This window comes from Benincasa hispida, chromosome 6 (genome assembly GCF_027475165.1).
Source record: "Benincasa hispida cultivar pf3 chromosome 6, pf3_genome.v1.1, whole genome shotgun sequence".
Lineage (NCBI taxonomy): Eukaryota > Viridiplantae > Streptophyta > Magnoliopsida > Cucurbitales > Cucurbitaceae > Benincasa > Benincasa hispida.
The window spans coordinates 56,359,650-56,431,738 of NC_143483.1; the positions used below are offsets into that span (position 1 = coordinate 56,359,650).

At 35.6% G+C, this 72,089-nt stretch overlaps 4 protein-coding genes and 1 long non-coding RNA gene across 13 annotated transcripts; 3 read left to right on the plus strand and 2 right to left on the minus strand.

Annotated features, from left to right (window-relative positions):
• The first annotated feature begins 5,163 nt into the window (after nt 1–5,163).
• On the plus strand, nt 5,164–9,558 carry LOC120079900 (kinesin-like protein KIN-14I). 9 transcript variants are annotated; one of them, XR_016530375.1, is made up of 7 exons: nt 5,164–5,741; nt 5,835–6,008; nt 6,122–6,187; nt 6,534–6,599; nt 8,094–8,159; nt 9,068–9,197; nt 9,283–9,558. XR_016530375.1 is itself a non-coding variant. In XM_090315082.1 (7 exons), the coding sequence occupies exons 3-6, from the start codon at nt 5,889–5,891 to the stop codon at nt 8,136–8,138; spliced, it is 297 nt and encodes a 98-aa protein (XP_090171208.1). In that variant the 5' UTR covers nt 5,195–5,536; nt 5,643–5,741; nt 5,835–5,888; the 3' UTR covers nt 8,139–8,159; nt 9,283–9,558. The 9 variants fall into 9 exon arrangements, 5 of the variants coding, with proteins under 5 accessions (XP_090171206.1, XP_090171207.1, XP_038890281.1 ...); XR_016530378.1 differs by lacking the exon at nt 9,068–9,197 and having other exon boundaries at nt 5,164–5,536; nt 5,646–5,741; nt 7,504–8,159; XR_016530377.1 differs by lacking the exon at nt 9,068–9,197 and having other exon boundaries at nt 5,184–5,536; nt 5,643–5,741; nt 7,504–8,159.
• Nucleotides 9,559–15,430: 5,872 nt separating this feature from the next.
• LOC120080105 (blue copper protein-like) lies at nt 15,431–17,388 on the minus strand. The gene is made up of 3 exons (XM_039034665.2): nt 17,138–17,388; nt 16,290–16,664; nt 15,431–16,207 (listed from the first exon to the last, which is right to left on the minus strand). Exons 1-3 carry the CDS (start codon nt 17,319–17,321, stop codon nt 15,768–15,770), a joined length of 999 nt encoding a protein of 332 aa, XP_038890593.1. The 5' UTR covers nt 17,322–17,388; the 3' UTR covers nt 15,431–15,767.
• LOC150035786 (uncharacterized) lies at nt 16,025–18,875 on the plus strand. The gene is made up of 2 exons (XR_016530259.1): nt 16,025–16,603; nt 18,387–18,875. It is a non-coding gene; the product is annotated as an uncharacterized LOC150035786 (long non-coding RNA).
• Nucleotides 18,876–20,087: 1,212 nt separating this feature from the next.
• LOC120079027 (glucan endo-1,3-beta-glucosidase 14-like) lies at nt 20,088–23,555 on the minus strand. Its single transcript, XM_039033208.2, has 3 exons — nt 22,902–23,555; nt 21,275–22,320; nt 20,088–20,438 (listed from the first exon to the last, which is right to left on the minus strand). The coding sequence occupies exons 1-3, from the start codon at nt 22,969–22,971 to the stop codon at nt 20,355–20,357; spliced, it is 1,200 nt and encodes a 399-aa protein (XP_038889136.1). The 5' UTR covers nt 22,972–23,555; the 3' UTR covers nt 20,088–20,354.
• Nucleotides 23,556–31,660: 8,105 nt separating this feature from the next.
• LOC120079035 (chloroplast thylakoid lumen protein) lies at nt 31,661–34,856 on the plus strand. Its single transcript, XM_039033217.2, has 4 exons — nt 31,661–32,249; nt 33,590–33,729; nt 34,314–34,386; nt 34,519–34,856. Exons 1-4 carry the CDS (start codon nt 31,859–31,861, stop codon nt 34,626–34,628), a joined length of 714 nt encoding a protein of 237 aa, XP_038889145.1. The 5' UTR covers nt 31,661–31,858; the 3' UTR covers nt 34,629–34,856.
• Nucleotides 34,857–72,089: the final 37,233 nt, after the last annotated feature.

A 72,089-nucleotide genomic window follows, 5' to 3' on the forward strand; every position in this document is an offset into this window, starting at 1 on the left:
TCATCAAACTACAGAGATTTGAATGTATAAGCTCCAAGGTCTCTTTGGCTCTATAACTTTTTCTAGTAAAAGGGCATTTTGTCATCTCGCCTTTAAGGTATGACTCACATACAGATAAAGAGTTTTCTTCTAAACCATTTAGAAGTCCACTTTTAACCAATCTCTCAATCTTATTGAGATTAATGTGTCATAATCTTAGATGTCAAAGGTGGGTATTTTCTTTTGGAGAAACTCTTGGTCTTTTAGTAGTTCTTGTCGTTCTGGACATTTTAGTATTTTGGACAGCCTTTGTAACTAACAATCTTAGTATATATAAGTTGTTTTCTATTTAAGCAAAGCCTATTTCCATTCCATTCTTAAAAATAAACATTTTACTTTTTGATAAGGAAAGAGCATACTTCTGTCCAATTAGACGAGGAACAGAGATTAAGTTCCTCCTGATATTAGAAATTACATAAATGTCATCTAATAACATAAATCGTTTCTTGTTCAAAATAACTTAAGCCTGCCCACGACAATAGCTGTAGTGGCCTCACCAGTGCTGAATCAAAGAGTCATCTCTCCAGCTTTCAATTGTCTCCAGGAATTAAATTCCTGATAGGAAGGGAAGAACATACATAATCAGTAGCCTTTGAATCAACTGTCCATGCAAAATCATCATTCTCTACTAGGCACGACTCCAAGACAAGTGAATCAGATTTACTGCCATTGGATTTCTTTCTTTTCTGGAGAGTAATGAGATCAGCTTGAAAACTCTTATTATCAACTCCAAGTTTTTTCTCAGAGGATGAACCTCTTTAATAAACTTCACTAGAGTTAGCAACATTTGACTCCTCTATTAGTCCCTTGACATTCAGTATGGACTGGAGTTCGATTAGGGAGCTGACATTACTTGTTTCGTCGATATCAACCTCATTTTGCTTGAATTGTAAGGACACTTGCTCAAACAATTTTTACATTGATTTCATGATCTGAATTGTAGTGACCATGCTCTCAAATCTTTTGGCTAAGGTATCAGGTATGCTTACCAAAATGTGAACTTACGCCTTATAATTGGCCTTCGTCCACCTTCCGTATGCATCACGAACACTTTTGTTGCATTAGGGGTTAGAACCGTAGGACATTCCTCAGTATGATGAAGTTAAGTTCATTAACCATGAAAATAGTTTTAACTGATTCTTTCCAAGTTGTGTAATTAATTTCGGTCACTTTTTTAGCTTTAAGAAGGTTCAGTGTAGTGCTAGTGTTTTTTACTAATACAAAACAAATTACTTATATTAAAAACTTATCCAATCAGTTTAGAGAAAGAAATAATGAACCCCAACATCATTTTATTTTTTCATGATGCTTCAATGGTTAATACAAAAGCCACCGAAGGGTGGTCAGTCGCCCATTCACTGAATAGAGACATTCTCAACCAATCATTACACTAGAATAACTCTTATTCCTATAATAATAGTCACCATTAATTTGGTCAAGAAATCATTAACTTACTTAACAATTTCTTGTAAGTTTGACTTTCAATTTTAGACCCTAGAATTCTGTTCCAATGAGCCCACGAAGGGAAAAAATCGATTGGGGCAAAAATTAAAGCAATCCTATCCATTTCTGGAGTTCACCCTGATATTGACCTAATTCATAAACCATCGGTAAGGGGACACTTCCAGAGTTCTTTGAGGCCATGAAGAAGGTCTCACGATGCAAACCAATGAAGGAGATCGTAGGACATGTTGACACACATCCTTTTCCCACTTACTATAAATACTCTCCATTCACCTTCATATTGACCCATGTAAATGCCATCCGAAGAGGGACGCTCCTAGGGCACCTCAAAGCCAAGCATGAGTCTCACTGTGAACATTGAGGGAGAAACATGAGTGGAAAAATTGATGTATCATATACATCTATTTCTTCCCACTAAGTATTTTAAAACTTAGGGTTCCTTACTTAGGTAAATCCGAGTAATTAATTTATCTGAATCCTTGTTAATTTTCTCAATATAACATTTATATTGAATATTTTAACAATATGTGATTTTATTTGTTAAACTCTTTCATAAAAAAAAATAATTTATTGCGTGCTTATAAAATACTTGCCTAATTCACTTTCCAGGTCAATTCCCAGGTAGTGGTATTCAATTTCTGTCAGCTTAAAAACCTCAGTCTAGACAGAACGTTCCTTAGACAAAGCTCCCTTATAGGCAATTATTTTATAAATTTAATCTCTTACAGAATTCATTTTAATCCTATTAAAACAAATTAAAAGATTAACCTATTTCTAATCACATTAGAAATACTTTTAACATAAGTCTAAGTGAATTAATTTTAAACCAATTTTGATTTGGACCTATGTTTGCATGTAATTCTTGATAATAGATTTTAATGTATTTCATTAAACTTATAACCATTGTAAAATAATGAAATTAATAAAACATATATTTTTCATCTAATGACATTGATAAAATATAACCATTATATTTATCTAAGTAATGTCATGCTTAATGCAAAGTTTACTTTCATCTAATAAAAATAACACTTATAATTATCATCTAGAAAATCAACTAAAATATAAAACACTAGATTTTAAAAAACTCTACAAGAAAAAAAAAACTGCTTTTGTATAATTTTGAATATTCCCTTTTCTTAATGACTTCCTCTCCTTTGCACATGAACAAATTCGAACCTCTCAACGAACAAAGAGATCACAACAAGAGTTTCCTCTTTATGCTCTAGGATTCCAAGGAGCTAGATGTGTGGGCTCTAACAGGGGAACCTTATGATTCCCTATTACTATCCTTACCGAGCTAACATGGGGACTTTATGGACTTACAGATTAAAAGCTCTAATGATATGAGATTAATTAATTGAACTCTTCAATTAAATTAATTAATATTCATTAACTACTCGTAACTCCACCAAAGACTGATAGTTACACTCTTCGTACTACAAATATATTTCTTCGTTCATGGATATAACCAATCAACAGTGAGTCGATCCTTCACAAATTTCTCATAACTACAACTGGGTCAAGTTATCGTTTTATCCCTATAGTTACATCTAACTCTTTAAGTACCACCGATTCCTCTAATGAACAAACAGTTTATAGTCCAATTGTAAAATAACACCTCTCGTGCCAGTGAGAGATTGAGGTCTCATTGTTCAAGACCTATAATCAGCTGTTAAGGGAGCAATTTTTCTACTTTCCTTAAGGTCGAGAAGGGGTAAATTCCTTCTTATGTAGCTGCATTCCCAGCTCCCCAATCAGAAGAATCCCCAAAATGGTAGGCATATTGAGTCTGCGAAATTGGCCACCCTCATCCATGCAAATAAAAGGACCGCCCTCATAGGCAGGAGTTCACAACTCACTCAGGATTCAGGTCAAGTCACCTATAATCATCTTGATAAATTGTAAGTCTCTTCTAGTAACGGTGTTATAAAGAGAGCCTATCGTATAGACTTGCTACTCGATCGTGTAGCAATGAGTAAGTATTATATAGTAAACTCGATACTTGATTGTTTAGGCTGTGAGATACTATTGTTTAGTAAAACTCTTTTACTCAATAGTTTTTCTTATTGTGAGACGATACAAAATGAATCATCACTTGATTTGGAAAACTATTTTCCTTTTTATCTCATAGTTACCATACACTGCAAATAACCTCTCACTCAAGTCGGTTATTGAGAAAAGAATAATTAATTATCACATAATTAATATATTATAAATAAATATAATAACTAACTTATCATATTATATTTATAACCTATAGTTTTAATAATGCATCATATGCAACATATAAACCATAGTTCTTTTTCTATTTTATGACATTTAATATAAATCATATTTCTATTAATTCCTCCAATCATATAATGTATCAAATACATCATAATAATTATATCTCATATAATTGATTTAATTTAATTATTTCATATATAATCAAATTCCTTTTGTTAATTTGACCATTTCAAACTAACCCAAAATCTGATTCCCAACTTGAACCCATTGAGCTACCAAGGGGACCTAATGGACCTATAACTCCAACGGTACGTGAATAATTGACTAAACTCTTTAATCACATTATCCACCATCCGTTAACTATTAGACCCTCTACTAAAGACCGACATCTGCATTCTTTGCACTACAGATATATTTCTGTGTCCATTGGATATAATCAATCAACAGTACAATGACCCTTCACAAATCGTTCGTAAGTATAGTTGAGCCAAATTACCGTTTTGCCCCTGTAGTTATATTTAACTCCTTAAGTACCACTGATTCCTCTAATGAATAATATGAAGGAACTCTAAATAGAGAACCAATGAGCAGAAGCAGATCATTCCAAACTCCATTGAGAAAGAACACAAACAATTACAGTCTAGAATAACATATTATGCATAACGAGTAAATTACAACATGCTTCTTTTAAGAACAAATAAGGGATAGAGTATGTCATACCTTTTGAAGAACTCTTTCTTTAAGTATCCCTTGATCATTCAGCAACACGAAATCAAACGCAACGATCAAAACTCAATCTCAACAAGCAACTGAATGAACCTCAACCCTTGAACAGAACTGAACACCACCACAAAGGTTACCTTGGTATTCTCGGTGTGAGAATCAATGAGTTGTGGGCTCTATATAACTTTGGATAGAGGAATGGAGGAAGTGAACAATCGAGTATGCGACAGAATAAGGAAGTCTATCATATAGACTTGATACTCGATCGTGTAAAAAAAAAGCCTATCGAATAGACTTGCTACTTGATCATGTAGCAATGAGTAACTATCGTATAGTAAACTCGATACTTGAGCGTTTAGGCTGTGAAATAATATCATTTAGTAAAACTCTTTTATTCGATAGTTTTTCTTTTTGTGAGACGATACAAAATGAATCATCATTTGATTTGGAAAACAATTTTCCTTTTTATCTCACAATTACCATAAACCGCAAATAACCTCCCACTCAAGTCGCACTACAACAATCTTGGGCTTCAATGTCGGTTGAAAATAGTAGTCTGGGATGTATAATGTCGGTTAAAAAAATGGATCTTTAATGTCGTTTTTAAACCGACATTGAAGATGGCCTACAATGTCGGTTTAAAACTGACATTAAAGACCTCCCATTATTTTTTTTTTTATTTAATTTTCTAAAAATTTCATTTCCTTCGTCTTCTCTCAGCTCGCACTGCCTAAACTTTACCAAAATTACAAACCCTTGACCAACACTTTACCCAAACAAACTTTCTTCTCTCTCAGCTGCTCGGCATTGCCTTCAGTTCAGGTTGTCGTCACCGGTGCTCTCAGCTTGGCCGTGCACATCATCGTGGGTTGTCGTCACCGGTATTCATGGGTTTTCAATTGGTTTTCGTGGGTTCAGTTCGGGTTGTCATCACCCTTCGTCGTCGTGGGCTTCTTCTGGTGGTGGGTCATCATCGTGGGTGTTCTACGGTCGTTTTCGGTTGGTTTCCGTCAGCGCGTGGGCTTTCTCGGAGTGTTCTTTATTCTCTTCATACATTTTTCATTACTCTCTCAAATCAGAGGTTTGAAAGTTGTTCTCCTCGCACATTCGTTTTAGATCTATTCATGTTTTACTTGCTTTTTTTCTCTGTTAGATTATGGAAAGATTTTGTCACAATTTGATATTAGTAGTGATGAAGTTACCCATGATGCCAATTACAAAGAAGAGGCTCTTCCTCAACATTTGTGCCTTGCAAAATAAAAGAGAACGTGAAATCCTCATATGAGGTCAGAGAAAGAATGAAATTCCTATTTATACTTATCTCTGCCAGGGTTGTCAATACTGTTTTGGCTCTTAAATCTTATGGTGAGTGGAAACAGGGTGGAGGCTGTGGAGTCTGGAAATTCAGTGGAAATGTAAAACCCACTACTACTATGTCCGCTACCAAGTCCTTTGCGAGGAAAAATTCAAAGCCATTCACAAATTCCTTGTCAAGAACCTCCTCTTTGAATGACAAATCTTTCAATTCTTCCAACATCGAATGGAACAAAACGGTTAGTAATGTGGACTTTTCAACCTTGCGTTCTTTACTTGTTTGTCTCAAGTTTATTTGTTGTAACCTTTTTTAAACTCTGCATTTTTTCTTATCAATTATTCATTGTAGCAGAATAGTTCTCGCACCTCGCTCATTCGTGCACTTTTGACGGATAAAAGGCCTGAAGAAATCCCAATGGTAATGACTGAATATGTTCTTGCTTTTTGAGTAACTTTGTTTAAGTAGCTTTCTTCATAGAATGTCTTGATGTGCTTGGTGGTAGCCTTACATCAAGATAAATGGATATTGTTAAAGAATTAAAGGCTTTATTCCACAGATTGTAAGGAGTTATTTGAACATGATTCCTTACCTTGAGAGTATTTCTTAGCTTCTCTACTCCCCCACCCACACACACAAATACTAGGCTATCATCAATGACAATTGTTCCTGCTATTATAAGAGTATGTGTAGTTGATTGTTCTATTTTGTATAAAATGGACGGTCCACAACTTTTTCTAAATTATGTTCCTCTATCTTCTTGTAGTTTGTGGAATCATTGCTAAGCAAGCTTGTGGATGAAGTTGAGAGTAACTTTTCCAGCCTTGAACTGGTATGTAGATTTAACAATCTTGTTTCATTTGTTGCTTCGCATTTTGTTTATTTCCCTCCTATTTTGCAAACAAAAAAAAAACAACTCCAAAAGATGTAGTTGCGACTACTTCGCAAAGAATGAAATCCTTATATGAGGTCAGAGAAAGAGAACATGAAGAGATTGGATTATCATTTTCTCCCGTCTTTCTTCTCTTTCTATTCCTTTCCTTTTTTATAGGAGTGCTTCAAGATCGTTTTTAGTGTTGATGTTATAAAATTCTTATTGGTTAGTGTGGTATTTTGTATTTAGGACATGGAAGAAATGAGAGGCAATTCCGATAGCTTATTTTATATGCAGCTACTACTGGAGAAAATGATGCTTGCGGTCAATTTTTTAGATCATCCATAATGTTCTAACTTATCAAGTTTCAATGAACAAATCTCTATTACATCTCTTATCAGCTGCTTGAATTATCTAACTGTGCTTCTTATGCCTTAAAAAAAAATGCAATTGCAAAAGTGCATGACTTATTTAACTATGGTTCTTATGTCTTAAAAAATTATATGTAGCATGCTAATAGAAGGAGATGAATCATTACCCATTTTATATTTTATGTTACCGTAGATTTTTTTTCTCTTTGGAATATAATACTGAAAATATCATATTAATTGTTGTTTTTGTTGAAGGTTGAGTTAACTTGCCTCTCTCTTTTAGTACAACTTAAAACATCATTAATTGCTAAGGAAAATGGTGCTAAGTTTTAGTTTGATCTATCTACTAATAATTGTACTATTTTTCTTATTGCAGTTTCTTTTTCAAGTAAGAAATGGAATTATCTTTGATTGGGCTTCAGAATACTAAAAAAAAGTCATTTTTTAATTGTCTTTCTTGTTGAGGCGGTGTATTCATTTCAATCGTGCAGATCATGAGATTTTTCATAAAACTACAGAAGAACGAGTAAGCTAGAAGAGAGGGCTGCTGAATTGATTGAAGCTCTGGAAGTTAAAAATTTCGATCAATTTCATAAGTCAGCTCAAAATCCTGTAAAAACGGAGGATCTTGAGCTATTGAAGCTGATTTAGAGCTCTTGAGTGGTTTTTTAAGCTTCAAAACTTGAGATTAGTTAGTTTAGAGGTTAATTTGAAGTAATATATGTGAAAATCGAAAACTGAAATGAAATTGCTAAAATTTGAAAAAATTAAAGCTACTATTATTATTGGACAACAATCGAAAATTAAGGGGTAAATGGGGGCTGTAGTCGACTGGAGGTTAAAGAAGTCCTCGCACCAGTGGCCTGCTCATGTGCCCACCATACGAATAACTAGATTACCAGAGACAAAGATAAGTTTAGGATAAGTTTAGGTTTCCTGAAGGTGGTACACAGGTTTCTTTAAATTCATGTTTTTTATGTGCCAGACTTTGTTTAGTTAAAGTATTTGTCTAGTGAAGCTTTGTTTTTAAGCATATTTACTTTAGATGGAATTTTTAATCTTCAACTTCGTATGGATGAAGGATACTTTGCATGGGCAGCACAACCAGTTTATAATCATGAAGTAGTTCTGGAGGAACAATGGGAAGGTAACTATTAATTTTCTTAAGATCACATGCTGATGATGTGTTTTAGCTTGTGAAGTTTGGTCTGGATTAGTAATTCTTAGTTAGCGGTGTTAATTTTTGCACTTTACACTTATCTCTATTTGTGCTCTTAGTAATACAAAACCATTCTCTTGCAAGCTCTTTTTGTCTTTTTCAAGCTTAGTTGTTTATGACTTCCATTGAGTGGTTTATGGTAGTGGAACTTCTTAGGCATCCTTTGTTGTCGAAATTTTTTTAAAACATAAGAGTTATAAAGTTAGTTGTAGGTTAAAATAGGATCATGTTCCTTAGTTTAGCATTAAAATTTGGGATCATTACAATGACAATTGTCCAACTATGGTAGTTATTTATGGGTTGAGTTAATTTCTTTCGTTATTTATAATTTGCTTATATTAATGCAACTTATATTTTTTTGTTCATACATTCTCATATGATATCGTTCGCACGAGTATAGGGAGGTTCTGGATAGAGGGCATAACAAATTCATAGAATATGATTCATAATCACAACCCCTACGCCATTGAATCAATTTGAAGGTGTTGAGATTGGAGTGTTAAAATATTTAGGGCACACATCACTTGTTTCTGATGCTATCAATTCTAGTTTTTAGCTTTGATAGTTGTTTATTTATTATTATTTGTGTTGTTTGCTTATTGAAGGGGAAAGTATATATTCTTTTGTGGTTTTGGGAGGGGTTCATGTAAAGATTGAGTGGTAAAAAAATGATCTTATAAATACTTGTATCTAGATATGCTTCATGTATAACTGATGGCATTAATTCCCAGTGTCCTTTTAGTTACATGTGCTTTTGTATTTGTTGTTATGTGCAATCATTTTGAAAAAGAAGATTCTCTCATTTATTCAACTATTGAGTTTTCTTGTTTTGCAAGTGCAACAAAAAAGTAAAGATTTGGTATCGCAACCTCTTTATGCTTTTTCTTGAGGAACTCTAGATCCAACACATTCACTATAAGAATTTTGTCTTGAATGTACCATTTATGCACATTCCCAATAAACACGGTTAGTTGAATATGAATTCTGATCATATTTTCACTTTCAATCCTTTGTCTTAAACCTTTTTTGTTTGTAATCCTTTGAACAACAGTGGTCAGACAAAGATGCCTATAACTAGACACTGCTGAAGCTGGAGGGGTCTGTTCAAGAAGAATTATGAAGGGATCCATACTTACCAAGTGGAGAGGGACAGTAAACTCATAATGTTTATAAAATCATAATGTTTGTATTACTTATAATTTGTATTTTCAAGGCCAGAATTATTGTACGACCTTTTAAATTATAATTTTATAGCAGAATATGGATTAAATGTAATAGATTTACAATCCATACATGAATAATATGTCATAGCTACAACGTTCGATGATGATGTGTCATGTTATACTTTTTGACCAAAAAAATGGATTCGACAACGAAATTTTAAAAAAAAATGGACAGATTCGGGCTGTAATGTCGATTAAGAATTAAAAAAAAAACACAGGCTTTAATGTCAGTTGAAAATTTCACTGAAGGTCTTTAATGTTGATTGCAACCGACATTGAAGGCTGTGTTATTGAAGCCCTTTAATAACACTATCCTTAATGTCGGTTTAAAACCGACATTAAAGCCTAAATTTCTTCTAGTGTCGGTTATTAAGAAAAAGAATAATTAATTATCACATAATTAATATATTATAAATAAATATAATAACTAACTTATCATATTATATTTATATCCTATAGTTTTAATATTGCATCATATGCAACATATAAACCATTGTTCTTTTTCTATTTTATGGCATTTAATATAAATCATATTTATATTAATTCCTCCAGTCATATAATGTATCAAATACATCATAACAATTATATCTCATATAATTGATTCAATTTAATTATATCATATATAATCAAATTTCTCTTGTTAATTTGAACACTTCAAAATTTTATTCTCAACTTGAACCCATTGGGCTACCAAGGGGACTTTATGGACCTGTAGCTTGAAGCTCCAATGATACGTGAATAACTGACTAAACTCTTTAATCACGATATCTACCATCCGTTAATTGTCGTTCACTTTACTAAAGACTGACAGCTGCATTCTTCGCACTACAGATATATTTCTATATCTATATAACCAATCAACAATGTAATGACCTTTCACAAATCGCTCATAAGTACAATGGGCCAATTTACCGTTTTGCCCCTGTAGTTACATCTAACTCCTTAAGTACCACTGATTCCTCTAATGAACAATAAGTCATAGTCCCACTATGACTGAGTCATCTCTTCCCAAGAAAGGGTGTGGCCACTATATTCAATACCCGAAATCAGCCCTTAAGGGAGCAATTTATCTACTTACCCCTACTTTGGAGAAGGAGTGAATTCTGTCTTGTGTAGCTGAGTTTCTAGCTTCCCAATCAGACGAATCCCCAAAATGGTAGGCTTGTTGAGTTGGCAATCTGGTCACTCTCACCCATTCAAATCAAAGGACCGACCTCATATGCAGGAGTTCCCAACTCACTCAGGATTAAAGTCATGTCATCTATGGTCATTCTAGTAAAATGTAAGTCTCAATTATCAACGGCGTTATATAAAGAGACTAATCATTTCGTGGTCCGATCTTATACAAACTCTTTGTATAAGATGCCCTGCTCACATGTCTCCACATGAATAGTCAGGATTAGACCATTTGTAGTACTTTACAACACTTGTAACATCTACAAAATGGACCGTATCCATAGTGTCATCAGGATAAGGTATCCATCCTTTATCCATATACTATAGACCATTTAGGTTATTACTTAAGGCATGATCCACTTGTATGTCTCCACATACATGCTTAAGTTACATAAAATAATCTCAGATCTTAGTTAATTAGATTGAGTAAATGCTTATAAAATAACACTTATTTTATTAATAACAATATATTTACAGAATGTTTACAAACTACGAGACTACTAGGAGATTTAGGACACCAATCCCAACACAATAGATCATAGTCCCACTATGACCAAACCCTTCTCGGGCCAAGAGAGGGTGTTGAAGGAAATCGAACGCGAAGATTTCCATGAGCAGCAGAAAAAAGATCATTCCAAATTACAATCATGTATGAACATTACAATTACAATCGTTAAACAAAACATACAGTTATTCAATCCATACAGAAATTACAGTATGAAACAACAATTGAATAAGGAGAAAAACTACGAATGTTTGTCGACTCATCTCCACGCTCCTTGTTCATGAACGTTCGAACATAGCAACCTCAAACGCTTGAACAACACGACCGCTCCGCAGCACGAACACTGCGTACTCATCCTCTACGATCGCCTCAGTCACGAACGACCTCCACAGAACCTCGATGGTATTGAATTGAGTATAACACCATCAAGAAGGGTACCTTGGTATTCTCGGTGTGAGAATCCAGAGGGTAGGCTCTGTGTGGACTTGGTATGAGGCAAACGAAGGAGGAAACTACAATCGTGTACACAATTGTGCAAGTGGAAGAATACAGAAACCTATCGTATAGGTCGATGCCCAATCTTTTAGCAAAAGCTAAGCGATTGTCTAACAAAAGCTAAGCGATTGTTTAGCTCATCGTTTAGCAGCGTGTCTGTCGCCTACAAACACTACACGATCGTTTACTAAAAAAAATTGTTGCTTAGTAAATCGGTGTTTACTTGACAAGCTTCCATGAGATATTTTTTCAAGAGAAATCTTAAAACAATTTTTGCCAAAACTTTTCAATACTTACTAAAATTAGGAAAACAATTTTTCTTTTATCTCACGGTTACCATGAACCACCAATAACCTTCCACTCAATTGGTTATTAGAGAAAAGATTTAATTATCCAATAATTAATATTATTATAAATATAAATGAACTTATCATACTATATTTATAACTTATAGTTTTAATATTTCATCTCATGAAATATATAAACCATAGTTCTTTTTTATTCTATGGTACTTAATATAAATCTCATTTACATTAATCCTCCACTAGATGTATCTCATACATCATACCGATTATATCATATATAATTAAAAAACCTCTTGTCAATTTGAACATTTCAAATCAACACCAAGAACTGATCCTCAACTGAATCCATTGAGCTATCAAGGGAACCTTATGGACCTGTAACTCGAAACTCTAACGGTACGTGAATAACTGACTAAATTTTTTAGTCACGAGATCCACCATCCGTTAACTGCCAGATACTTCACTAAAGACAGATAGCTGAACTCTCCTTACCACAGATATATTATGTGTCCATCTTAACCAATTAGAAGTGCGACAACCCTTCACAGATCGATCATAAGTACAACTGGGCCAATAACCATTATGCCACTATAGTTATATCTTACTTCTTAAGTACCACTGATCCCTTTAATGAACATAAGTCATAGTTCTACTATGACCGAGTCCTCTCTTCCAAAGAAAAGCTGTGGCCACTATGTTCAAGCCCCGGAATCAACTCTTAAGGGAGTAATCTCTCTATTTATCCCTGCTTTGGGAAAATAGTGAATTCTATCTTGTGGATTGAGTTCCCAGCTCCCAGATCAGACAAGTCCCTAAAAAGGTAGGCATGTTAAGTTGGCAATCTGGCCACTCTTACCCATACTAATCAAAGGACCGCCCTCAAAGACAAGAGTTCCCAAAACACTCAGGATTGAGGTCGTGTCACCTATGGTAGTTTAGGTGAGATGTAATTCTCTAGTATCAACGACGTTATATACCGAGTTTAATCATCTCGTGGTCTAGGTCTTATACAAACTTTTTGTATAGGACACCCTCGCTCGCGCGTCTCCACATGAATGGTCAGGATCTACCATCTGTAGTAGTTTACAATACTTGCAAACCTCTACAAAGTGAGCCGTATCCGTAGTATCACCAGGATCAGGTATCCCACCTTAATCCTTATACTACAGACCTATTTAGGTTATCACTTAAGGGATGATCTACCTGTATATCACATATACATGCTTAAGTTCACATAAGATAACCAAGGAGTTTTGTTTATTGGATATGAGTAAATTCCATAATTAAATAACATTTATTTTATTCATCAAACAATGTGTATCTTTAAAAAACAACGAGACTTCAGGAGAATTATGACACCAATCCCAACAGGTGTGATGTTACATTGTTCAAGCCCTAAAATCAGCCCTTAAGGGAGCAATTTATTTACTTACCCCTACTTTGGGGAAGGAGTGAATTCTATCTTGTGTAGCTGAGTTCCCAGCTCCCCAATCAGACAAATCCCCAAAATGGTAGGCTTGTTGAGTCCGCGATTTGGCCATTCTCACCCATGCAAATTAAAGGACCGCCCTCATAGGCAGGAGTTCATAGCTCACTCAGGATTAAGGTCATGTTACATATGGTCATCCTAGTGAAATGAAAGTCTCAATTATGAAGGACGTTATATCACGAGACTGAACATTTCATGGTCCAATCTTATACAAACTCCTTTGTATAGAATATTCCCGCTCGCATGTCTAATATACGAACGATCAGGATCAAATCATTTGTAGTACTTTACAACATTTATAACACCTACAAAGTAGACCATACTCGTAGTGTCACAAGGATAAGGTATCCCTCATTATCCTTATACTACAGACCATTTAGATTATCACTTAAAACACGATCCACTTGTATGTCTCCACATACATGTTTAAGTTACTACGATAACCATGGATCTTAGTTTGTTGGTTTGTGGTTAATGCAACCAAAATATCAAATATTCATAGACTAAAGTGAATAAAGTATCATATATTATAAATCACAAAATGTTTGTTCATACAAGTGTTTACAAACTACAGAACCCTACGAGATTTAGGGCATCAACCCCAACAATATGATCGTGTAAAATATAGTACACGATCATGTACCTAATGATATAAGATCGAAAATACAACGGGATTGATGGTACATGATCAGAAAAATAATACTGAATGAACTTCTTAAAACTTTCGGTTAACAACACTTACAATATTCATTTCTAGGTATGTAGAATGATCTCCTATGAAAAATGTTCGTTCTAGACCCACAAAATAAATTGATTGGAAGAATGATCTCCTTTGAAAGCGATCTATGTTCAACTAAAAGTGATAGAGCAATGGAGAACCGGATAGTGTTCGAATGAAACTGAAGAGGTGAAAATGATATTCGTTTACTTGTCCCATAGTCAAGATCCAATAGCATTGAATTCTATTGTATAATATTGGTTGAGAATAAATAGTTGAATTAAATTGTAGACGATTGGTGGTTGGAAGGAAAAATCAAAAGATGAAGAAGAGTAGGAGAAAAGTATTTAAAGTTGGAGGTAAAAATGACATTTCACATGTGAAAAATGTTGAGAACAAAGTTTTTAGGGCCTGTTTGGGGGCCCAATATCCTATGTGAGGAGATGATATAACTCCTATATCACTATTTGATTCACTAATATACCATCTCCCTTTTTAACTTCCTTCAACATGTGCATGGTAACCCTTATTTAACAACTCTTCCAGCTTCTCCACCCCCCATTTCCTATGTCCTCTCCCTTCTCATACCCGATCTCCTTCCTTCATATGGCCCACTTACATTTTTATTTCTTTATTCTTTTCTTGAGTTTATTTCATTATACTTCGAGTGTAATTTTTTTCCCACTATATCTATTTTATTAAGAAACCATGGTATTTCAATTAGTTTCATGCACCCATTTTTTACCTCCAATTTACATTTTTTCTTCCAGTGTCCCGTGATAGAATATATTAATAATTTATTATCTATAAATTATGTCATTCAAGTTTTCATTTTGATTTTCTTAGTATATCATTTATTTATCTATATAATGCCCATTAAAAAAATCACAATATTTTAGATTAAATCTTTGTACACAATTTCTCAAAAATAAAAAAAATATCTTCCTATACAACATCAATATTCAAAATTTACTATTCAAAAGCCCATTATAAAAGTTCAATAGAAGAATCATCCATGAATATATACGAGAAAAGCCTCAACGAAATCCCTAAAATCAAATAGAAGCAAAACCGATCATTCATAACTCTTTAGTTTTCTATAGTTTTTAAAAGTTGAATTTATAAATACTACTTTCCCTCTTTTATTTTTTATTTGTCTTAAATAATTCTCGATAGTTTTTAAAAATTGACTATTTATGATAAATCTTAAATTTTGATTGATTTTTTTTTTTAAATAACAATAAAAAAGAATTATTTAAAAGACAATAATCGAATATAAAAAATAGAATTGATACAATAATTAATTCTAAGATTTAAAAAAATAATGTTTATACAAGAAAATTATTTTAGAGTATAAAAAACTGAGCTAGATATCAAACTTTGTACACTCAAACACATACATATGAATTTAGACCATAAATTCTGTATCTCAGACATTAAAACTTCCAGATATTCTATAACATCTCAGCCCCAAACAGCTCTTTGGAGAGAGATTATCACAGAAAAGTTTTTGCTTTTTTTTTTTGGTTATGAAAATTTCCATTTAACTCGCATAAAATTATTAGCTGCTGTACGTTTAAATCTGACATTTTGAATAGATTCGTGTTTTTCGTGCTAGTACACCCTCAGAAGTAGAGTGCAGAAGCCGTGACGGAGACCACGAAAGCACCGAAATAGAGGCGCCCGCCGCCGGTCATCGGTGCGGCGGAGGTGTTCTGTGAAGGAGGTTGAGCTCCACCAGCCGGGGAAGAAGGAGAGACCGCAATGGAGGGTGGGTGTGCAGTGGCCGGAGAAGGAGAGATTGTTATGGAGGGTGGGTGTGCAGTGGGCGGAGGAGAAGGGACGGAGCCGGAAGTGGCGTGTCCGGTCACATTGATCGCGAATTTCTGCCCTAATATGCAGTGTTTATCGTAGGTGGAGGTGTAGTAATGTTCGCCGGTGGCATTCAGGGCGATGTTCGCTGGAGTTGAGTTGAAAACTGCTAGAGTTGAAGTGATGTTGCAGGAATTAAATACTTGTTTTGTCACCACAGCAACGTCGTCGGATCCATTTAAGAAGTTGAAAACTGCAAAATAAAATTTCATTTCAATGATTAACGTATGTCCACCAAATGTTTGATAAATTGCATCAATGAAATTGACACTTACCTAAGGTGTCACCAACTAAGAAAGTCTTGTTATAAGCCCATGATGCATAGAAGAGATCAAGAGGACCTGCTGGAGGGATTAGCCATCCGAGTTTGTCGCCGACGGTGTAGTTTCTCGGCCCTCTCGGAGCCGGGGTCGGGGTCGGGGTCGGGCTGGGAGTCGGTCCAGAATATGCAGTGACATTGATGGCCAACCTCTGTCCCAAGATGCAGTGCTTGTCCAAAGTGCCAATGAAATAGTACTGCCCCAGTGAATCCAACGTAAAATTGGCTGGACCAGTGGCTTTGAGGGTGATTGGATTGGTTGAATTGCAGGTTAGAAATGCTTCCTTTGTCACTCTAGCTACATCTTCTTGTCCAGTTGTGAAATTGAACACTGAAAATGTTGCACAAAGATTATTATGCAATGTCTTATGATCTTCCCATATAGGATTTTTGCTTATAGTTACTTGTAAATCACTATTAGAAAGTTCATTTGATAATCAAGACAAGATTGTGAAAGTAAAAATTAAGAAACAAAGATCAGAAATGATCTAATTTGATTGTCAGTACCGTCTGTCTCGTTTCGGATGGTTTGAACAGTTATGGATATGCTAAAGATTCAGAAACTACCAAAATTGTCAAAACAAATAAGAAACCAAGATCAGAGATGATCTAATTTGACATCCACCTCATTTGGACCACTTTAATTTTACCAATTAAAAACCCACTTGCTTTGAACTGTTCTGGATACACTAAGAATTCAGGAACTGCCGTAACTTTTGACATTGGAAATTCTAAAGGATCCAAAATCTCAAAACAAATGGATTCAAACTGCATAAGAAGATTGATAGGCAAATATTTGCTTACATAAGATATCACCAACTAAGAAGGTGTTGGAAACAGACCAAGTGGCATAGACAATGGGGCCTCCAAGGGGAACCACCCAGCCCAAGCTGTCTCCGACCACATGGGTGGTCCCTGCGGTTGTGGTCTGTACTAAGGCACAGGATGCCACTATGGCTACTACCAGCAGGGCCAGTGTTCTAGCCATTGTTGTGCTTTAGAACTTCTTCCGATCTGCAAATGGTGAAAGATTTTCAAGTCAGAATGAAGGTTATGGCCTGTCATTACAGATATTTTTATATACAAATGGGTTGGAAAAGTTGGAGGGTAATACTTGATTTTTATGATTATTTAATTCGGGGCGGGGAGATCCAGATTACTTCCATTTCCATCTCTTGCTCTTTTGGTCAGTTTGAACTTATGGTTGGAATTCAAAGCCTAACACTGAGCTGCATATATGGTTTTTTTCAATAACTAGAGCATTGGGGCGCTTTTTGTATTATGTTCATTGCTTAACACAGAAATTCCTGGGAAGATTTAGTCCACGCCACGCTAATACTGATAACTTTAAATCCAGCACCTTGGAAGATATTTCTAAACATTCCAAATCTTTACCTTGAAGGTGGCATATCTAGTTTAAAAAGTTTCTGTACAAAAAAAGTCCCATGATCTCGCCTATCTTAAATGTTGATTCGGTTATAAGTGTAAATAGTTGTATTTCATTGAAGGATTCATGGTAATAAGTTTAAAGACTAGACTTGTAATTTGTCATTGTTTTAATAACTAGAGCATCGAAGCGACTTTTGTATTATGTTCATTGCCTAGCAGAGTAATTCTCAGGGAGACTTTTCCACACTAATTCAACTTTTAGTCCAACATCTTGGAGGGTATTCCTATACACATCCCAAATCCTTACCTCGAAGGTGGCATATATAGTTTAAAAAGATTTTCTCTTATAAAAGTCCCATGATCTGCCCTATCTATGGTTTAAATCTTTCCTTTTAAATGTTGATTCGTTTGGTAAAGTAAATAGTTATATTTTGTCGAAGGATTCGCTGTAATAAACATTTGCTCTAATTCATACTGATTGATGGTTTATGAACATCACTCAAATATCGTTATATGGTTTATATTTCAGTTAGAAGAATACATAACAGGGGACTTTACTCTAATATATAAACCGAATGAAATGGCTCAAATTTAATTATGGTTTATATTTCAGTTAGAATAATAGTAAGTATTCATTTTGATTTCCTATTGTCTTAAATAACAGGGGACTTTCTAAGGAAGGTGCATTTGTCAAAATATAATGGAAACAAGAGCTATAGTCTGGACAAAGGGAGGAGACTTATTCACAGCGATGTATGATGCGCATGGCATTTGTATGTCAACGGAGCACATTACTTAAACTTACACATGATTCTTAAATAATGCATTCTTTGACCATTTCTTTGCCTCATCTGATAAGTTAACAGAATTTTTGGACCTTGCTTTGGCCATCATTTTGGTATTTTCTATGATTGTGTTGTGATTTACCAGTCTTTGTCAATTGTTTCAATTGCTTGTTGGTTGATAGAAGAAGCTTCCATTTCATTGTCATTGTGTTCTCATGTTGTATATTCACCACTTTTCTTTAGATCCAATCATCCCCCTTTAGAATTGTAATTGGTGTCATATCTACGACTTTTGATTACAATATTTTCAATGTCAAATGTTAATTATTATTATTATTATTATTATTATTATCATTCTTAGGTCAAAATACCATTTTGTCCCTTTTTTTTATTTGTTTTGTACAAATGTTCAAATTTAATCCCTGTATTTTCAATAAATCTTAAATCTATGAGTATTTTCATGATAAATTCCAATATATTCACGTGTACTTCAAAATGTCCAATTTTTCCACAATTTTATCAATATTCCCCTGTCTCATTGAATATAAAATTTATTACGTTCAGTTGTCTCCAACCTTAAATTTTACCAACAACAAATGATTCTTTATTATTCTTTTACATAATAACTTCTCATCTTTTTGCTGCCTTGTCCTTTTGAAATTTGCAAGACTGTTTTGTATATTGGTATCTAACAAAGTTTCATGAGTCCAGTTGGTTGAACACTAGAAGCATCAGCGAACTCTTAAAATCCTTCATAATTTGATGGTTTTAACATGTTTCACCAATTTTTTTGTTGAGAATAGGAACAAAAGCAACTGGAAAGTGATCTCTTGCCGCTGCTATTTAAAGCATAGTTGAATGTCTAGTAATGTTTATCATCATGTTATGTGATACTATGATTGCGTATTGAGATCGTGACCTAACACCATGATCGCAGTCAAGGTTGGACCATATTCAGTGCAACAATCATACAACATATTTCAACCACCTTAAATTGTAATAAGTTGAATTCTCAGATTGTGACAAAAATAACTATAATGCTCACGCAAGCTCATATGCTTTTCATGTAACTTATAATGTTATTAGGGGAAAGTTCAAATATGGAAGTAAGCAGAAACCATAAAAATATATATGAAAAAGCAATGAGAATTGAATCATTGCAAATGCTTTTCATTCGTGAACAATGAGGAAAGAGAGGTGAACACAATGAACGAAGAGAGGAAAATTCAAATGGTTGAGAAACAACTCATCGAAGGGCGTCTAGTATTTGAATCATGTTTAGTTTGAGGGCAAAAAAAAATAATTTTACATATTGAAAAAGGTTAAAATATATGTTTTCCAAATTTAAGTTACTAAAAATTAATATCATTACTAGGGTAATAGTAGATAATATATAAGGTAAAAAAAAAATGTACCCCACTTTTCAATCTTAAATTTTATTCCTAAACATGTGTTGTAATTTTTAAATAGGCAGATTAAAACAATTAAGCAAAGGTTGTATTTGTTTTTTCTGGTGTAAAAACAAAGGTTCTTTTTCAGATATAAAGAAGAAAAATCCAAAACAACTGAGAAAGGCACAATTCCGGAAATCATAAGCATATATTTGCTTTATTTTGCCACTTTCATTTATAGCTCCATCTCAAACTCAACCTTGTAGAAAATTGGGATACAATTTATAGAAAATGGGGGTGGAAATGGAGTGTTTCATAATGCAAGAGGCAAAAGAATAAACAGCAACTATACCAAAGTATGAGATGAACCAGCAGAAGATGTAAATTGCTTCACAACAGCTACTGCAGGTTTTCCTTCCTAACTTAATAAGTTCTCAGACATTCTAATTCCATTGCTCATCTCAACAATAGTAGTAGTGTTACGGCCGATATCATAAATGAGAAAACATGGTTTGCCCAAAGCCCTCGAGCTCGGAAATTCTGTTCACATAAGCAAGCAGAATGTTTATGGATATCATTAGAGATTGCATTAGTACAAACTAAGAAAGCAGGATTAGAACACAATAGCTTTTGACGTTGCTAAGTAACGATATTAACTTGATTCTCAGATAACACTTGTGTAATTGGAGATAAACATTGTATTAGAAAAAGCTTTTTGCTATTGAACTTTTGTTCTTCAAACTAGGTAATTGACTTGATAACGATCTTTGAAACAAGTCAAAAGCTAAGAAGCACAAACACTTTAGTTCAAACATTTGGATACTCTAACACACTTGTTGGACACATATTGGATATCTATTAGTGCAACAAATGTGTTAGACATGCAGAGAACACTTTGCATAGAATATTGGTTGAGTAAACTAAAAAGACAATGATATCACAATAATAATAAACTGAGTGTGAAGTGGATCAAACTAAGTTTTGTAAGCATATAAATACATCAACCTATTTACTTCGAATTTTCTTTTGGTATAAATATGATATATGTTTTTAAAAACATATATTTTAATGAGTGTGTCCTTGTCATGTCATGTCCTAGATTTTTAAAATATGACGTGTTGTCATGTCCTTGTCGTTCACATCTTTGTCTTGTATCTGTATCTATGCTTCTTATAAGGTTCAAAGGAAGTCCAGTATAGTAAAGCTTCCATTGGAATTCAGTACAATAAGCTTTGCTCTTGCAAAGTTTTATGCCCAAGAACACTGGCTTTTGTTTCGTCGTTAATCATGTTGGGTCAAATAATTTGGACAAGAGAAGGGAATAACATAGTTTCAACAGATATAACATTTTTCATATGCTGTGATAAATTACATACCTTAAGAGATAAATAAGATGAATCTGAAGAAGGAGCTTTAAGTCCATGAAATCCAATGTCATATGATATACTCCCATCAGCTTGGAAAAGTCCAAAATTTCTCTCAGAAGTCGGCCCTGGTTTCAAATTTTCGTTAAACGTTGCAAAAATATATGCCTTCAATACATTCTTTGGCCTGAAGGGAGTTCCTTTCTTCTTAGCAAGCCTCTTCCTGAGGTTGTAATTAAATATCCTAGCATTATTTGCAGTCGCTGCAGCTTCATTTTCATCCCCATGAGAAGCCCAACCGGTCTCTGTAACTATGACTTCCATTTTCTGATATCCAGCATCTGCCAATGCTGCATACGCAGCGTCGATCTGAGCATCGAGCATGTTGTCATAATGTAGACCAGTTTTGGGATCAAAAATACCTTTAGTTGATTCAAAAAGTGCATAATTGATATCAATATTTTCAGGGTCACTCATATAGGCTAGAAAGGGGTAAGCATTTAAACAGAAAGGTGAACCAATCTCTGAGAGAAACTGCAACAAAGGCTTCATATACTGAACAACATTTTCTCTAAATATACACGAAGAAGGCGGAAACGAGTTTGAAAAAACGGCCTGAGAATGTGCGGTTGTGATCTGAACGACACCGTCTAAGTTAAGTTTCTTTACTGCCTTATAGATATTCTTTGCAGCACCCAAGAGTGCTCCCCACAACTCAAGGTCACTTCCTCCTAGAACTTCATTACCTATGGCAATTCCACAAATGTGCGTATCAGGAAGGAATGCTTGGACATTTTCTTTGACCCAGTTCATCGCGTGTTCCTCGCTCGCACTCATTTCTCTCAAGAAGCCATTTGGAAGACCAATTACCAATTCAAGCCCTGTCCCACTAAACGCTTTCAAAACCTTATGATCAGCATCATAAATCCTAACATTCTTAATTTTTGCTGCTTTGAGAAGCAAAACAACTTCATCAGGTGAAGGAATGTTATCAGCAATTCTTCCATAATTTATTCCATAAGTTCCAGTAAATGCTTGTACTGTCATTGTCAAGGAGGCTGGAGAAAGATAAGGAGATGTTTTACTACAAACTTCCCTCAAACGGATGACTTAACAAGAAACATCAGACTTTTAAACATACATCTACTCTCAGTACTAAAACAAAATCTTCAAGAATGATTGAGAGAAGCACATAACAGAACTTAAAGAAACATTCAAATCCAACCCAGAAAACAACTCTTTCCATATACCAAGCAGTCAAAATAGTAGCCCATCAAATAAAATAAATAACAATTGATGCAGGCACAAAGTGAAGAACAATCTGAAAACTTGCAAGCTAGAAACAAGATAAAGAATTCTGATTGTCACTGTCTAATATAATATAAATTGACCTTGCTGACTAAATCAACAAAGAGAAATGGAGGAAGATCCATAAAAAATTCTGAATATAAGTCGAACGAAAGCAATCTTTACAGAAAATAGAACACACAAATCAAAAAGAATATTACAGAAACGATCTACAATAGAAGAAGTTAAAAAGAACCCAAAACTCAAAACCCAAAACCCAAAACTCAAAACCATCTGATTACTAAACATTAAGAAACAGAAAACAAAAAGAGAAGAAAAAAAAGTACAATACCAATGGCAGAGAAGACGACCCAGAAACCAGGAAGCGATTGAAAACAGAACCAGAAGCATTTCCTGGCCATTGATAGAAGAAATCGCCAAGGGAAATCGAACTTCCAAAAGATATGGAAATGGGAAATGATCAGATGGCTTAAAAACCAAGCAGAAACAGTGGATTTCTTTCAAAACGTTCCACAGTTTCTACTAATCACTCCACTGAAACAGATGAGGAGGAAGAAGAAGAAGACAACCCAACAAAATTAAAACACATAGACGAATGCCCTTTTCTCTACTTTGTCCAAAACCTTATGGAAACTGTTTGGCAGTGAAGAATTTTCATGAGAGAGAAAGAGAGAGTGAAAGATATGAAAAGGGTTTTAGGAGGGTCGTTTTCTTGATGAGAGCAATAAGGGGTTTTGATTTTGATAATTTGATTGGAGATTTTTGTTGTTTCATACAAATTTTTCCATTCTTCTAAAGTCTTAACGCGTAAGTTTGAAGATTGAATGAAGATTTGTCTCATCTCATTTTCATCTATTCAGCAAAAGAAAAACCAAAGATTGGTTGAAGTATGAGTAAATATCACACATTTGATTATAGAGTGAAAATTACACTTTTTTGGAGGTTTTGGAGAAGTTTGTTCTCTCCATTCATTATACTCATTGTTGGTATGATTCAATTATTTTTTCCTATTTATCTCTGACATTCCTCTTTGTTTGATGGTGGATATAGGAATTGTTGAGATTTATATGAGCAAAAATAAAAATAAAAAGTATGATTGATGAAACTAGTTGGTGGGTCAAATTATCCCCCAGAAAAGAACTGAAAAAAGAGACCAATATTAAATTATAAGTTTGATTTTTAAAATTTAAAAAATGTAGGGTAAGTTTCTAAACTTTCAATTATATAATAATTAATCAAATTAGAATTTTTTTTATTTTATAGAAAAATGTTATATTTATGAACGTATTAGACATGAAATTAAAAATTTAGCACTTTTCTATTTGGTTTGTTAATTTTTGAAACTGAATATTTTCTTGTTTTTTATTTTCCATGGCTTTTTTTTTAACCTTTGAAGTTTTAGTCAAATTAAAAAATATATATATTAAAAGAAATATTATTTTAGTTTTCAAAATATGTTTGGAATTTAAAAACTCATAAAAAGTAGATAACAAAATAAAGAAACCAATATGTGAAAGTAATATTTATCAGCTTTATTTCAAAAACTAAAAAAAATGGTCATCAAAAAAGAACGGTAAGTTTTATCTAGACAAGAAAAAATTCAATATATTTTATAGATTTGTTAATTCAAAAAAAATAATGTCAAGAATGTTAGATGGCCTATGGATGGAAAATCAAAAGTTCTAATTACCTATTAAGTATTTTTAAATTTAAAAGCTTTTTTTTTTAAAAAAAAAACTAAAATACAGGAGTGGTTAAATAAAATACAAAATTAAAAATTGAAAATTTATTACACATTTTTTTTTGCAAAGGTAAGTGTGGGGTGGGGAAATCGAACTTTTGACCTCGAAGTCGATAGTACAAGCACTGAGCTACGCTCATGTTGACATTTATTACACTTTTTAAAAAGATATCACACGTAAACTGTATATACTACATTTAATTCACGTTCTAATTATTAAGAAGCCTTTTTTTTCTTTCATAAAAATAGAACTCTCAAACTACATAGTAAATTGGTAATATATGACTATTTTTCTTTGTTGTTGCTTGGAATGTGTGGTTGGTTTTCATTTGTCCCTTGTGCCCCTACTTTAATTCATTAGCTCTTGTTTGTTTCTTTTATTTCTTGTGAAAAATCTAAATTTAGAATAAATTATTTCAATGTAGTTGAAAGTCAAAGTTGTTTGGTTTAAGGTTAGGTGAATTGATTTTGGGTCGAGGGCTATAAATAATGATCAAATTCATAATCTAACAAAATGAAAGAATTCTCAATTTGAAAGTTACAAACCCACTCAAACAAATGAAAGAATTCTCACACATGTTCAAGATCTTATGGTAACCTTTTATGTCAAAATGGTAATTTAATATATATTTACGAGTAATTTTAAAACGGTTAAAATCACTCTCAAACACATATTTAATCACTCAAAATTCATGACTTGGAGGTAGAAGGGTCAATGTTCAATCCTCCATCCTCCTAATTATATTGAAACAAAAAACATCCAAAATCCCCTTCCATGTTTAATTTTACATTTTTAAAAGAAAAATTTAAACACAATTTTCATATTTCAAAATAATTGAAATTGATTTTGAATGATTAAAATCATTTTCGAAGTAATTTTGTAAACAATATAAAAGAGATTTATCCAAACATGTCATTAAAAATTAATTGTCATTGACCTTTGAGATGATAATATGTATACTCTCTCTTGAGTTAGGCTCACATTTACTTTTGTTCCCTTTTGTTTATAATTTAGCTAAATTTCTAAACACTACATTTCAACTCATATCTTTTGGTTCTTGCCATAAGTTTTTCATTACTATAGTTGGGGTGATAATCGATTCGGTTTTGTCGGTTTTGGAGACAACCAAACTAAATCAATGGTTTTATAAAGAATGGATCCAAACCAATGTTTAATAAAGAAAAAAAAAATCAGTGAATTGATTTTTATTTGGTTCGATTCATTGTCGATTTGATCGTCGGTTTATGACTTTTTTCCTGCTAATTTTAAATTAAAATTGGATTTATTTTTTTTATATAGATTGAAAAATGATATTTTTATTTTTTGGCACTTTTTTTTTTTAATAAAAGACATATAAATACCATAATAATTGGTCTTTTTTTCTAAATAACAAATATTTCTACACCATAATAATTAGAATTCTAAAAGATACCTACTGTTAGAGTTTATTTTTTAGAGTATATCCTCAGTTCGGTTCGATTCTGTTGGTTTTTCAAATAAAAGAAATCAATCCAAATCAATTGTACAATTTTATACTAAAAAACCAAATCGGATTGGTTTGGTTTTTCAATTTTTTGGTTTGTTTTATTGCAATCCAAACTGTAGGTAACATAAAGCTTACTTAATCAAGTACTCATATGATCATGAGCCAATAATTTGCTAATACAAGTGTGTGAATCCTTGGCAAGTTTGAAAAGGCTATATATGCTTTAAAAAGAAAAGGAAATGGGATGATTGACCAATTGGAATGTATTTTTCTAATAAAAGACAATTTTATGAACCTTTCTTTGTCAATATTAGTTTATAGGTACCCCATGGACAATTTTATATCTCCTAAAAGGCATTTCTCTTCTGAATATAATTTAAACTTTAATTCCATTAAAGATAATAATAAGTGAGAGTTCATCATGATTCAAAAAAAGCATATTACACTCAACTAAAGCTATAAGATAATATGAAAGCAAATTAGATTTTGCTAAATTCCAATTACTTCCAAGCTGTACTAACACTAACATAAAAACAAGACAATTGCTATATATTTGATTAATAATAATAAGTATGTAAAATTTGTAAAGTTTCTCAAACAATATCATGACCAAAGAAATGTATCATTTAATTAGTTAGAATGATCTAAAGTGTGGAATGCATGCAACTTTATTATATAATTTAAATCAGTGTAAATAATATTACTTTACTGTATAAAAACCCCTTGCGTGATTAATTAGAAACTTCTTTTAGTTAAAGTTAACTTCATAAACATTTTTTTTTAAAAAAATTCGAAAAATGGGACAGTGACAAATATGACAATCAAGTCCAAAATATTAGCAAATATAATACAATGTAAAAAAAAAATTACAAATATAGCAAAATTTAGACTTGGCTCCCAAAGTCTTTTAATGATAGATTATATCGCTATAGGAGTCTCACTAATAGATTTTACTATATTTACAATTATTTACAAGTATTATTATACACTTAATTATTAGCATTAAAAGTGCTACGTATTGCAATAACATTAAAAAGATAGATTCTAATTATTCTATAGGATTAAATTCAAAATCTCATCACATAGGTCTCGTTTGGTAGACATGTGGTTTTTTGTTTTTGGTCTTTTAAAATCAAGTCCGGCTATTTTTTTTAAATCAATTTCTTACTAAGATTTTCATCTTTCTAAAGTAAGAGAGTTGAATTTTTAACCAAACTTCAAAAACAAGAATAGAGATGTAAGAAAAAGATTGTGAATGATTCAACTTTGATACAAGTATGAGAGTTTATGGAAGTTATTTCGATAACAAGACAATAGCATAAGTGGAAAATGAGTTGGATTTTGTGAAGAGCGAAAGAGAGAAACGTAAAAGAAAATCTTGTTTGTTTTTTTTTTTAGTACAATTGGGGTTAAGAGATTAAACCACAAACCACATAGTCAATAAAACACTTATATATAAGTTGAGTTATGCTCGCTTTGACTTATTTTTTAATATGTAGGAACGAAGAAATTCAAACCTCATTAACCTCTTGGTCAAAAGTACATGTCTTACGCGAGTTATGTAGGATCTTTATTATCCAAGTAACTGAACATATGACCTTGTTTGGTAACTATTTGATTTTTTGTTTTAATTTTTAAAAATTAAGCGGATAATCACCCTCTCCACCTTTAAATTTCTAGCTTTGTTATCTAGTTTATACTATTATTTTAAAAACTAAGCCAAATTTTGAAAATTAAAAAAAGTAGTTATTAAGAACATATAGTTAGTATGTGAACAAAACTCAAACATTTATAATCTACCAACCATATTATAAAAGAAGGGGTCTAAAAGGGCATTAGAAAGTGTAAAAATTGCATCATATGTGACTGTAAAGAGTTGAAATGAGAGGTGTGGCTTTGTATCAGTTAGATCAGTTGCATCAAAAAGTGTTATTAAAAGCATAAGCACCAAACCAAAAGAAAGAACCTTTTTCAGCTGCCAACAACAATGATGCACGTATTCAAAGGGAATCTCTCTCTCTCTTTTTCCTTAAAACACTTTTTTTTCTATTTGGGTTTTCAAAATTTTCTATAAAACTAAAGTCATGCTGACTCTGAATCACTCTCAACCCATATTTTTGGTCACTAAAGCAATCCTTTTTTCTTCTTTTTATGGACTAAGTTTATCATATTGGTTAGGGACACAAGACCCAGATGATATATTATTCATCATCTAGTTACAGGTCAGATGTGTTTATTCTAATGCATTTAACTCTTTATTAGGCTAGTTCATTTTCACGAACACTACAACTATGTGTTATTGAGCACGTCAAAATAGCTAAGCAAGGACATAACTCTGTTACCATTTGTTAGAGATGTTGGAACCACCAACATGGATATTCTACAACAATTTTGAGTTTACATGACATATAGAAGAATGTTAAATCATGGTAGGAGAGAGAAAAGTATCAAAAAGTCACAAGTGCGCATTTCCAAGGAGAAAATGGGAGATTTTCGAATTTTCAAAAACTTATGATGGTTTTTCACCATTACCAACTTATGATTGTGATTAATCATCATTAAATAGAAACCATTTAATTCATATGCAGTTTTAAGAAAAGAGAGAGGTGCATTTTTGGGGGGAAACCAGCGATATTTTTTGAACTTGCAAAAATTTATGACAATTTTAAAGAGTCACGGATGGCTTATGACTTTATTTTCATAATCACCCAAGAGACCTCATTCAAAATGGTGTATTATCCTTGACTTATGTATTCATGTTGTTCTTCCTTTTTTCTATTTCATATGGAACTTTGAGTGCCCACTTTTGATAATTTTTGTAGAAGGTATGTTAAATTTTGATAAAGAAAGAATTTGGTTGGTGACTAGTCAATAATCTTTCAAGCAAGTGGGTTTTCTTTGGTGCCACCAAATAAGGAAAGACTATACAAGCATATACTTTCACACATGTTTTTAAAAGTCCCAATCTTGTCTACGTTACAAGAGAGCTCTGATTGAGCAAATGTGAGGTTGCATTGTAGAATCTAAAAGGTATTGTCTTTCACTTTCAAGAATTTCTATATGGGATTACAAAATTTATGGTTCCAAAGATGCATATTCATAGAAGGGAACAAAAAATAAAGTCTAAGACATGGTAGGCTACAAAAGTTTTCCAAGTAGATTGAAACAAACTTGTGTCATGTATGTGTTTAATTGAAGTGGGTTATTTTAGTTATTCCCAAGGTATTGATATAATTAATTAAATTTATAGTAGCCCTTTAATTTCTTTAGGTTAAGGGGTGATTTAACATATATCAAAGGAGAAATTCGTTGGTATTTGATAGTATGTCATTCCCACTCCTTGGATCCAGTTGGTTGGGCATTTTCTATAGTGGATTCTTTTGATAATTGGTCTAGATTATTGTCTATGGGTCTAGATGTGATGGAGGACCCTTCCTCTAGAGATTTTTAAGGTGAATTCTGATGTAGCTATTGGAAGCGAGGAAGTAGGCCCTAGAGTTGTTGTTTATGATTCTAATAGTGAGACCCTAATGATGATGGAAAAGTTCCAACCCTTCATTAGTTCAGTCGAGCTTGTTGAAGCTATTGGTCTCTATAAAGGTTTTTCTATAAGGCTTTGAAAGCTAGTATATATCCTCAAGGGCTAAAACTAATTCTTTAATTTTGTGGTGTCTTCTAACGAACTCATCTCAATATTCTAATGAGATTCAGTATTTTGTGGATTCTCTACGTGCTTTACATGGTTGCAGAGCTATTGAAGTCTTCTATTTCACTAAATACACATGTAATTATATGGCTCACGAGCTTGCATCTCACGCCCCAAGATCTCGAACATTGTCAATTTGGCTAGAAAACCATCCCATGGGTGGACTCTTTTTTATTGTTAACTGTTGTTTTCCTTAAGTTCTATTTTATTATTATGTCTGAAATCTTGTAATATTGCTTAAGCATAAGCTACATTAATAAAGAACCAATATTAGAAAATGAAAGAAAACCAACCCTTGTATTGTTGCTTAAGCTTGTGATGTATAGAGGTTCTGCATAGAGATGTTCATTTATCTTATAAGGCCTCAACCTGAAAGAAGCGGAAAATCTCCAATTAAACGGATAATGATGAAGGAGCGGGGATAATTTTGTTATCCTTAACAAACAAACAAAAGCCACATGAGCAAACTCATTCAACATAGTGGCTAGACACATCTTTGTTCAAATTTATGTCCTAAAGCCTTGTAATTTATTAAATATGCAATATTAAATTCCATTAACAAAAAAAAAATAAAAAAAATAAAAGGTTATTGCATGAAGTCTTGAACATGCATGTAGTTGACATACGAGTGGATCATGTTCAAAAAATAACCTAAAGGTCTGGATGTCTTCTTCTGGTGACACTATGGATATGACCTATTTTATAATGGTCAAATGATTTGATCCAGACCATTTATGTAGAGACATGTGAGTAGGGGTATCCTATACAAAGAGTTTGTATAAGAATGGACAACAAGATATTTAATCTCTCTTTGTAAATTCGTTAATTGATGAGATTAATATTTCACAAGATGTTCATGTACAACTTGATCTCTTAATCCTGAGTGATTTATGAACTCATATTAGTGAAATCAGTCCTTCGAATTGCATGAGTATGAGTAGCCCAAGTTGTCGACTCAATAAGTCTACTATTTTAGGGGCTTAACTAAATAGGGAGCTGAAAACATAACTTCACAATATGGTATTCACACGTTCCTGCATAGGATAAGTAGATGAGTAGTTCATCTAAGTGTTGATTTTGAGTCTTGAATAAGGGACCCCACCCTCTCATTGTTCGGAGAGGGACTTAGTTCATGGTTTGTTCATTAGAGAAATCAGTGGTACTTAAGAAAAAAAGGTAATTACAGGAGTAAAACGAACATTTAATCCAGCTGTAATTTTGAATAACTCGTGAAAGATTGACTTGCTTATATTGATTATATCCATAGACACAACTTGTTCTACATTGCAAAAAAGTTCAACTAGGGGTCTATAGTAGTTTTCCCTATAGTTAATGAATGAAAGTTAATTTAATTAATCTTGAATCAGTGGAGTTTATAATCTATAGGTCCATAAGGTTCCCTTACTAGCTCACCACGGGCTAACAAGAATCAACTATGTTGAAAGAGAAATTTGAAATGTTTATATTTATGAGGGAAAATGTTAATTGTATTGGGTACAATTAATTATATGATTTATTATAAAGTTTATTTGAATGATATTCAAATTATAACTTTATAACATGGATAATTAATTTATTTTGAAGAAATATTTTCATAGATAGAAAAATGTCAAATTATTTACAGAAATGACAAAAAAAAAAAAAAAACACTGATAGACAGTGATAGACTTATATCAGTGTCTATCAATGATAGGTTTGTATTAGTTTAGATTTCTATCAATTTCTATTACTGATAGACATTGATAGACTTTTATCAGCCTCTATCAGTTTCGCGACAAGACAACGACGATGAGGATTCGGCTGTACGAATTTAAGAGTTAGAGGAAGAGAGAGTGAATGGGGTAGAGAGAGAAAAAGTGACTCACCGACAACTACGTACAACCAAATCTGCAATATAGACCCAAACGACAGTGGATCGACGGTTGGACATGAATGTGGTGGCTACTGGACGTTAGAGTGTGTGAGTTAGAGAGAGAGACCGAGATCGGATTGAAGGAGAAGAAGAAGAAAGTGTGTGGGTTAAAGAGAGAGACCGAGATCACTGAAGAAGAAGACGACGGAGAAGTGGAAAAATGATTAAATTTTACTATTTTTGTAAAATAATTTTTCTTATTTTTCTATTTTTAAACCCCCAATTCCTCAAATAGTTGTCTATGTATATGTGAAACCAAAACCCTTTGGAGGAAAATGTATGGACAAGCTGACGGAATCCACCAACCTTATCCACCAAAATTCCAAGCACCCAATGCCTCTGATCTTGCCCCAAAGAAAAAAAAACAAGAAAATTAGGCAAAAGAGGAGAAAAAAGGGGGAAAAAAAGGAAAAGAAAAACAAGAAAAATAGAAAAAACAGAGATGGCAACATCCTTCCTATCAACAGCAAACACATTCCATTCTTCCACACCTTCTTCTTCTTCTTCTTCTTCTTCTTCTTCTTCCTCTTCTTCACCTCCATTGTTGAGATCAAGATTTGGTTGCCTTCATTGCCATAATAACACTAAACGACTGGTTATCTGCAAGGGAATTAATGACCCACCATCTCAAATTCCAGCTTTAACTAAGAGAAGCCTTTCAATCTGCTTCATTTCCAGTTTCATTTTCCCTCTGGTGGGTCAAGGATTTTCCGATGCAAATGCTGCGATTCTTGAAGCTGATGATGATGAAGAGCTTCTGGAGAAGGTGAAGAAGGATAGAAAGAAGAGGCTCGAAAGACAAGGGGTTATCAGCTCTGCCAATAAAGAAAAAGGTTTTTTATGCATTCTAACTTTTTGTGTTTTGTTCTCTGTGAAAGTTCCAACTTGAAAATTTGATCGTAATACTGGATATGTTTTGGTTTCCCCAATTGGATTATTTGTTTGAATTAACAAGTGTGCTCATTTTTGTTCCTTACAATAATTGCATCTTTTTTCTTGCAACTGTAAGAATGAAAATGTGAGAGCACATAACACCAATCTTTCTCTGTGCTGGTGATTGTTAGGGTTGTTATATGGTAGAGGAAGATTTTGAGATAAAGTTGTTAGGAACATTCAATAGAGAACAAGAGAACAGGACAATGCAGAACCAATTACTTAGGTCACTTCTGTGAGTTTTTGAAAATTATGAACACTACTTCCTCTTATAAGTTTATGTGTTGTTCTCCACTTTCCACTTGTGCCTTTTTATGAAATGCCGAAATGCTTACTAAAAATTATGAGAAAACAAACATACTGTTTAAAAAACACAAAACCAAAACAAAATGACCGGAACGTTATTGCTTTACCACTCTAATTGCAGGAAAAATCTAATTCAACAATACATAAATGGACATAGAAAAGTAGAAATGTGGGGATATAAGAAGAATTGTGGAGACAAACAAGAAGAATAATTAATTTTTTAAATAAACAAAATCCACCAAATATATCCATACACATATACCAAAATTCACCATATATATACATCCACCATACATATACATACCTAAACCCTATTGACTGTGGCCATCCATGGAGATCGTAGTTCCTCTTTCTTTTGATAAATGGAAAGATACATCAAATTATAAAGAGGACTGAAAGTAATTTATTAATACCTATGAATATCAATACTCTTAGCATAACTTTAAGAGGTATTTGATAATTGGTTGTGTTTGGATAGCCTAGAGTTCTAAAGCCAAGCATATGATTTAAATGTGTGCTTCCTTATCTCCTGGCTATAGGTTTGCTAATCCCATGGGATACTTAAATCTAAGTTTTTCAAACTCACTCTTCAAGCTATGTATTTACTTTTGCAAACCACAAACCCACAAGTCAGACACACCCATATCAAACTCAGGTTTCGACCACTCAAATCCTTCTTACAGTCTATGCAAAATCAAGCTTTTCAACCTCATTTGAAGCAAAACTACACTTGAAACGGTCAGTCAAACAATCCTGTATGAAGTTTAGTATGGTCTTGGTTTCTGATATCATGGGGCTTAATTCTTCATGTGAGTGGATCACAAGTGTTCTTGCAGTCAATCATAGAGTTTATTATAAGCTATCAAAGGTAAGCTATGAGAGAAGGCATCTACAACAAGCTGAAACCTTGCCATAATCATTTGGTCTTTTGCAGGATACCTCCAGGAAGTTGTGTACAAGCTGAGCAAAGTAGGTCAAGCCATTGATAACAATGACTTCTCAACTGCAAGTTCGGTTCTTGGGGGTAGTAGTGATGCAGATTGGGTCCGGAATGCCAATTTAGCCTTCAACAAGGTTAGCAAAATATGTATCAGGACTGTTTATAATACTTTCTAGAAGTTAACTTCCATCTTTGGCTAGAAAATGTACGTTTTATCCTTGACTTACGCACCTAGATATATATATATATATATATATTATAAGAAACATTTCATTGATTAATTTTTCAGTTTGATAAATTTTGTGAATATGATGTCTATTGTCAAAATTTCATTGTAACGAATGTCGTGGTTTCTTCTTTTCTTCTTTTTTCTTTTTAGGCACATCAATCAAGCTCAATATATCACATCACATACCCTGTTCTTTTCTTTTTCAAATGAAGTAGAACTAAGACCATCTAAAATAAAACAATTTATTAGTCCAACATGATGTTCAAAATTTCAAACTTATAAGACTAGAATGAAAACAAGCATATAATTTAAGGACAAATATATATATTTTAGCCTTAACTAATTGAACCAGTTCATCTTTCTAGCTATCAGCCCTTTTGATGTGATAAGATGAATGGTAAACAGGTGAACTCAACATGTTTGTCAGGTTGGTGAGAAGTTAAATGATTCTTTGAGAAATTTCTTACTCTTGTGTAACTTCTTGAGCAGCTGAGCTCAAGTCCTGAAGAGAAATCTGAGGTGGACGCATTCAACTCCTCTCTAGCTTCATTAATCTCATCAGGTGGGTTATCTTTTAATAAATTATGCAGTAGGCAAGATAAAACAGAATGTAACATTTTGCTCTGGATAAAACTACTAGGGATTGAAACATTCAACCCCCCAGACTAAACAATGCAACATTTTTGTATTGCAGTTACTCAGAATGATGTTGAATCCTCCAAAACTGCCTTTGTAGCATCTGCCAGTGCACTTGAGAAATGGACAGCCATGGTAGGGCTTGTTGGACAGCTGAAGGGGCTTTGAGTTGAAAAAACAACCATCTACATTGATCTCATTTATTCTAAGAATGACCAGCTGTATTTTTATAATCTCTCCAGCTATTTTTCCCTTCCCAAATCTTTGCAGTTAAAAGTCAAGAAGCTGATTTTCTTGTCATCTTCTAACTGAGTTTCTGGTGTCAATGTTTCTGAACTTTGAATGGATAGATTCCATTGGTTATTTTGAATGTTATTATCGATTTATCCAAGAAAACCTATACTTATGTTTATGAACAAAACTAAATATCATTTCAGTTAGCATTCACCAAAACACTGGCAGAACTCTTTATCATTCATATAGATGGTGATTGACAAGAATCAGGAAAGGAGTTCAAGAAATATCCAACAAGTTTTTATTTTTAAATCTTCGTAATAAAATTATCTTTTGATGGCTGCTGACTTGACCAATTAGGTCAACTGGAGTAATGCACTCTAAGGGGGGACATTTGGGATGCTGAAATGATTATTATAGTCAGTGGTTATTATTGTTAGTGGATTATAATAGTTAGTGTTTGTGGTATAGATTATTTTAGTCTGGATTATAATAATTTGTATTTAGGGTGTAAACTATTTTTGTTTGGGTAGGTAATGAGAGATAGAAGAAGAAAACACAAGATACGTTGAAAACCCTAGTACAGGGAGAAAAAATAATGGTAGAAAGACACTTTTTATTATTTTCAACTTACACACATACAAGAGAGAATAGGCTCTAGAAAGCCCTAATACAGAAAAGGAAAAAACTAGGGCAAAGTAAAAATACTAAAATGCCCTTAGGGCTAAATACATAAACAACCCCTTATTTTCAACACTCCCTCTCAAGTTGGGACATAAATGTTGATTAGACTCAACTTACTAACACAAGAACCAAAACTTTGTCAGAGTAATCCTTTGGTGAGAATATCAGCAACTTGTTGACTAGAAGGGATATAAGGAATACAAATACTGCCACTGTCCAATTTTACTTTGATAAAGTGTCTATCCATCTTCACATGTTTTGTTCTATCATGTTGCACAGGATTGTTGGCTATGCTTATAGCTGCCTTGTTATCATAATAGAGCTTCATAGATAGATCGTTGTCTTGATAAAGATCAGACATAACTTTCTTCAACCAGATTTCTTCACAGATTCCTAGACTCATAGCTCTGTATTTTGCTTCAACATCGCTTCTAGCAACAACACCTTACTACTTACTTCTCCAAGTAACAATGTTACCCCACACAAACGTACACTACCCAGAGGTAGATTTTCTATCTATAATAGATCCTGCCGAATCAGAGTCGATGTAAGCCTCATTACATTTTCTGTCAGTTTCCTGAACATCAAACCTTTACCTGGAGTTATTTTCAAGTCTCAGAATCTGATTCACAACTTCCATATGTCTCTCATAGGGTGCCTGCATAAATTGATTAACCACACTGACAGCGTAGGATATATCTGGTCTAATATGAGATAAGTAGATTAGTTTTCCCACTAGACGCTGGTAATTTTCTTTATCAACAAGAACTTTGTCAACAGAATCTCCTAGCTTAGCATTGAATTCTGTGGACAGGTCTACATCCAGTTATACCTATTTCTTTCAACAAATCAAGAGTGTATTTCGATTGAGGGACAAAAAACTCTTCTCTTGATCTCGCCACCTCCATTTCAAGGAAATACCTTAGACTCTCAAGGTCCTTAATCTCAAATTCATCAGCCATTTTATTTTTAAGCCTGATAAGCTCAGCAACATCATCTCCTAATAAAACAATATCATCTATGTACACAATTAAAACAACAATTTTCCTTGATTTTAACCTTTTTGTGAACAAAGTGTGATTAGAGTGCCCCTGAGTAAAACCTTGGGACTTAACAAAGGTAGTAAACCTATCAAACCAATATCTTGGAGATTGTTTCAAACCGTAGAAAGATTTCCTGAGTTTACAAACATGATGGTCAAATTGAGCTTCAAAACCAGGTGGAGGACTCATATAAACTTCTTTTTCTAATTCACCATTCAGAAAATAATTTTTCACATCAAGTTGATGGGGAGGCCAGTCTTTGATAACTGTCATAGAAAGTAGGACTCAAACTGTATTTAGCTTCGCTATAGGAGAGAAAGTTTCTAAGTAGTCTATTCCATAGGTCTATGTAAACCCTTTAGCGACCAATCTGGCCTTGTACCTGTCAAGAGTTCCATCATACTTATATAGTAAACACCCATTTGCACCCAACTGTTTTATGCCCTTTAGGAAGAACCACACAATCCCACGTATTATTTTTTTTCAAGAGCTCTCATTTCTTCCATGACCACAACCTTCCATTCAAGGACTTCCATGGCCATATATATGTTGTTTGGTATCGTTACTTTATCTAGGTTAGTAGTGAATACCCTGAACTTAGAAGACAAATTATTGTAAGATAGAAAGCTATACATGGGATATTTAGTGCATGACCTGGTACCCTTTCTCAAAGCAATGGGTATATCAAGAGAGGCGTCATAACCCCCCATTTTTCCTGACCCTTCATCAGTAAGAAGACGGTGGTCACACTCAGTCCCCTGAGGCAAAGTTTCACCTTCCTTTGTTTCTCCTAATGACTTATCACTGCCTGCAACTCTATCATCCTCTGGAACTATCATATCAACTCTCTCACTTTCAACCACATCATAAATATCATCCTCAACACATACATCAGTATTATCAGGAATAGGAGTACCTTGAGCTGGTGTTGGTTCCGATTCATGGACCAAAGCCGGTGGAGCTACAGGTGGCACTATTTCCTTTATGAGATTCTTCTTGTAGTACGTTATCCATGGGACTTGTTTAATAGGTAGGATAGTATCATTTGTACCCAAGATGAGTTCGGGAAGAAGATCAGTGGGAACTGTAAATGTGGACCGGTTAGTCTCTTCACTAGTATTCTCCCCCTAAAGAGGACTAATAGGAAAGAATGGTTTATGCTCAAGGAACGTTACATCCATAGAAACAAAGTACTTTCGTGAGGAAAGATGGAAGCACTTGTAACCTCGCTGGTAAAGAGGATACCTAACAAAGCCACATTTCTGAGCACGAGGGGTAAATTTAGTGCGATTAGGACCATGACTATGGACAAAGGCAGTGCACGCAAACATCCGAAGAGGAACACCAAGAATAAGATGGGTTGTTGGGTATGACTCTTTAAAGCATTCAAGAGGAGTTTGAAATTAAAGAACACGAGAAGATATCCAATTGATAAGACGGGCTGTAGTCAGAACAACATCTCCCCATAAGTAAGAGGGGAGAGAAATAGAAAGCATGAGAGACCGTGTAACCTTAATAAGGTGACGATTTTTTCGTTCAGTCACACCATTCTGTTGAGGTATAAGCATAAGAACTTTGATGGGAAATGCCTTTAGAAGCCAGAAACTCACGAAAGGTGGTGTTAAAGAACTCACAGCCATTATCACTATGAAGGGTGACAATTTTAGTATTAAACTGATATAAAATTGTTGGAATATCAATGGTACCTCTGATTTATCAATGAGAAAAAACATCTATGTAAGACGAGTGTGATCATCAATAAATGTCACAAACCAACATTCCCTGGAGGAAGTAATGATGCTGGAAGGGCCCTAAACATCATTATGGATAAGGGTAAATAGCTGGGAAGGTTTGTAAGGTTGGGATGGAAAGGTGACCCGATGCTGTTTTGCACGAATACACACATCACAAGAAAAAGAGGAGATATCGACATTATGAAATAAATAAGGAAATAAATATTGTGACCAAGAAGAAAATGCCATAACATATAATCTTTTTCAAAAGTTTAAAAACAAGAAGACAACAAACTAGTCCTGCATCTAGTATCCACAGTTTCTTACTATTAATGTTGAGAAGTACCTGATTGGGCAATAACATTGACCCTAACAGCACCAGAGTCATTCTGGTTATTCACCTGAGATTGAGATTGCGAAGCACCATACGTAGAATCACTCACAGGTGCTCGACCAGAGTTTGACTTGTCGTTTGGAGAGCGATGTCTGCTATTCAAAGGTCGACCATGTAACTTCTTGCACTAATCCTTTGTATGCCAAGGTTTCTTGTAATGTTCACAAACAGGAGGTGGTTTTCCATTTTTCTTGTCACCATCAACCCCAAATGGTTTTACACCAAATGCAGCAGAATCAGTGGCAGAAACAATAGGGTTGTTCATAACACTCGATCTATCTTCCTCTAAACTAACCTTAGAGCATACTTCTGAAGGAACTCTTATTCAAGAGTACATACGAGCGGAAGTGGATCTTTCTAATTCATTGTGACAGAATTACCGTATATACATTACTTTTATAATGCTAAAGGGATCAAGAAATGATACTAGATGAAGATTTCTCGAGTCTGAAGCCCAAACGTCTACCTCGAACAGTCACCACTCGAACAGAAGGAAACGGAGAAGACAACACCACTTAGAGCCCTCAATATTGTTGGAGTGAGAATCCAAAGTGTGGGCTTTGTTCAGATTTGGTAAAGGGAAGGAGGAAGAGCGACAGTACACAACGATCAAACAGGTTGGAGATGCGGTTGTCTATCGCATAGACAATATGCTTGATTGTTTAGGTAAAGTGTACGATCGTGTAGTAAAAGTAAGCGATCGTCTAAACGATCGTGTAAGAAAAGGTAAATGATCGTCTATACGATCGTGTAGGAAAAAGGGAGAGCGATTGTCCAAAACGATCACGTAGGAAAAACTAAGCGATCGTCTATACAATCATTTAGTAAATACCGAGAGCTAAACGATCGCTTAGGAAAAAGGTAAACGATCGTTTAGATAATAATGTGCGATGGTGTAATTGGTATGCGATCGCTATCGTATATGTAAGCGATCGTGCAGTCTTATCGTATAGGCACTGATTTTCTAAACGATGTCATTATCTTCTTTACAATATCCGCGCACACCGAGATCAACATACCGTCTGCTATTTATATTTCACTCATCCGTTTTTTTAAACGAAGAGGCGTCTTCCCATTTCCTTTATAACCGTCCAATTAATGTGATCTTATCACATTCATAACTTATAAATTAATATCAAATATTAATTATAATATTTTTTCTTCTACTAGATATAATCTCATACATAAGGTTAATCATATCATATTTAATTAACTCGTTCAATTATATCATATATAATCGAACTCCCTCTTGTCAATTTGAACATTTCAAATTGACCCAAAAACTGACTCTCAACTTGTGTCCAAGCTACCAAGGGGACCTTATGGACCTATGGCTCGATGCTCTAACAGTATGTGAATAGTTGACTAAACTCTTTAGTCACGATATCCACCATCCATTAACTACCAGACATTCCATTGAAGACCGACAGTTGAACTCTTCTTGCCATAGATATATTTCTATGTCCATTGGATATAACCAATCATCAGTACGATGACCCTTCACAGATGCTCGTAATTACAACAGGCCAATTTACCGTTTTTCCCCTATAATTACATCTTCCTCCTTAAGTACCATTGATCCCTCTAATGAACAATACAACATAGTCCTACTATGTGTGAACACCTCTTGGGCCATGAGAAGGTGCGTGGCGCCACATCGTTCAAGTCCTGAAATCAGCCCTTAAGGGAGCTATCTATCGACTTACCCCTACCTTGGGGAAGGAGTGAATTCCATCTTGTGTAGCTGAGTTCCCAGCTCTCAAATCAGACAAATCCCCAAAATGGTAGGTTTAAGTCGGCGTTCTGGCCACTTGCATCCATGCAAATCAAATGATCGCCCTCAATGGTAGGAGTTCCCAACTCACTCAGGATTGAGGTCATGTTACCTATGGTCATCCTAGTGAAGTGAAGTCTCAGTTATGAATGGTGTTATATAACGAGACGTTAACACTTCCTGGTCAGGTATTATACAAACTCTTTGTATAGGACGCCCCCGCTCGTATGTCCCCTACACGAATGATCAGGATCAGATCATCTGTGACAAGTTACAACACTTATGACCATTTCATAAAGCGGGCCGCATCTGTAGCGTTACCAGGATAAGGTTTCCCTCCTATATCCATATACTACAGACCATTTTGGTTATCACTCAAGACAGGATCCACTTGTATGTCACCACATACATGCTTAAGTTACATACAGATAACCAGAGATTTTAAGTTTATTGGTTTGTGGTAAAATGAAAAATATCTAAATGTGCAAAGTCAAGTAGTGAAGTAAATATCATTTATATTATACATCACAAGTGTTCGTACAAAATTGTTTACAAACTACTGGACACGAGACTTTATGGCACAAACCTCAATAATTTCCAAAAGAGAAGGTATCTGTCTCTGTCCTAGTATTCGACTGCGCACTGCATCAAACTTGGAATTCAGACGAGCAAGAAAGTCACAAATGCGATCAACTTCCTCAATTTTTGAATATTGAACTCCACTACATGAAAAATCCTAGACAACTTCATGACATAGATCCATCTCCTGTTAGATTAGAGATGGTTTATTAAAATAGGAAGTTGTTGGGATTGGTGTCCTAATTCTCTCGGAGTCTCGTTGTTTTGTAAAGATACACATTGTTCAATGAATAAAATAAATGTTATTTAATTTTGGCATTTACTCGTATTTAATAAACAAAGCTCCTTGGTTATCTTATGTGAACTTAAGCATGTATATATGATATACAAGTGGATCATGCCTTAAGTGATAACCTAAATCGTCTGTAGTATAAGGATTAAGGTGGGATACCTGATCCTGGTGACACTACGGATACGACCCGCTTTGTAGAGGTTTGCAAGTGTTGTAAACTACTACAGATGGTAGATCCTGACTATTCATGTGGAGATGTGGAGCGGGGGTGTCCTATACAAAGAGTTTGTATAAGACTTGGACCATGAGTGACTAGACTTTGTATATAATGTCGTTGATACTAGAGACTTGCATCTCACCTAAATGACCATAGGTGACACGACCTCAATCCTGAGTGTTTTATGAACTCCTGCCTTTGAGGGCGGTCCTTTGATTAGTATGGGTGAGAGTAGCCAGATTGCTAACTCAACATGCCTACCTTTTTGGGGACTTGTCTGATCTGGGAGCTGGGAACTCAATTCACAATATGGAATTCACTTCTTTCCCAAAGCAGGGATAAGTAGAGAGATTGCTCCCTTAAGGGCTGATTCCGAGGCTTGAACATAGTGATCACAACTTCTCTTTGGAAGAGAAGACTCAGTCATAGGACTATGACTTATGTTTATTAGAGGGATCAGTAGTACTTAAGGAGATAGATGTAACTACAGGGCATAACGGTTATTGACACAGCTGTACTTACGAGCGATCTGTGAAGGGTTGTCGCACTGCTCATTGGTTAAGATGGAAACATAATATATCTGTAGTGAGGAGAGTTCAGCTGTTGATCTTTAGTGGAGTGCCTGGCAGTTAACGAATGGTGGATCCCGTGACTAAAGAGTTTAGTCAGTTATTCACGTACCGTTGGAGCTTTGGATCTACAGGTCCATGAGGTCCCCTTGGTAGCTTGGATTCATTTTGATTATATGTGATATAATCGGTATGATGTATGAGATACATCTAGTGGAGGATTGATGTAAATGAGATTTACATTAAGTACCATGGAATAGGAAAAGAACTATGGTTTATATGTTTCATGAGATGAAATATTAAAACTATAGGTTATAAATATAGTATGATAAGTTGGTTATCATTTATGTTTATAATAATATTAATTATTAGATAATTAATACTTTTTCTTTTAAATAACCAAAGTAGTGGGTGATTATTGATCATGGTAACCGTGAGTTTACAAGGAAATTGATTTTCTATTTTGAAAAAGAGAAGTTTTCACAAAAGTTTTAAAAAGAATTTGAGTTTTCTCTCCGGCAAAAAGAAACTCATGGAAGTCATCAAGTAAATACAGATTTACTAAACGACGGCTGGACGAGCTAAACGATCGTGCAGGTGCTAGCTAAATGATCATGCAGTGTTTACTAAACGATTGCATAGCTTTGCTAGACGATCGCTGGCCTAAGGTAAACGATCGTGTAGAATCGACCGAGCTAAATTATAGAGCTAAACGATCACATAGCTTTTGCTAGACGATCGCATAGCTTTATCTAAATGATTGGGCATCGACCTATACGATAGGTCTCCGACTTCTCCCACTTGCCCAGTCATATATGCGATCGTTGTTTCCTCCGCTCGTCTGCCTCACACCAAGTCCGAACAGAGCCCACCCTCTGGATTCTCACACCGAGGATACCAATGTTGCCTTGTTGATGGTGTCAGATTCAACTCGACAACGTCGAGTTTTCCGGAGGCCGTTCGTGGTGCTGTGGAGGCCGTTCGTAGTGCTGTGGAGGCCATTCGTTGTTGCGGAGGAGATCGTGACTGAGGAGATCGTTGAGGATGAGCGTGAAGTGTTTGTGCTGTGTTGCGGTCGTGTAGATTGAGTGTTTGTGTTCGCTATTGTTTGAGTGGTCGTGCTTCGGAGCGTGGAGACGCTTCTGCCTTTGTTAGTACAGTTTTTCCCGCTATACATTTTATGTTTATGCTGTAATTTCTCTGTATATTTGCATAACAGTTTGTGTTCAAGTCGACTGTAATGTATTGTTGATTCATGATTGTAATTTGGAATAGTCTTGCTTCCGCTACTCATGGAAATCATCGTTTTCGATTTCCTTCAATTGGTATCAGAGCCAAGTTCTAGAATATTCCAAATTACAGATCTGAATTGAACGGTTTTTTTACAGTCGCGGTGGGTTTCTGCATTTTTAGTTAATCGTTTTTTGCATTTGTGGATGGATTTGATGAATGTTTTGGGTTTAAATTGTTTTTTTTTTTTGTTAAAGCTTTCGTTATTACAAAGTGTTAACTGTAAAGGCCTCTGCATTTTTGGGCAAAATTAACTTTGCAATCGAGTCTGTAATTCGAAAAGTTCGAGTTCGTCGAGTCGTTCATGATGAAGCTTCGGCACATGGCGATGCAGTTCTCAATGAAGAAGAAGATCAAGCATTGATCAGATCGTGTAGCCTCAGGTAAATGATTGTAGGAATTTTACTAAGCGATCGTTTAGATATTTTTATAGACGATCGTGTAGTATTTTCTAATCGATTGTTTAGCTAATGCTAAGCGATGGGGTAAATCGTTTACTATATCGCGTGGCATTGGTTGCACGATTGCGTAGGCGTTGGAGGTAGGTGATCGTAGTGGAAGCATGCGATGCTCGTCGTTTAGTAAAAGGCGTGCACTAGACGATTGCGTAGTTAACAAGCTTCATCGCTTCGTTATTACCTATCCGATCGCACGTATGCGATATGGAGACGCTAGTTAAGCAATCACTTAGGCAATGGTGCTTCGCGACATCGTAGTCGCTTAGACGATCGCGGAAGGCGGGCGTCGTGCGGAGCGCGCTAAGCGATCGTGTACTTCAAGCTTCATTGATTAGTAAAGGTACACGATCGTGTTGTAATGGCTAAACGATCGTTTGGATTTTTCTAGACGATCGTATAGTAATACTAAACGACTGTTTAACTCTAGGAGCGCTGGTAAGTGATAGAGCAAAGAATTTGTTTTATCGTGTAGACGATCGCGGGGTGCTTAGTACATGATATATTTTTGAAGAATCGATGCTTTGCCGAGCGGTTCAAGACTCGGTTCGCCTGTTTGAACCGGAGACTCCCTGTCTTTGTAATAGTTAGCTTTCCGTTTTGTTTTTTAAGGCAATTTTACCTGGTTCATCAACTTTTATTGCTTATACATGTGGTGTATGGTACTTCTATGTCAAAGTGTTTGTCATATAGTTAAAAACCCACCTTAGGTTTTGCAAATACTCATGCATCATGTCTTATAAATGTTATAATCTTGCATGAAGAAATTACTTGAAATCATGCGCATGCATCATGAAATATAAGAGTTATATTTTGCATGCATTGAGCATTATCATGCATCATTCTTTTATTACAAATGTTATAGTCTAAGGGTGAATGGAAGCATGTTTTGCTTGTTTCATTGTGGTTTTGTATGAGTGTTATATAAAAGAAGTAGCAACGAATGGACAATGCATTGAGCATGACACCTAGGCCATTTATAAGCGTTATGAATGCCTTGCATGTGTTAGCTTCGCATTGTGGTTGTTTTCGTTTATAAGTGTTATAAAGGAAATTAGACCTCAAATCAATAATTCAGAGTTGCATGCGAAATTAGGTTGAACTCAAGTTTTTTAAAAGGGTTTTAAAATTGAATTGAGATAGACCTAAGTTCAAATGGTTCTAAAGAGTTTAGTAACCTAGATTAATCTTTTAAAATCAGTTTAATAGGATTAAATTGGTTGAATAAAATATTAAATTTGTTGTAAATCTATCTATAAGGGGTCTTTTGTCTAAGGCAGGTTCTGGCTAGGCTGAGGTTCTTAAGTTGACGGAAACATAACACCCCTACCTGGGAACCTACATGGAAAGGTGAATTAGATAAATTTTCAACAAGCATGCGGCGCTTTGGTCAAAGACTCTGTTAAAGAGTTTAATGGATGATGATCAAAATTTGTTCAACTACCCAAGGTAAAAGTTACTCTTGGAAAAACCTAAAAGTCACTTAGTTAAAATCCTTAGCCGTGTTTTTTCTAAGTAAACTAAACCCTAGGTTATAAAATACTCAGTGGGAGGAGGAGGCGTATCAGATATGTCTACGATTCCATTCACGTTTCTCCCTGTATGTTCACACCGTGAGATTCATGCTTGGCCTCGAGATGCCCCAAGATGCATCCCCTTTCGGATGGTGTTTGCATGAGTCAATATCAAGGTGGACGGAGAGAGTATTTATAGTAAGTGTGTGAAGGGTGTGTGCCAACACGTCCTATGGTCTCTGTCATTGGTTCACACCGTGAAATTATTATGTACGCCCTCGTGTCGCCTTCGATGCAGCCCCCTTCGGATGGGTTTTGTGCAGTTGGTCAATATCAAGGTGAACTCCAGAAATGAATAGAGTCGCTTTAGGTTTTGCCCTAATCGGATTTTTTTCCTTCGGATTGGCCTTTTGGGACGGACCTCTAGGGCTTAAAATGGTGGGTCACATTTACGGGAGATTGTGAAGTAAGTTAATGATCTCTTGGCTAAATCATGATGGCTAGTCATTATAGGAACAAGAGTTGTTATGGTATTAATGACTGGTTGAGATCTTCTCAATTCAGAGGAGGGATAACTGACCTCCCTTCGGCGGCTTTTGTCCTAAACCTTTGAAGCGTCATTGCGAAACTAGATGTCACATGGGGTTCATGTTAGTTTTGCTAAAATCTTATTGGATGTTGTTTTGTTTTACAATGGGTATTTGCTTAAAACCTAACGTAGGTCAATGTGTTTTTCTTTTCAGCAACTCGTTAATATTTCTGTTTAAAGCTTTTAAAAATGACCGATTTATTACAGTGGAAAGAATCGTGTGAAACGAAATTCGTGGCAAACGACCTCCATCCCACTACTCTCCAAAAGGGGAGACAAGACAGTAAATATGATTTATTAGTCTTTGAGACATGTCTGGTAGAGAATGATGATTCTGCCTGAATCCTTGATTCAGGTGCTACCAATCATGTCAGTTCCTCTTACCAAGGATTTAGTTCCTGGAAAACGTTGCCACAGGGAGAGATGACTCTTCGAGTCGGTAATGGTGAGGTTGTTTCAGCTGTTGCTGTAGGCAAGCTGAAGTTAATTGTTGACAAGAAATGTTATCTATTACTGGATAATGTTTTTATAGTTCCTCATATTAAGATAAACTTAATTTCGGTTTCTTGTCTCATTGAACAAGGCTATACCGTCCCCTTTTCTGAGAATAAAGTGTTTATTTTCAAGAATGGAATGGAGATTGGTTCTGGTTCAATGGAAAATAATTTATATGTACTAAGTTCGTTAGTCATAAAAGTCTTGTTTAACACTGAAATGTTCAATACGGCAAGAACAGCTAAAAGATCAAAGGTTTCTCCAAAGGAAAATGCCCATCTTTGACGTAGTGGTGGAGAGTATATGGACCTCCAATTCCAAAACTATATGATAGAACATGGGATTGCGTCCCAACTCTCGTCCCAGGTACACCTCAGCAGAATGGTGTATCAGAAAGGAGAAACAGGACCTTATTGAACATGGTTCGGTTTATGATGAGTTATGCTCATCTTCCAGACACGTTTTGGGGTTATGCAGTGCAGACTGCATGTTATTTCCTAAACAACGTTCCTGCAAAAAGTATTTATGAAACACCTATTGAGTTATGGAGAGGCCGTAAAGGTGGTTTACGCCACTTTAGGATTTGGGGCTGTCTGGCACATGTGCTAGTGACTAACCCAAAGAAGTTGGAACCGCGTTCGAAGGTTTACCTCTTTGTGGGCTACCCCAAGGAAACGAGAGGAGGATACTTCTATGATCCAAGTGAGAACAAAGTGTTTGTTTCCAATAATGCTATCTTCTTGGAAGAAGATCACATGAGGGATCATATGCCACGAAGTAAGCTCGTTTTACGTGAGATCTCTAGTGAGACTGAGACTACTGAGGGTTCAACAAGAGTTGTTGAGGTCGGGACATCTAGTCAACCAGCTCAAGAGTTGAGACTGCCTCGACATAGTGGGAGGGTTATGAACCCACTGGATCGCTACATGGGTCTGACTGAAGCCCAAAACGTCATTACGAATGATGGGGTCGAGGATCCATTGTCTTTTAACAAAGAAATGGAGGATGTTGACAAAGATGAATGGGTTAAGGCCATGAACCAGAAAATGGAGTCTATGTACTTCAACAACGTCTAGGAGCTTGTTGATCCACCTGATGGGGTATTGGGTGTAAGTGGATCTATAAGGGAAAGAGAGGTGTAGATGGAAAGGTGCAAACCTTTAAGGCTAGACTCGTGGCAAAGGGTTATACCCAGGTTGAGAAAGTTTCCTATGACTCAGGAGACTAATGTATAATACAATATAAAAATGTACAATATACAATAAACTAGGGCATACCCCAGTATCAGAAGTAACATCCATTGTTTCCTATTTGCATTCATGAACCTGTTTACGCAAAGTGTACAAACGGGACGCATTCTGCCTCTTAGAGTACAATTTCTATACTGCATCCCAAATATCTCGAGCGGTTGCAACATACAGTAAGGGTTTTCCTATTTGTGGTTCCATTCTATTAACCAACAAAGATCGAAGCAAGGAGTCTTCTCCTTTCCAAATGCACTTCTGAGGATCTCTTGATCTAGGTCTTGGTATCTCACCAGTTAGATACCCAAACTTGTGATGCCCTTCAAGGGCCATCTTGATGGACCGAGACCAAGAGAAATAATTCTAGCCATTCAACTTCTCCCCTATAATTAAACCTGTAGAATTTCCCATAGATTCAGACAGAACACCTATTGTAAGTAAAGTAAGAAATTGAAAGAGTATACATACATGCAGCGGAAGAAATCAGAATCAATAAGCACTCAAATTACACTTAATTTGAGTTTAAAAGCATGCATGAAAACATTTCAAGGAAGAGGGTTTCAAGAACACAATACCTTTGTTGAATCTCTACAATTCATGCTCCCCTCCACAAATTGGATCTCTAATCACCCGTAGACTACCACGATGATCTTCTCTACTATTTTCTAACTTGGATTGAGAGGTGGAATCTTATATTAAGGTCAATTACGTGAAGAGATAAAAGGTTTGAGAGAGAATTCAGAATTTTTGGAATTCGGCTTGCATGAAGTGGAAAAATCTGAATGATTGAAGTATTTATGAATCTCATTCATGCAACCACTTACTTAATCAGCTAATTGACACTTCAATTAGCATTAAATGAGTGGGCTAGGTGTGTTAATGTGGATTAAACCACTAAACAATCCACTCAAATCTCAAAATTGGGATTTTTCCACTCACAATTTCAAAAAACAATCATTAATTAATTTATCTTAATTAAATTAAATTAAGATTTAAAATTCAGTTTTTGAAAATGAATTTCCTTAATTTGAAATTGATTTAAATTTAAATAATTAATAAAAAAATTTAATTAATTAATTAATTAATAATTTAATATCAAATATTAAATTAATGAAACACTTAATTTATACATGAATCCTATTCCTGTTAATTAATGTTTAAATCAATATTTAAATATTTTAATCTTTTCAATTACGTTTAAATTAAACGTTTAATTATATCAAATATAATTATCCAAACCCTAAATTGAATTTGAACACTTCAAATTCAAAACCCTAATTTCGATTTTGAACATCTAAAATTCGCTCAATATCCAATTCGTCAATAATTATTGAATGCTACATCTATATATAAATAAATATAATTATCCAAGGTGTAATTTTACGAGCTAATATCAAATTATTGGATATATTGGATATTACGAATTGGATATTAGCATTCAATATAATAATTATTGGATAAATATAATTATCCAAGGTGTAATTTTACGAGCTAGTAGAGGGACCTTATGGACCTACATATCATGAGCTCCAATGATTTGAGATTAATTGGCTAAACTTTTTAGACCGAATTAATCAATATTCGTTAACTACCGAGATACACCACTATAGCTCAATAGTTGCACTTTCCTCACTTTAGATATATTTCTGTCCACTTTGATCATAATCAGTAAATCGATCATTCATAGGTTGTTCGTATTTATAGTTAGGTCAAAAATATCGTTTTATCCCTGTAAATACATCTTGCTTCTTAAGCTCCCACTAATCCTCTTATTGAACAATTGGTTTATAGTCCAACTAATAAACCATATCCCTTTCGACCATGACCAATTTGTTCAAAACCAGGAGTCAGTACTTAAGGGAACAACCTATCTGCTAATCCTAAATTAGGTAGGAGAGATTTCCATCTTGCAGAACTATGTCTTCAGCTATCTATCCTGTCTTGTCCCCAAAATGGGAGGCTTATTGAGCAATGTTGAACTACTCTCACATATGCAAATCAAAGGATAATCTCGAATAAACAAGAGTTCATAGTTAGCTCAAGATTAAGATCACGTTACCCCAGGTCAACGAATTTGAAATAGTTAGTCTTAAAAGTAAACGGTCGTTATAAAGAAAAGTAACTATTTCGTGGTCCAATCTTATGTAAACATCCTTTGATAGGATGCCTTCACTCACATGTCTCCACATGAATGATTTTGGGATCACATCATTTGTATCTGTATACAAAGTGGGCCACATCCAATAGTGTCGCCAGGATGAGGTACCTAATCTCATTCATATACTTATAGACCATTTTGGCTATAAAGCTTGATCCATTTTTATGTCTCCACATAAAGTTAAAGTATTCATATTGTAGCCATGAATTTGTTTATTTTTATAATAGAATGAAATATCAATAACATTTTATTGAATGAATAACTCAATAATATTTGATAAATAGAATATGTTTCCAATATTTACAAACTACGAGTTTTAGGACGTTACCAACAGAAAGGCGGTTACCGGATTCTCTAAATACATCGATAGAATGGAAGATAAATTTGAATTTACAGGTTTCGATTAGAGGTTTGTGGTAGTCTCAAAAGCTTTCCCAAGGGCAACAATCTGTTGTTGAAGGTTAGCTAATTATTGTTGGACCACCATTGGAGACAGACCCATTGAACCCGAAGCACCATGGCTAGCCGACGCATATTAAGGGAGGCTTGTAGGCGGCTACATGTGACTGACTGTGGTTGACGCAAGGTTCGCAGCACCAGTAAGCTGCAGCACAAAATCAGACGACAACATAGGTGCTGGATGAGGTAGCGGTGATGCGGAACTGGGTGACATCACCGACGATGTAGGCAGTAGTGGCAACCCAGGCAACGGCAGAATCAGTGTCACACCCCCTTCCAAATTACCCTCTTAACCGAAAATGAGATGTGACGATAGTAGTTACCATACTTCTTGTTGGCATTTACTACCTACTAACTTGCTTAACATGTCTTAGAAACCCTAAATTATTCAAACATACATTAATGATGTAACCAACATTCAATAAACTTACATCAACAAGGTTTCATAACAACCATTTATAAACATGACATGTAGACATACAAGATCTTGTGGGCCCCAACTTGCTAAACTAGTCCCCGTATGAACAAAACATGTGTACAAATATTTACAGAACAAACACCTAGTTTTTTCCAAATTGAAGTCTTTGAGTGACAGAACAACAATAGAGTTATCTTCTAGGGAGTTGACCGCTACTTGTAAAAGGAAAAACATTTAAAACAGGGTGAGCTACTAGTCCAGTGAGTGGCTTCATAAAAACATAGTTCTCATGCTTTAATCTAAAAACTAGAATATTGAATACTAAATTCTGAAACTTGCCAAGCAAACATCTACATGAAACTTTTAATCATATCATATTTGAAAACATAGCTAAGTTAATCCTTAGTTGAGAGAGAACTCTTTTGTTCAATCCCTCAACGTCAAACTTTAGTTGGTGTGGAGTGATCTCATCACAACCTATTGGGATTGGTGTCCTAATTCTCTCGGAGCCTCGTAGTTTGTAAACTATACATATTGTTATAAATAAAATAGAGTTATTTTATTTGGTATTTACTCATATCCAATAAACAAAACTCCATGATTATTGTATGTAAACTTAAGCATGTATATGAGATATACAAGTGGATCATGCCTTAAGTGATAACCTAAATAGGTATGTAGTATAAGGATTAAGGAGGGATACTTGATCCTGGTGACACTACAGATACAACCCGCTTTGTAGGGGTTTGCAAGTGTTGTGAACTACTACAGATGGTAGATCCTGACCATTCATGTGGAGACATACAAGGGGGGGTGTCCTATACAAAGAGTTTGTATAAGACTGGACCACAAGATGATTCGTCTCTATATATAACACTGTTGATACTTGAGACTTACATCTTACCTTAACGACCATAGATGACATGACCTCAATCCTGAATGTTTTGGGAACTCCTACCTTTGAGGACGGTTCTTTGGTTAATGGGTGAGAGTGGCTAGATTGCCAACTCGACATGCCTACCTTTTTGGGGATTTATCTGATTTGGGAGCTGGGAACTCAGTTACACAAGATGAAATTCACTCCTTCCTCGAAGCAGGGGTAAGTAGATAGATTACTCCCTTAAGGGCTGATACCAGGTCTTGAACATAGTGATCACAACTTCTCTTTGAAAGAGAGAACTCTAGGACTATGACTTATGTTCATTAGAGGGATCAATGGTACTCGGTACTTAGGGAGTTAGATGTAACTATAGAGGCAAAACTGTTATTGGCCCAATTGTACTTACGAGCGATTTGTGAAGGGTTATCACACTGTTGATTGGTTGATATGGACATAAAATATATCTGTACTAAGGAGAGTTCAGCTATCGGTCTTTAGTAAAGTTTCTGGCAGTTAACGAATGGTGGATCCCATGACTAAAGATTTTAGTCAGTTATTCACATACCGTTGAAGCTTCAAGCTATAGGTCCATAAGGTCCCCTTGGTAACTCAATGGATTCAAGTTGAGAATCAGTTATTGGTGTTGATTTGAAATGTTCAAATTGATAAGAGAAAATTCGATTATATATGATATGATAGGTGTGATGTATAAGATACATTGGAGGATTAATGTAAATGAGATTTACATTAAGTACCATGAAATAGAGAACTATGGTTTATCTGTTTCATGAGATGAAATATTAAAACTATAGGTTATAAATATAGTATGGTAAGTTGGTTATCATATATATTTATAATAATATTAATTATTGGATAATTATATCTTTTTCTCTATTAACCAATTGAGTGGGAGGTTATTGGTGGTTTCATGATAACCGTGAGATGAAAGGAAAATTTTTTTTCCTAAATTTAGTAAGATTTGAGATTTTCCATTCTCAGAAAGAGTCACAGTATCGCTGTCAAGTGAATGATAGCTGAAGAGAGACTAAACGATCATGAAATGACACTACACGATAGTTCACTTAGCTGGCTATTAGCTAAACGATCGCGGAGCATTTTCTATACGATTGCGGAGCATTTGCTAAACGATTGGGCATTTGTCTATATGATAGACTTGTCATCTCCCACTTGCTCAATCGTTTACACGATTGTTACTCCTTCGGTCTCTTTCTCTAACCAAGTCCACACAGAGTCCACACTTCTGGATTGTCACACTGAGAATACCAAGGTAGCCATTATGTTGGTGTCTTACTCAACTCGACTAAGTCGAGGTTTTGGAGGTCGTTCATTGAGTTCGCAGTGTTTGTGTGGTGGTCGCTGTGATCGTGCTGTGTTGTGGTCGCTGTGTTCGAGCTTTTGTGTGTTGCAGTCTTGAAAATTGAACAAGCGTTCGTGATCGAGAGAGTTTGAAGATGAGTTTTCAAAGGTATGATGCTTTATCCCTTGATCTTATAGTAAAACATGTTGTAATTTCGTTTTGTGCATGATTGGTTAATTTCTGTTTCTTGACTGTAATTGTGTATGTTCAAATATGAAGGGAATTTGGAACGATCATTTCGCTGCTCATGGAAATCCTCATGTCTGATTTCCTTCACAACCAATGTCGAATCTACCTACGAGCTCATAGTAATAGCTAAGTATCGTCATACCTTAAGTACTACTTCTCAGATACCTTCTCAAGTTCTTCAATATCGAGCTTAACTTAATTAACATTAAACTTATTCATTGAAACATGTATATGTGAAAACATAATATCATGATCATGGCTAAAATAATCATAATCATTCAAAAATTAGTTTATGATGCATGCTTTATGTAACTAAGTACCTCAATGTTTTAATCATGCATTAACAACTTCCTTTTAAAAGAATTAGCATGCGTTAGTCATTCTTCTAAACTTGATTTGCTTGGAAAACTTACTTTAAAATAAGCTAGCATGAGAATAACTTTCAAGTAAAACATGTATTTACTAAAACATTAGAAAACAGTTATAGTCACTCACGGCTTTAGGCAATCCTCTAGGGTTGATAAGCTTCTCCTATTGGTATCAAACTTGTAGACATAACAATTTGCTTTAGCTACTAGCAATGGTCTTCTTGTGAGGTTAACTTCTCTAATTGAGCTTTCATTCAATCTACCATAAAATATTTTCATATCAACGAATACATTGCTATGCATTCAACATTTGGTAATTTTCTTGAAATTTAAGCTTTTGCTATGCGGCCGACACACCTCACCATCGCATACACCCATGTGCCAATCGTATATCCTAGGCACCCCTTCAATTGCATATGAACGCCCACATTGCCCCTAAAGCATCCAAGTCTTCAGATCCCACCCTCTCAGCCCAACGCAGAGCTGAACACATAGTGGTGCTCAACCTTGTCCTTACCCATGCGTCAACCTTGAGCTATCTGCTTGTTCATCTCAAGCAGTTGCCTGCTTGTTCAAAAATTCTTAAATTCAACTTATATTTCGAATAACTTGTTATATAGGCCTTTCCTCAGAAATTTTTCTTCTACAAACTTATTCAAAATTGTCTTAACTTACTTACCTTAAATTTTGAGCTCAGGATTCCTCGTGGTTTGGCCAGAAACTTCAAATCTTCATCACTGACCCTAAATCAGCCGAGTGTTCGACCTTCTTGCAAATCTTTCAATTTCCAGCTCGATTCCTTTGGAGTGTCTTTTCAGAAGCCCTACCTCATCAACTAGACTCACCAAGATCTCATATGACTTTGGAGTCATTGTAATAGAACAAGTAGAATTCTCAAACCGTGATTCTGAAATCAGTCTTCCTTTTTATACTACAATGTGCATGCTAACCTTTAACTATTAAGCTGCCACCTCACCTCTTAAGTGGGATTAACTCACCTGAACACAGCAGCTGGCCACCTTAACCTGTGATTAAGCCGATTGCCTTCCCTTGGTCATCAACGCAAGGCTCTTATTATTGGCACTCATCAACGTAAGGCCTTCAGTCTTCACGATCGCATGCTACCCCTTTGGCTGCATGCCCTCTTGTTCAACACCTAATCTTCCTTTGTTTTAACCTTGCTTTGAGCATTGCATAGCCTTAACCAATGCATGGTTCAACCTCATCACACTACCCATGGGGCACTCGCCAACCTCAATGCATACCTCACCGAGAAGTCATGCCTCACGTGCCTTACGCCAATGCTATCAGTGCATATTTAAGCATACACACAGCCTCCCAACCCCTAAGGCCTTCACGCCGCGCACCACCTACCGCTTAACACATATTTTGGAGCATCTCACAACTTTTCCTCGCATAGGCTCATGGACAATGCATAGTCCACATAGCCCGCACACTGGCTAACACGCATGCCCAGCCTTGGTGCCTAGGTAGCCTCACTCATGTTGTGCGCTCAACACCTACATTCCTTGCGGCCAACGCCTAGCCTACCATCAACACCTTCCCTCGTGCCTACCGTGCGCCCAATAACCTCAAAAGGACTTAGCTGCCATATATCTTGTCCCAAGCTTCAGCGCATCAAGCCTCCAATGTATGTTGTCCTCATGCGACCAATACTTAGCCAAAATTTCCACTTGCTAGGCTAAACACAAAGCTACCCAAGGCCATTTACATCAACACTTGGAATTTTCTTCCTTCACTCTTCTCATTCTTCAACCTTTTGCCTACAATATAACAATAACTTAAATTTAAACCTACTCAACATATTAATTTACATATTTAAATGGGAATGTAGGGTAAATAGGGTTCGGGGTTTACAATCGGTGCTAGACCAAGATGAAAGGACTGAAGATAACTATCAACGACAACTTGAATGGTGGCAGAGATAGCGGTAGTGTCAGTGGCATCAGTGACAATAGCAGTGGCAACATTTCGACAGTGGTGGAGTTGCCGGTTGAGATTGTTAGAACCAATGGTTGATTTTCGTCAACAATGACTAGGGTTTCATCATCATGCTCTGATACCATATTGAGAGATGGAAGAAGAAAACACAAGATTTACGTGGAGAACCCTAGTACAGGGAGAAAAAACCACGATAGAACGACACTTTTTATTATTTTCAACTCACACACATATAAGAGAGAACAAAGATATAAATAGGCTCTAGAAAGTCGTAATACAGAAAAGGAAAAACTAGGGCAAAGTAAAAAAAGAATACTAAAATGCCCTTAGGGCTAAATACATAAACAACCCCTTGTTTTCAATAGTAGGAAATAGTAAACAATGTAGAAAAGAATAAAAGAGAGGATGAGTGAAAAGTAATAAATACGATGACAGGGAGGATTTTGAAATAGTGTTTACTATATTTAATTGTAGGTTATAAATAGTTGTACACATCACTATATACTTGATGCCCTATACATGAAGTGGATTATAATAACTAACTTCACCAACTTCTAGTTGGTGCTTCAAATGGCCTTAGAAGTTTATTACTGTTAGAAATAAGGGGCTTTGTTAATAATTTATAGCCCCAAGGTATTTTAGTATTTTGCTTTACTTTAAATTTATTTCCTTTTTTTATTTTAGGGATTGCTAGAGCCTATAAATATGACTTCTATTGTAAATTTTATTATGTGTTGAAATAATAAAAAGAGACTCTCTATCGTGATTTTCTCTCCTTGTTTTAGGGTTTTCCACGTAAACCTAGTGTTATCTATTTTCTATCTTTTAATATGGTATCAGAGCATGGTGATGAAACCCTAACCACCATTGGAGAAAACCAACCAGTGAAAGATAATCTTAGTTTCGCATCAGCCCTGCTTTCACCACAGTTGCCGATGAGGCCTTTGACCATCGATGCTACTGCCGCCAATTCTTCCACCGCTGATATCGTCACTGTCACTGTTGTCCAAGTTGTGGTTAATCGGTACCTTCAGTCCTTGCATATCCATCCAACTCTAGCGACGCCGCAACCTTTTGATGGAAGCCTTAACGCCGCCGTCCTTTTTCATAACGTCGCTGACGTTCCTCCTCTGTTATCAAGAGTTGCAGCTGTCTATCCCTCCAACCTCACTACTAGTAGCTGAAACCTACACCTTGAAGCCGAGATTAGTGAGTCATCCATCTACCACAAAGGTAAATCCCCTATTGTGGCAATTTTGGGAACCCCTGGCTCCTTTCCCTTTCAGCCGCAGGCAACCTATCTACAACCATCGGGCTTTCCTCATCATGAGCCGCCTAGTTATGAACATTAAGCCTCTAAATTTGGGGGTGTGCCACCTTCTCAATAATTCTACAATTTTTCATTGCGATCATTCTTTTATTTCATTCATTATTATTATTATTTTTTTTATGTATAGAAGCTATACTTTGATTTTTTTTGTACATGCTTAAATTGTTATGGTGCGATGATTGTAATTCTTTGTATACTTGGTTAATTTTAATACAACTGAGTAACTATTCTTTCCGTATGCGTTAGCCTTTTTACTTATCATCCTTTATCAATTAGTTAGCCTCTTTACTTATCATCCTTTATCAATTATTGCGATATTCCTTGTCTTTTATTTTGCGTTATTAATTGCGCTGCCATGATGAGTAGTATGCATTCCCTTAGCAACATTTCTTATACTTTGCACTTTCTGACTAACACTTAGATAATTCATAGCAATAGTACTACTTTACCTTTTCTATTTCAAGACTCTACTCAAGCCTTCTTTTCAAAATTTTGACTAAGTGTTTTGTCTTTTCTGTCCAAAAAAACGCAATGAAGACCTTGAGCATCTCTAAATTTAAGGGTGGGGAAGGTCTGAGCAGATGCAGTCATTATCAGAAAAATGCGTTTATCAAAAAAAAAAAGAAAAAAGTTCATAAAAACTCTAATATCAGCGCAAAGGAAAATCCTAACCTGATAAGAGTTAAGTCGTGAAAGAAACCTGCTCGTAGTTGGATGTTCGCATGACACCCGTGGGAGCAAGCCAAAACGAAGGTGGGTTTCCAAGATCGACGCAATATGAAAAAAAAAAAGAGAGAGAGAAAATAAGAATACAAGAGACAACTCCTCTGACCAGCAAAGTAAAGCTTAGCTAAAAATCAAGAGCTGAAGTTGAGATTGGCACACAACCGTAGTTGGATGCTCGCATGACACCCGTGGGAGCAAGCCAAAATGAAGGGTGTAACCATGATCAACAGTCTCTAATAAAATGACGCAAACCAGACCACCGCATAAAGACGCACCTAGTTGTTTTTGCAAGAAGAGGTAAACATTCTTCTCAAAAAAAGAAGGGAATTTTTGGGTAGAGGTTTGTTGTATAAAAGAATAAAGTAGAGCATGTTGATGAATTATTAAAGGATAGAAGGAAATTGCGTTGTTAAGTAATGTTGTAGAGGTGGAGCATTCGGAGCAACCAATCGACGCAAAGTTAGGATAGGAATTGAGCAAAATTGCCTTAGTAGAAGATATGCTTGAGGACAAGCATATATCTAAATTTGGGGGTGTGAAACATGTAGAAATACAAGTTATTTATACTGTTTTATTTAGATATTGTGGCAAAAAGAGAGGAAAGTTGCGTCGATAGTATAAAAATTAGTTGAGAAATACGAAAAATTATGAAATGTCGTAAACACACCCACTAACACCATTGCGATGGAAAAATAGAATGTTTCGGTCTTTGTTTTGCAGGAAATAGGTCACCACATGCGTTAATGGCTCAAAGACAAAATGTACAATGCATCTACATCGCATGCGCCCATCAATCAAGAACGAAGAGATGATCAACGAAATGACGGCGCATGCGACAATCGATCAAGAGCTTTAGCAATCAACGATTTCAACCACATGCGGTAATAAAAAAACAACACCGCATGCGGCGATAGATCGAAGATGTGAAAAGCAACGCATTCGCGGACGATTCTGAAAAGTGTACAACTTTTAGTTGTGCAACTGTGACGGATTGATCGTGAAACAGAAGGGAATTTTCCATTCTGCCATTTCAGGAACTACCATAATTAGACAGTGGGGACTACAAATTCAAAGAGCCAATGTCTTGCTTATAAATAGCTTCCTTAAATTCGCTGAAATATATACAGAGACTGATATATTAATACGGGGAGAGAGGTTGGTCTGAAGCGACTTACAGAGTAAATTCGAGAGAACGACAAGACAAGGCTGAGTGGTGAGTCTCCGAGTAAAGAATTCTTCCGATTCCCGAAGCTGAAGCTCTGTGCAAAAGATCAATTCTACTGGGAAAGCAAGCCTGGGAGGGAAGCTTTCCTCTCCACCACATTCATACGCTGGCAAGCACAAGTCTCCGATTGGGATTTGTGTTAAGACGTTGACACTCTTTCCGTATTTGTTTTTATTCTCTAATTCATCTTCTGTGTTCATCTTCTTTAATCCCTCTTTCATAAACATGTATCAAATGCTTAATTTTAGAATTAAATGTTATCATCGTCATCGTTATCATCTCTCTGTCTCTTTCCATACATTTATCATCCATTTTCTCCATGATGTGTTCTTAATCCTCGGAGTAAATAGCGATAATTAAGCAAGTGAGTCAATCTGTGTCAAGGGATCAATTAAGTTTAGCTAAAGCATGCTCGATAGAATCTTCACCTGTGAGAGTAGAAGTGAAGATGTTATTCCGCCTATCGAGAGAAGGTTGGAAGAATGCGTTAACTAAAGCGAGAAGTATTTCCAGAGATGAAAACAAACTTGCGTTCATCATGTTCATCTCTGTTTCACCATAGACATATGGGAATGCGGCCGATCACTAAAAGGTGTATGCCAAGGGAAAGAAGAACCTTAGTTGCGTTCTTAACGCAATTGACGAACTTGCGATGTTTTACTTTTTACTCTTTCTCTTTCTGCCTCATTCATAAGACTTGCCATCGCATTCATCGATTCTTTTGTACAACTTCACAGTCAGTCCTCGACATCTGTATCATGTATCACGTATCATGTATCATAATAGTTAGGAATCTACTTTATCAACGCATCTTTACTTTACAACATATTTTACTTTATCAACGCATTTTTACTTCAATGCAATTTACATTTATGTACAAACCAAAATTCTTTATTCATTACTAAAACCAGTCGCATGTATCACAAAAGTATCACATTTAACGACAACAATCCCCGTGTTCGACCTTGGATCATTCTGAGAAGCCTGCGTTGGAATTATACTTTGTTTTAGCGCAAGGAAACCTATGACACACACTACTTCATCACATACTACGAGTATATCACTATCAACACATACACTTAGAACGTAGTATCGCATAAAATGTCTTTGTCGCGAAACACTTGAGTGCATATAACACATCATTCATTTCATTCATAATTCATGCGTTAGAGTTAGATAAAGAACATTATTATAAATTTTAGTCACTAGGTTTATGGCGCTGTTGCCAGGGACATGTGCTTGTATTACATTCATCCATCAGTAGTGTGTATAAGCGACACAAAACATAACACAGCATAACACTCCATTTGTATCCTTACAGCAGGGGCAAGTAGATAGATAACTCCCTTAAGGGTTGATTCCAGGGCTTGAACAATCTGGTGCCACACACCTTCTCTTGGCTCAAGAGGTGTTCACACATAGTTGGACTATGTTGTATTGTTCATTAGAGAAATTAGTGGTACTTAAGAATTGAGATGTAACTACAGAAGCAGAAAGGTAAATTGGCCAAGCTGTACTTACGAGCATTTGTGAAGGGTCATCATACTCATGATTGGTTATATCCGATGGACATAGAAATATATTTGTGGTAAGAAGAGTTCAACTGTTGATCTTTAGTGGAATGCCTAGCAGTTAACAGATGGTAGATCTCGTGGCTAAAGAGTTCAGTCAGCTATTCACGTATCGTTGGAGCTTCGAGCCACAGGTCCATTAGGTCCCCTGGGTAGCTTGGATAAAGTCGAGAATTAGTGTTTGGGTCAGTTTGAAATGTTCAAATTGACAAGAGGGAGTTCGATTATATATGATATGATTGACTAAATATATGAGATATTTTACTTTGGAGGAAATTAGATATAAATATGATTTATATCAAGTGAAGGAGAAATTACTATAGTAGATATGTGATATCAAACTATAGGGTAAGAATATAATATGATTATATTCATTAATTATTAAATTGGTTAATTATATGATAATTGGCCGAAAACCTCTCCTCAGTCGTGCGTTAGTGGGAGAATTTGAAGTCGGTTATTGTAACTGAAGAATAAAATGAAAATTTGTTTCATTTTGCAAAAAGTTCGAAAATTCGAAATCGGTGTGAAAACGTAACAATCGCCTAGCTTGAGAGCCTATACGATAGTAGCTCATTGTTTAAATGATCGCACGCCTATCCCTAAACAATCGCATAACATGCCGTGTTTTCTAAATGATCGTCTATCTTTTATTAAACGATCGCTTAGTAAAACCTACACGATCGTGTAGCTTCATCTAAACGATAAGCATCCCTTGCTATATGATAGCTCTTTCTCTCCCACTTGTTTATCGTCTACACGATCTGTCTTTCCTCCTACCTCTACCAAATTCACCAAAGACCACACTTTAGATTCTCACTCTGAGAATACCAAGGGCTCCAACTGGTGGTGTCATCCCCGCTGTTTACTTGTTTGTGTCTGTTCGTGTTGCTGCCGTTCGTGTAGATGATCGTGCTGGTCAACTGATTTACTGGGCGATAGAGTGTGCAGAGGTTCTTCCGTTGCTTTGAGTTTGGCATTTGAAGAGAGTCTTCAACTGGTATGAGAACTCTTTCCCTTGTATTTTATTGTTCGAAGCATGCCCTTAATTAGTGTTAATTTTCATAACTATCTGTTAGAAGGTGTATGTTGTATTTCTGTCACAATGAAATCGAAAAGATCTGAATGCGCTCATGGATGCTTTTCGTTAAGAGTTCCTTAAAAAACGCTACTCTTAGGGCAGCCCTAGGTGCTTCCACAAACTTAAATTCTAGTACAATGAATTCTGATATTCCTTCTGGTATACTAATGTATCCAGAGAATCTGGTAACCTCTTTCCTTACTTTAACTACTGAAAACTATTTGTTTGGATCTATGGAAAATTCCATAGGGTTAATTGCAGAAGAAAAGCTAAATAGTCAGAATTATTTCTCTTGGTCTCAGTCCATTAAAATGACTCTTGAGCGGTGTCACAAGTTTGGGTATCTAACTGATGAAATATCAAGACCTAGGCCAGGGGATCCTTAAGAGCGCATTTGGAAAGGAGAAGACTCCCTGCTTCGATCACTACCGATTAATAGTATGGACCTTCATATAGGAAAATCGTTATATGTTGCAACTGCTCGAGATATCTGGAATACAGTCAAAAATTATATTCTAAGAAGTTGAATGCGTATTGTCTTTACACTCCTGCGTAAATAGGCTCACGAATGCAAACAAGGGACGGTGGATGTCACTTCATACTCAAACAAATTATCCTTAATCTGGCAGAAGATGGACCTATGTCATGAAATTATCTGGAATTTCCCTCGTGGAGGTGTTCAGTATTCCAAGATTGAAAAAGTCAATCATGTCTAGGATTTCTTAACTGCTTTAAACTCCAAGTTCAATACAATGCGAGGCCGTATACCTTCTCTTATGGAAGTGTGTTCTGAGGTTCGTCTAGAAAAAGATAGAGCCAATGCTATGAACATCACAACTGTATCTACTATTAATTCCAATGCCTTCTATGCAAAATTATTTGGTTCTAACAGTGACAAGCAAAATGGGAAACGGACCCCAATGTGTGAACATTTTAAGAAACCTTGGCATACAAAAGATCAGTGTTGGAAGTTACATGGTAGACCACCAAATGGCAGAAGACGTCTCTAAATGACGCTCAATCCTGATCGGGCTTTTATGAATGAATCTTCAAATGTCCCCCAGTCACAACCTCAAGTGAATTGTCAAAGTGACCTCAATGTCTCTTCCCTTGGGGTTGTTGCTCAATTAGGTACCTCTCAATCCTTAAGTCTCCACAGCATAAATGGTAAGAAACAATGGATACTTGATTCAGGACTACAGATCATTTGACTGGATCTTTTGATAATTTTCTATCATATCTTCCGATTGCTGGTAATGAAAAGATTCGGATTGTAGATGGGTCCTTTGCTTCTATTTCAGACAAGAGTCATATTTCTCCTTTTGATGGTTTAACTTTACAGAATGTGCTACATGTACCAAAATATCTTACAATTTACTATCTATTAGTAAGATAACTAAAGATCTGAATTGTCAAGTTGCTTTCTCGCCAGATAATGTTTTCTTTTAGGACTTGAGCTCAAGGAAGACGATTGGCACTGCTCGACACAATAAAGGACTCTGTTTCCTTGATGATGATGCTTCCTCTAGGAACTGTTATAGGACTAGTTTGTTGTCTTCTTATTTTTCAACTTTAGAAAAATATTGTATGCCATGACATTTTCGCCTTGGTCATCTAAATTTAAAATATATGAAATAGTTATTTCCTCATTTATTCAATAAAGTTGATGTCTCTTCTTTATCTTGTGATGTGTACATTCGTGCAAAACAACAAAGGGTCACATTTCCGTCTCAACCTTACAAACCTTATCAACCTTTCACCCTTATTCATAGTGATGTTTGGAATCCCTCAAGTATTACCACCTTTTTTGGAAAACGGTGGTGACTTTTATTGATGATCATTCCTGTCTTACATGGATTTTTCTCCTCACTGATAAACCTAAAGTTTTATCGGTATTTCAACAATTTTACATTATTGTTGAGACTCAGTTCAACACTAAAATTGCTATTCTTCATAGTGATTATAGTCGTGAGTTCTTTAATAATACTCTTTGTGATTTTCCATCTTCTAAAGATATTTTCCACCAAACTAGTGTGCTTATACATCTCAACAAAGTGGGGTGGCTGAAAGGAAAAATCGTCACCTTATTGAGGTTGCACGGTCTCTCATGTTGTCTACTTTACTTCCATCTTACTTATGGGGGGATGAAGTTTTGACTACAGCTCATCTTATTAATCAAATGCCTTCCCGTCTTCTCCAACTCCAAACCCCTCTTGAATGCCTTAAGGAGTCATACCCTACCATGCAACTTATTCCTGATGTTCCTATTCGAGTTTTTGGGTGCACTTCCTTTGGCCATAGTCATGACCCTAACCAAACTAAGTTCACCCTTCGTACTCAGAAATGTGTCTTCATTGAGTATCCCCTTCTCCTGCGAGGTTATAAGTGCTTCCACCCTTCTTCTCGAAAATACTTCATCTCCATGGATGTAACACTCCTTGAGAATAAAGCTTTCTTTCCCGTTAGTAATCTTCAGGGGAGAGTACTAGTGAAGAAACTAACTAGTCCACATCTTCAGTCCCTACTGACCTTCCTGAACTCCTTCATGAACCCGTCCTAAGTGCCTATGATACCGTTCTACCTACTAAACAAATCCCTTGGATAACCTACTACAGGAAGAATCCCATAAAGAAAATGGTATCCCCTATTGCTCCACCGGCACTGATCCATGAATCTGAACCAACGCAAGCTCAAGGTACTACTGGCCCTGATAATACTAACTTATGTGTTGAGGATGATATTGTTGATTTGGCTAAGAATAATGGGAATTATATGTTAGTTTCAGAGAATAACAGAGTTACAAGTAGTGATGAGACTTTGACAGAAACATAAGAGGGCGAGATTCTTCATCAGGCTAGACAATGTAATCAAAATCCCACTACATACGAGAAATTAGACAAACTAGAGGATTATGATACATCTCTTAACATGATCATTGCATTGAGAAAGGGCACCAAATCCCGCACCAAGTACTCCACGTATAGTTGTATGTCTTATAGTAATCTATCTTCTAAGTTCAGAGCATTCACTACCAGCCTTGATACAATAACAATACCGAAAAACATACATATGGCTATGAAAATTCCTAAGTGGAAGACTGTCGTCATGGAAGAAATGAGAACTCTTGAAAAGAATAATACGTGGGACCTTGTTGCTTTTCCTAAAATGCATAAAAACATTGGGAGCAAGTGGATGTTCATTTTGAAGTATAAATCAGATGGAATTCTAGACAGGTACAGGGCCAGACTTGTAGTAAAAGGGTTTACTCAAACTTATAAGATAGATTATTCGATGCAGAACTCTAAGAGAGGCTTATGCCTTTCAGGCACGGAGTTACATTGTCTAAGGAACAGTGTCCTAAGACACATCAAGAGGTTGAGGAAATGAGACGGATCCCCTATGCATCTGTTGTGGGCAGCTTGATGTATGCAATGTTATGTACTAGACTTGACATCTGCTATGCAGTAGGGATAGTCAGTAGATATCAATCTAATCTAGGATTAGATCACTGGACAGTCGTTAAAAACATCCTCAAGTATCTACGGAGAACGAAGGACTACATGCTTGTGTATGGTTCTAAGGATTTGATCCTTATGGGATACACAGACTTGGATTTTCAAACTAATAAGGATTCTAAGAAATCCACATCAGGATCAGTGTTCACTCTTAACAAAGGGGTATTAGTATGGTGAAGCACCAAGCAAGGGTGCATCACTGACTCCACCATGGAGGCTGAGTATGTAGCGGCTTATAAAGCTGCTAAGGAAGTCGTTTGGCTCAAGAAATTCTTGACTGATCTGAAAGTTGTTCTAGACATGTTAAAGCCCATCACACTTTATTATGATAATAGTGGTGTTGTGGCTAATTCCCGAGAGCCTAGAAGTCACAAGCGTGGTAAGCATATAGAGCAGAAGTATTATTTCATTCGAGTGATTGTGCATCAAGGGGACGTAATTGTCATGTAGATAGCTTCGGAGCACAACATTGCTGATCCATTTACAAAGGCCCTCACGGTTATGGTGTTTGAGGGTCACCTGCAGAGTATAGGTCTATGGGATAAGCCACGTCTGGACTAAGGCAAGTGGGAGATTTGTGCTGGGCACGTGTTATTCCCTAGTTTATTATTTGTGTACTTTGTATTTTGATTATATTGTACACTCCACTAGCTTTAGGTCAAGTGGGAGATTGTTGGGTTTGATGCCCTAAATCTCGTAGGGTCCTACAGTTTGTAAACATTACTGAACAAACTATTTATGTATTTTGTAAAATATATGATATTTTGTTCATTGTCTATAAAATATATGATATTTTAGTTGCATTAACCACAAACTAATAAACTAACATCCAAGTTTATCTTTGTAACTTAAACATGTATGTGGAGACATACGAGTGGATCATGTTTAAGTGATAAACTAAATGATCTGTAGTAGATGAATAAGGCTGGGTATCTTATCCTGGTGACACTACGAGTATTGCCCGCTTTGTAGGTGTTACAATTGTTGTAAAGTACTACAATGATCAGATCTTGATCATTCATGTATAGATATGCGAGCGGGGATATTTTATACAAAGAAGTTTGTATAAAACGGGACTACGAATATGTAAATCTCATTATATAACACCGTTCATAATATAGACTTACATTTCACTAGGATGACCCTAGGTAACATTACCCGAATCCTGAGTGAGTTGTGAACTCCTGCCTATGAGGGCGGTTCTTTGATTTGTATGGATGAGAGTGACCAGATCGCCGACTCAACAAGCCTACCATTTTGGGGATTCGTCTGAATAGGGAGCTAGGAACTCAACTACACAAGATGGAATTCACTCCTTTCCCGAGGCATGGATATGTAGATAAATTACTCCCTTAAGAGCTAATTCCGGGTCTTGAACAATGTGGTGTCACACTCTCTCCTGGCCCGAGAGGGGCTTTAGTCATAGTTGGACTATGATCTATTGTTCATTAGAGGGATTAGTGGTACCTAAGGAGTTAGATGTAACCACAGGGGAAAAACGGTAATTTGGCCTAGCTATACTTATGAGCAATTTGTGAAGGGTCATCGTACTGTTGATTGGTTATATCCAATAGACACAAAAATAAATCTGCAATGCGAATAGTGCAACTATTGGTCTTTAATGGAGTGCCTGACAGCTGACGAATGGTGAATAATGTAATTAAAAAGTTTAATTAATTATTCATGTACCGTTGGAGCTTCAAGCTACAGATCCATGAGGTCCCCTTGGTAGCTCAATAGGATTAATTGAGAATCAGTTTTTTGGATTAATTTTAATTGTTCAAATTATTAGAGGGATTTAATTATATATGATATAATTAAGTTGTTTCAATTATATGTGATATAATTGTCACAATGTATTTGATACATTATAGTTTAATGGGAAAAAATAAATATTTGCATGAGATTCAAATATAGTTTCTATGAATTAGATTCATAGTTGTTAAATTTAATATAAATATGATTTATATTAAATGTCATGTTATAGAGAAAATAAAGTATAGTTTATGTTGCATGTGATACAATAAAATTATAGGTTACATGTTATATTTGATATAACATATAATTTAATATATTTATAATATGATAAGTTAGTTATCATAATTATATTTATATTATTAATTTTAACAATTAGGGAGGGAGTTACAACTCCCTTCCCCTTCTTTTCTCTCTCCACCCACATAAGTGGGTAGTGGTTATTTTTGGCAAAGAGAATAAAAGAAAAGGTTTCTTCTTCTTCTTGGTTGAATAATCGAGATTGAGAAAGAAAGAAAAACTACAAAAGAGTTCTGTGTGCTTTTAGTTTTTGTAGAGAGTTCTCAATCCTTCCTCTCCATTAAGTTTACCCTCATAACCAAAATAGCCAAAGTCCACTACTCCTAGGTTCTCACTCTGAGAATACCAAGGAAACATTTGTGGTAGTGTTCGTTCTGTTTCGAGGTTAATCTTGAAGAAAGTGTTCAAGGAGTTCATGAATGGTTCAAGGGAAAAACGTGAAGAAAGCTATTCAAATGTGAGGTTTTCTGAAATCTTTTTTCGTTAGCCTGCTGTAATTTATAGTTAAATGCATATCTTGTTTATTGTTTGCTGTAAAACGGAATTTGGTCAATCCTCTTCCACTCAAGGTTCTCTCCCCGTTAGTGTTCCTTCATTCACTACCTTTGTTAAGTCCCCAGTTTTCACTTAAGGGCACTCTGATCACATGTTGTTTACAAAAAGGTCAGTATCTAGAAAAATTGTTGTTCTAATTATGTATGTTGATGATATTGTCCTGTTAGGAGATGATGTTGCTGAGATCACCAGGCTGAAAAAGAAAATGGTTGATGAGTTTGAGATCAAAGATTTAAGGAATTTAAATTTTCCTTGGAATGAAGGTGGCAAGATCAAGGGAAGGGATCTCTATCTCACAACGGAAATATACTATTAACCTATTAAAAAAAACAGGTATGACTGGATGTAGACCTGTAAACTCTTATTAAATTCAATGCAAAACTGGAGATTTTGTTGAAAAAATTCCTATTGATAAAGAGAAGTATCAACGTCTAGTGAGAAAGCTGGTTTACTTATCTCACACTATACTAGATATTTCCTATGTTGTCAGTGTTGTTAGTCGGTTTATATAGGCACCCTACGAAGAACGTATGGAAACTGTGAATCAAATTCTGAGATATTTGAAAAGCTCACTAGGTAAAGATCTGATGATTAGAAAAATTGACAGGAAATACATTGAATCTTATATCGACTCTGATTGGGTAGGATCAGTTATTGACAGAAAGTCTACCTCTGAAAAATGTACTTTTGTGTGGGGTATCCTAGCTACGTGGAAAAGTAAGAAGCAAAGTGTTGTTGCTAGAAGTAGTGCTGAAGTTGAATACAGAGCTATGAGTTTGAGAATTTGTGAAGAAATCTGGTTGAACAAAGTTCTATCTGATCTACACCAAGACGATGTTGTACCTATAAAGCTCTATTATAATAATAAAGTGACTACAAGTATAGCCAATAATCCTATACAACATTATAGAACGAAAAATGTGGAAATTGATACACTTTATAAAAGAGAAATTGGACAATGGTAGTGTCTGTATTCCGTATATTCCATTTAGTCAACAAGTTGCTGCTGTTCTCACCAAAGGGTCACTCAAAAAAAAAATTTGACTCATGTGTTAGTTGGGTCTGATGGACATTTATGCCCCAACTTGAGGTGAAGTGTTGGAAGGAGCTTTGTTGATAGTTTATAGCCCAAGGATATTTTAATATTGTCGAAAAGAGTTGGTTTGCCCTAGGGGCTTATTTGTAATTTTCTTATGGGCCTAGGGCTTCCGTTCTGTCTATTTATTTGAGCAAGTCTTCCTGTGTTTTTGTATCACTTCAATAATAAAAACAAATCTCTATCGTGGTTTTTTCTCCCTGGTCTAGGGTTTTCCACATAAACTATTTGTGTTTCTCTTCTCCTTCCTCTTTTATTTTCATCATGGTATCAGAGCAAGGCGACAAAACCCTAGCCGCCATTGATGAGTCCCCTTCGACGAACAACTATGAGATGACTACCACGCTTAAGGAAGCTATCCAACAGTACCTAGAGGCTGCCTTACCACGTCTTCTTCAACAAATGAGTGCCACCGGGCAGACAACCCAATTCGTTGATGGATAGATCGGGTCACACCCAACCATAGAGGATCACGGACAGATTGGGTCACACCCGACCACAAAGGATTGCACCCATCTCAGACCTGTCGATGGCGCTTCGGTTGCGCACGGAAAGGATCCTATCGACGGCGATGCCCAGACCTACTTCAGCAGCATCAGATCTGTCGAACTCTCGGGTGCAGACAACTATCGACGCCCAGCCATCCGCTCAGCAGACCTACTTCGCGTCGAACTCTCGGGTGCAGACAGGGAGCCGTGGCAATCTCCTCGGCTCGACCAGTTGTGGCTTCAGTGTTGAACAGCAGCTGCAGGTGGATGGTCCAACCCTGTCCAACTGTAGTGGCGCAGCTCCCATCCCTTTTTCGGCAAGTTCTCTAGCAGCCGTGAATGGGGTTTTTCCTGGTGAGATTAAAAAACGATATGCTTTTCTTCAGCAACAACTAATGGATCTTGTGTTGGGTTTTATGTCCTAAAACTCGTGGTATGTAAACAATGGAGCTTATTTTGAAAATTCAATAAAGGTGTTATTGAATAAATCTATTGCTTGAAGAGAAATCCAATAAACCTAAAAGTTCCTTGACTATTGGATGAGTACTTGAACTTTACGTGGAGACATAAAGATGGATCAGGTTCGAGTAAATAGTCAAAATGATCTATAGTACATGGATAAGGTTGGATACCTTATTCTGGTAACACTATTGGATACGGCCTGCTCTGTAGTTGTTACAAGAAGTTGTAAAGTGCTACAAACGAAGTGATCCTAATTCATTCATGTTGGACATGAGGAGTGGGGGTGTCCTTGTGCAAAAGAGTTTGTACAAGATCGAACCACGAAATGAGTTACTCTTACTTTATAACGTTGTTTACTGTTTAAGACTGACTATTTCAAAGCGATGACCTAGGTAACTTGACCTTAATTTTGAGCTAACTATGAACTCCTGTTTATCTGGGATTGCCCTTAGATTTGCATAGGTGAGGGTTGACTCAACAATGCCGACTCAATATGACTGCTATTTCAGGGGTAAGACTGGATAGATAGCTAGGGACATAGAGTGCAAGAGGGAATTTACTCCTACCCGCTTTAGAGATAGTAGAGAGGTTGTTCCCTTAAGTGCTGATTCTAAGGCTTAAACAAGGGATCCCACCCTCTCATTTGGCATGAGAGGGACTTGGTTTTGTGATTGGATCACAAAACAATTGTTCATTAGGGAATAAGTGGGGACTTAAGGAACAAGAGGTAATTTCGGGGGTAAAACAGAGACCAGCCGTTATTACGAACAACCTATGAAGGGTTAATTTACTAATCATGGTTATATCAAGTGGACATAATATATCTACAGTGAGAGGAGTTCAACTATGGGCTTTAGTGGAGTGACCTATTAGTTAACGAATGGGGGTTAGATCGGTCTAATGAGTTTAGCCGATTAATCTCGGATTGTTGGAGCCCATGATCTGTAGGTCCATGAGGTCCCCCTACTAGCTCGAAAATGGATTAGCTCTAGAGTAGCATGATAAGTTAATTTGAAACGTTTAAATTAGAATCAAACAGAATTGGAGAAAATATATTTAAATATGATTTAAATATATGGAGATGAATTTGTGTAAAAATTAATTTAATATTGGATATTAAATTGTTTAAATAATTATTTGTTAATTTTATTAGAAAATTAATAAATTTTGATTTTAGAAATAAAATATGATTTTAAAATCAAAATAGTTTTTGGAAATTGAAAAATTACACAAAATTGAAAATGGGTTTTTCAAAGTTCATCTTCAAGTAGCTTACAAGGAACCCACCTTCTCGTTTGGTTTACTCCAAGCATGAGTTGCATCCTATGCAGCACATCTCTTTGCATGATAGTCTGCAATATATTGAAGAGATTGGAGTGAAGGATGAATGAGGAACCGACGGAATTTTTGCTGAAAAATTCGGATGAAGAAGGTGTTCTTCAATGAGTTGATTCAGTGAGTTTTCTCCATATTCTCTTTGATTCTAGCTTATTTTGAGTCCAACAACTCAATCTAGAGCACCAAAAGGATAGTATGAAAGATCTTATGGTGGTATACACAAGGATTCTGAGGATTTAGCAGTTGAAAATGGAGATTTCGTTGGTTCGGCCAAGGTATGTTCTTGAAACCCATTAAACTCTGTTTTTAGCATGTTTCTTTTCAACCAAAATTAATGGATCATAGTGCTTATGGATCCTGATTCCCTTCTCCTGTGTGTTGGTGTTGATCCAACATCTTGTGACGGTTCTTGGCACGAACTCACAAAGTGCTCAACTAGAGCCATCCAATCTTCAGTTGTACTCTGAGAACCCGGTAAACTCTTTCCATTATTTACCTACTGTAAATTTGTTGTCTAGATCAATGGGATATTCTGTAGGAATTATTATTGGAGAAAATTTGAATGGCGAAAATTATTTCTCTTGGTTGCAATCCATCAGAATGGCTCTGGAAGGAAGAGAAAAAATTGGATATTTAACTGGGGAGATACCAAAACCTGAACCTAGTAACCCCCAAGAACGCATCTGGAGAGTAGAAGATTCATTGCTACGGTCAGTTCTGGTGAGTAGCATGGAACCTCAAATAGGTAGACCATTGCTCTATACGGAAACGGCCAAAGACATTTGGGATGCAGTACAACACCTGTATTCAAAGAAGCAGAATGCATCCTGCCTATATACCTTACGCAAGAAAGTCCACAAATGCAAGCGAGGGATTATGGACATAACATCGTACTTCAACAAATTATCCCTATTATGGCAAGAAATGGACTTATGCCATGAAATTATCTGGAAGTGTACACATGACGGGACTCAGTATTCCAAATTGAGGAAGCTGATCGAGCGTATGATTTTTTGGTTGGGCTAAATCCGAAGTTTGACGGTGTTCACAGCAGGATATTGGGCCAACATCCTACACCGTCACTTATGGAGGTGTGTTCTGAAATACGCTTGGAAGAAGACAAATCTAGTGCAATGAATAATCCAGTAGTCACATCTACTAAGGCTACTTCTTTTGCCACAAAATCCTCCGGATCTGACAGTGATAAGAAACTTCTACCTGTTTGTGAGCATTGCCAAAAACCATGGCACACAAAAGACCAATGCTGGA

Excerpts from the sequence above, each read along its gene's own strand:
- LOC120079900 (XM_090315080.1), top strand. The coding sequence starts at position 5,889 with ATGTCCGCTACCAAGTCCTTTGCGAGGAAAAATTCAAAGCCATTCACA. Across the intron at positions 6,009-6,118 it reads ACATCGAATGGAACAAAACG|CAGAATAGTTCTCGCACCTC; the intron begins GTTAGTAATGTG and ends TATTCATTGTAG. Across the intron at positions 6,600-8,093 it reads ACTTTTCCAGCCTTGAACTG|GATACTTTGCATGGGCAGCA; the intron begins GTATGTAGATTT and ends GTATGGATGAAG.
- LOC120079027 (XM_039033208.2), bottom strand. The coding sequence starts at position 22,971 with ATGGCCAGGAAATGCTTCTGGTTCTGTTTTCAATCGCTTCCTGGTTTC. Across the intron at positions 22,321-22,901 it reads GGTCGTCTTCTCTGCCATTG|CCTCCTTGACAATGACAGTA; the intron begins GTATTGTACTTT and ends ATCTTTCTCCAG. Across the intron at positions 20,439-21,274 it reads CATCTTATTTATCTCTTAAG|AATTTCCGAGCTCGAGGGCT; the intron begins GTATGTAATTTA and ends TTATGTGAACAG.
- LOC120079035 (XM_039033217.2), top strand. The coding sequence starts at position 31,859 with ATGGCAACATCCTTCCTATCAACAGCAAACACATTCCATTCTTCCACA. Across the intron at positions 33,730-34,313 it reads CCAATTTAGCCTTCAACAAG|CTGAGCTCAAGTCCTGAAGA; the intron begins GTTAGCAAAATA and ends CTTCTTGAGCAG. Across the intron at positions 34,387-34,518 it reads AGCTTCATTAATCTCATCAG|TTACTCAGAATGATGTTGAA; the intron begins GTGGGTTATCTT and ends TTTGTATTGCAG.
- LOC120080105 (XM_039034665.2), bottom strand. The coding sequence starts at position 17,321 with ATGGCTAGAACACTGGCCCTGCTGGTAGTAGCCATAGTGGCATCCTGT. Across the intron at positions 16,665-17,137 it reads CTTAGTTGGTGATATCTTAT|TGTTCAATTTCACAACTGGA; the intron begins GTAAGCAAATAT and ends CAACATTTTCAG. Across the intron at positions 16,208-16,289 it reads CTTAGTTGGTGACACCTTAG|TTTTCAACTTCTTAAATGGA; the intron begins GTAAGTGTCAAT and ends TTTATTTTGCAG.